Below are 72,089 nucleotides of genomic sequence, written 5' to 3'. Positions count from 1 at the left end.
TAATTTTTAAGAAAGCAATTGTCATGAGAGGTAGCCCTTGCTACTTGGCCAGGGGATTGGTCTTTACTTGTTTTCATCAAAACACTCAGACTTTCTGAATAATGTCCTGAAGGGAAATGGTTCTTGGCAAAGGAGTTCTTAATTACATTCTATTTCAAATTTATTTTACATTCTGATCTTTAGCAAGCAAGTGTAATGGGTTACTTCTGAGAAACTGGCGTTGTGGCCTGTCCCCTGGGGACTTCTGGGGCGGCACAGAGAATTACAGCTGTTATTAAACTTCTTGCAGTAATCACAAATTGAAAACACAAGAAGCCAGGAAAAGTGTCTTGCAATTATCTTTGAGTCACAAACTTGCAGCAGTGCCTAATTCACCTCTAAATTAGAAAGGAGATGTTCTAGTGCTGAGAAACATGCCTGCATATTTTAGTGACATGATGAATTGCTTAGATGCTTTCAATCTGCTGTCATTTCAAGTTGACATTATCTGCATTCAGTATTTTAATTAGTACAAACAAAAATTAGGTAACAATGGTGAAGTCTTCATCAAGAATGAATCGTATCTGTTTATATACCTTACTAGAATCACATGGGAAATAGTGTAGGGAATATTTAATAACCTCTGAAAGAGGGTAAAAAAGCCCTTCAGTTTGTATATATGTACTAATAAGCCTGGTGGTGATACAAAATGTAAATAATGGATGTAGTACCTTGTCTTGAACAGCTCCTTTCTTGCTCTGCTGGTGGGAATACTTTTTTCTGGCAGCTGGATAATAAGCATAACTATTGTACCTTCCCCCTTTGAATGCTGCAGCTATGCCATGGTAAACAGTTTGTTCTCCAAATGCAGCTGTGGTTCTGGAGATCAGCATTGTTTTCTCGTAGGAGGTCACCTGGGGCCAGAGTGGGAGCTTGCATTTCCTGGCAGGGGTCACCTGGGCTGTTCCCAGAAAATCTCTTTGCTTGGCAGGGGGTGGAACGTCTCAGGCTCCTCTCTGGGAAGTGCCTTATGGTAACAGAGACCCTGGTGAGGGCAGAGCTTTGGCTTTGGCACCGACTCCTGCTGTGTCAGCAGCAGAGCTCCTGTGGGGTGCTGGGCTCAGCCTGGAAGCTCCAGAGCTTGGAGGGAGCTCTGCCTGTGAGCTGCAAGATGCTGTTGGATGAGAAGGACAGCCCTGCTCCTGACAAATGCCCCTGACGCTCAACATACCGTCCCAACAAGGACATGATGACATTTAGAATAACCCCAAAACCTGAATGCAAGCAGCTCTGCTTTCACCTGAAGTGATGTGAAGCCATCATGCCTTGTGGGGGAGTTTCCTGCTTTGTTTCTCTGGAAAAACCATTTCCTGCTGGCCTTGGGTTGTCACTATTTAATTTCTGCTCAATGTATGGTGTTGATGAAAGCTTCCCAAATAGAAAATGGCTTCTCACGTTGAAAAGCATACAACTCCCTTGTTGTCACTCTGAAGCTGTGCTACTAGTCTGTGTGCTCTGTCCCTGCAGGAAACTAAGTTTTTGAGTAAACTTCCTGTGAATTTGGTCAACCCTGTGAATTGCTGGCACCAAAGGAAAATTCCTGTTGTTTGCAATAAGCATAATGTTTATACTTGTGTGGTGGTCAGGGGCATTTTAATAAAGACTTGCTTTGGAAATCACTGCTGAATTAGGCAAATTTGTGCATTCGCTGACAACTATAGCGCAGAATCATTAATGCCTTTTGTGAGTTACTTCTTTAGGGTATGGGATTTACTTCTGAAGAAAAAAATTAGGAATAATAGTAATTACCAATTCCCTGGGCAACATCTAATTTCAAGCCTGAATTTCAGTGTATAAAACAATACCTGAATAGAAATAAATCTTTAGATGTACTCTGGGAGGACTCTGCCTATTAGAGCAATTTAAAATATAAGAAATAATAATTAATGCTTTCATCTTTTTAGCGAAACTCTGCATGCCCATTAACTAATTACTCTCCTGCCTGCTGATATTAAACTTAATGCTGAAACATTGCATTCATATTCGCAGCTGCCATTTTGGCCTAGAAATAATTGTAATAATGCACACATTAAATTGTAAAGCACCCGCATTTTTCCACACAGTGCTGAGATTTAGTAATTGAGTACATGTAAAGAAGGGATTTGGGGTAAATAACTCTGAAAACCTTGATTAAAGTATATAATAGTTCTTCTACAAATAAATATTTTCATGCCCTCAGTGTTTTAGGTCAGGCTGTGACACTTTATGCTTTTATTTGCTCTCTCCAATTTGACTGCTTTCCAGGCAAAATTTTAGACTTTATTTTTCTGCTGGAATTTTCCTCCTGGTAGAGCCTGGTAAGCTCTGCTGATCCCAGAGCAGCCTGGAGTTCTTTTCTAAGGCTCTCTGATATCTAATAAGACATGAATTTCCCTCCTAAAGCTCTTCATAGCTCAGTTGCTTGTCTCCTCTTCCCTCTGGGTAGATTTTGGAGTCATTCACACCTGAATGCTCCATAGCAAGTTTTTTATAACCCTAAGATGCACTCTGAGGTCTCCTACCCTTCCTGAGACAAGAACCCCTTTCAGTTTGCAGGAACTCCTAGGGACAGCTGCTTGGCTCATCCTTGTGGGTTTCAAATGTGGATGCTGGGTTGCTGAGTTTCCTTTGTCTGGAGAAAAACTTTGGGATTCTTTCTGTGCTCTGGCTCTCCCTGATGTTACCAGGCTGCTTCTCATCCCAGCCAGGCTGTGTTCATTCTGGGCCTTGGATCCAAAGGGGCTGCTGTATGGAAGAGAGGGCAGGACTGGTGGTGTCTGCATTCAAATTCCACCCCATGGAGACCCCTCATTTTCAGCTCCCTGAGCAGTAGGGCTCTGCAGTGACCACTGGAGAGAAAGGACAGAGGCTTTTTTTGGCTTCATTTCTCCCTTTTTGCTTCACTGAAATCCCCTGAACTTGAGGCCCCTAAGCTTCTAACACAAAATGCCATGGGAAGGAAGTCTTCTTTCCAGAAGCTCATCTCCAGTGTCAACTTCTAAGGTGGCATTTATTTTTGTCCATGATACAGGAATTTTCAAGTGGAGAGACTTAATTTCTCTGAGCTGCATTGGATCTGTCATGCCAGGCCCTGATCAGTAATGGCATTTTAAGGGTCCCTCTAGCACTGCATCCTGACTCTGGCAAAGGGCTAAGTGAATGCTTAGGGAAGAGGAATTAATTGCCTGGAGTGTCTCCCTCTCCTCTGTTTTTCAGCCCAGAGAATTTCCCGAGCTGGGAATGATTTCTTTCTATATTAATCAGTAAAATCCTCTTGACATAATTTCTAGAGACACTTGGTAACTTCAACATACTCAAGAAGAAATACCTTGCACCCTAAACCTGAACAGTCCTTAGCTTGTTAGGTCAAATAATTTGTTTATTAAATACAAATTTTTTTAATCCTTATCCTTACACAACAAAAACTACAGAGTTGGGAGATAAACAGATCATCCAAGTCCTGAGGCTATTATTTCTGCAAAGGTAGTAACCTGCTAATGTGGCTATTGAGTAAAACTGGTAGAAGAGTATTTATTTTCATCATGGAGTTTCCTGGGAGTCTATAGAGCAGAGGTCATAGAGGCTGAGTTTCTTCCCAGGTTCTTTTCTGTTTTCCTGACATAAAACTCCTATTTCACTGGAGCTGTCAGACACAGAAAGATAAGGAAGGTTGTGGCCAGGTTTGGGAGAGCACATCCCCATTCCCCAGGCAGGAGATGCAGGGACTGACGTATGTTTGCACAGAGAGTACTGGAAAAAGCAAAAGTGATACTGATGGAAGGTGTTTTTTGATTAAGACATGTCAGTTTTGAAGGCAAAGAAACTGTCTGGGGAAAAATTGAATTGGGCCTGGTACAGCAGACTCTCTAAAATAAGAACAGAAGTCTGTCTTGCTGTGTGAGCTGACACAAAGTTCTTGTGTCAAGGCAGAGCTGTGCAGTGCCATAACACTCCTGCAGACATCTGAATCTTGCTCCTTAGGATGTGCCTGTTCCTGTGATGAGTGGCACTGCTCTCTCAGCACATTGAGGGACCTCATTTGGCTCTGCTGCTGCAGCATTCTTGTTCCTGTGTCCTGCAGCCCAGTGGTTTCTACTTTGCACATGTTGTGTGCTTGTTTTCCAGCTTCCAAGGGTGCCATCTGCTCCCTTGTTTTGCTCCTCTTGTTCACCCAGGCTGCTCTCAGGAGGCTGCTGGGCTCCTGTACAGCCCAGAAAGAGCCACAGGAGTCTCCTGGGCCACTGAGCTGCCCCTCCACTCTTTTCCTCGTCTGTGCAAGCAGCAGCTCACTGCAGAAATCTGCACAGTTCTTTAGTATCACCCACAAGGCAGGCAAGAACACTTCCCTCCTCCAGGAGGAATAAGCAGAACATGCTTGAGTTAGACCTTAGATCTGTTTTGGTCTCACTCAGCAGTGTGGCTCACTGTAGGAAGAGACAGTTCTTTCCTTGAACTACTGGTGGGATTCTGAGGAAAGCTAAAAAGTTGAAGAAATGTAAAAGCATGCTTTTAAGAAGTTATTTCTGTTACTTGTTTTCCTATTTAATAGGAAAAAAAAATTATTCTTTCTCCATCCTTAGTAAAATTGTTATTGGGGCAGAGGATTGTGGACCACACCTGAATATTTGCTTTCTTCTGGATCTGGAGCACCTTTTGACACTTACAGAATGTCTGGTTATGTTGGTGCTTTGGCTTTTCCTCTGAGAGGCAGAGCAGAACTGCCATCAGAAGCACTAGGTTGAGGACATGTGCAACCTGATGGAAATGACAAGTAACAGGCCACTTCAGGTGGAGCCTGATTGTCTAAGACCTTTTAAATCAAAGCAGAGAAAATAAGTGGGGAGCTTTTTCCTTTCATCCTTTATCTTGGAGACATAAATACGCAGGGATTTTTTTTTTCTCTTAAATACTACTTTTTTCTAGGCCCAGCACAGGGATTGATTTTCTAATCTGGTTTACTTCTGATTGCTCTGAAGTGTTCTCATTCCAAGGAAGGCTTAGGTAATTCTTACACTTATTTATTATCTAGCACTGTTACAAAATGTTTTCTTGTGGGCTTTTGGACTGAGTTCCTATGGGTTCCAAACAGGAAACTTGTGGGTAAAAACAGGAGATGTGGCTGCATGCATTATGGTTGTAACAGTGTCTTGATGTACATTTAGTGCTCTAATAATGTGAAAATAAATATGAACTTCTTAAACATAGTTTCTATTTATAAGTAAATATTGAAGCCTATTGGTTTCCATGTCACTGTGGAATCACCCTTTACTTGTAATTTAATGTAACTTTGGGCTGGTTCTGTACTAGGGCAATATTTCCTGCTGTGTTTTGGAGTTTCCTCCAGACTGACCAAGATCTGAGCCAAGCTAAGAAAAGGTGTGCACATTGTGATGAAGCTTCCATGATGAGGATTTGGAGATGCCCTTATGCTAAGAAGATGCACCCAGTACTTGAACAAAGCTCTGGTGATCCCTTTGGCAATGCTTTGTCATCAGGAAATTTCCCTGCTCCCTAGTGACAGAATCAGTTACATTTTTCCTATCAAACCCAATTTTTTCACTTGGCTGAGCTGCCTCTGTGTTTTGTGTAGCTTGGTTTAGTCAGAGACCTTTTTCTTCCAGCTGAGAATGGACTGATCAGTTGTCAGCTGCTGCCATGCTTGTTTTCACTCAACTTGAAGTGAAGCAGCTGCCTCTGGAGCTGATGGGATTTCCTGTGTGTGGAAATCTAGAGTACAGCATTTTAATGCAGGCCTTAGGCTTTGACTGGCAGGAAATAAATTGGAAAGGGAGATTGTGGTTTCTTCTGGAGTTGTGAGGATGGCCATGGGGACTGCTGAACTCTGCCACCTGCTAGCACAGCAGGGGCTGTGCTGCAGGTGCTGCCTTATGGCTCAGCTTGTTGGGTTTGCTCATTAGTTACAGTTTAAGTGAGATGCTTGGGATGCAGTGCAGTGGGAATGGAGAGCAGATGAAGCACTGCTCAAATTGATTTTGGAGATAACTGCAAGCATCTCTTCTTCCTGTCTCCTCTTTTTCCCTCCCTCCCATTTCTTGCTCCCTTAAAAATAGAATTGTTTTTGGAGAGATGTTTGAGTTTGCAATGAGTAAGGAGGAAATGCCTTAGCAGGGAGACTCAGTAAAAGTTGATGTAGAATTCATATTAAGTGGTATTAAATCAGTTGCTCAAATAAAGGAAAAGACAGAAAAGTTAAGGAATAATATAAACCAGCAGTGCATTAGTTTCTCTCTGAGCTTTGTGGAGAATTGCTATTGTCTTATGGGACAATGCACTGTCCTGTCCAAGAGAGATTTGTGAGGCTCAGTAGCTGTCACTTTTTCCCAACAAACTGTGGGAAGGCAAAGTCATTATCTGCCACTCAGACCCTGGACTGAGTTGTAGTCACAGCCATGCTTATGGGGGGAAAACTCAGATTTATTATTATTGCTATTATTATTTGTGTGTGTGTGTAAAATGTACCTCTCCTGAATTGCTATATCCATCATGGAATAGGGCAGTATTATTAAAAAAAATCTTTAGTTTGTAAGATGGAATAATTAAATCACCAAATCTGAAACACTGTAATTTCTCTTTGTGGGCAAATTGAAAACAATATATTTAAATGAAGCAACATTAAGATTACTTATTTTGATAATGTTTGACTAATATAATTGTTTTAAAAAATTTATTTCAAGCTTTGTGATTAAAGATTTTCTTTCATCAAAAAACCTAAAACAGTTAATGAGAAACTCTGCTCTGCCTGTGTGAAGTTTGATGGGTTAGTGAGGGAGGCAGTCAGCCCCTGGGGATTTGATTCTATACAGAAATGGATAACTTGTGTTCTCTGCTATTATTTATGATTTAATTAGTAGGCAGAAAAGGCTTTTTCTCCCTCCAGATCCCCTCACCCTGCCCCAGTTTTTCGCTGATTATGCAAGTCAGAATCTGAGAAAACAAGTTGTCTAGGTGATATGCAGTATAATGGATTTACAAACTTATTCAGGTCCATCAATAATGACTTTTCTAAGGCTTTAGAGTTCCTTCATAATAGGGTTGGAAAACGTAATACTGTGCTTTCCCTGACTGAAGTAATGACTGTCCTGGCTGCTCTGTCTGCTAAAGTTAATTTCTTCCCTGGTGTTAGAGGCAGCAGGGAAGACAACAGGCAGAGACTAATGCCTTTAGAATGTGCTGCAGGCTGGGAGTGTCAGGAGCAGGGTGGGCTCAGGGACTGGGCTTTAGTGGGAGAAAAACTGATTGGTCCTGGTGAATTTGATGTTTAGGGAACAACCAGAGAAACCTGAGTGTGTGCAGATGTTTGGTCAGCATTGTGTTCCCTGATTTCAGATGCAGTCCATCATGGGCATTGTACTTGGCCTTAAAATAGCAGGAATTGTGCACTTTGTGCTCAATGAAGGCCCAGGTGAGTGGGCTGACAAATAGCTGCCCAAATCAGACTGCTGGGCACAGGCAGGGACAAACTGTGCAGCAAAAAAAGAGTGACTGAGGCAGCCTGAGCTGCACCACTGCTCCTCTTGCTGCCTTGTGAGGGATGTAGTTCTGCCCCTTAGACAGAAAAGATGTAATTGCAAACTGGTGTGTTTCTCCTAAATAATCTTTGTTGGGTTTTGCTCTGTTTCCCCATAGTTCTGGCTTCTCTAGACATTCTGAGGTGGAAAATGGCTTTGCAGACTGGCAGATGTACCAGTTCTATCTGTACCAAATTCCATTCCTCTTGGCTTAGCTGGGACTGCACCTCCAGGCCTGCAGGGAAGATTCTTTTGCTTCCTGACCCTTTAAATAAAAGGGGAAGGGGGAAAATAACCAAGCAGTCTCTTGCTTGCAGAGAGGAGCCTGTAGTAGCTCCTAGCCTGCTGTTTCTGTATGCACATACAGCAGCAGAAATTGTCATAGAGGATAAAAATATCTGGGGTAGAAATTAGGAAAAACTGTACAAAACATAATTATCACCCTTATCCTGCAAACTCTCCTGAGCTTGTGAAATGGCCCCTGAGTTAGTCAGCACAGCTCACTTCTGTGGCTGTCTGAGATGTTATTGTTCTTTAAATTTCAACCAAAATGTCAGAAAATTACTTCTTCCTGTGACTTCTGGAGCTCCTGCCTCTGATCATGTGAGCAGCTTGCAGTGCTGAAGGCAAGTAATCAAGCAGCACTTGTGGATGCCTAGTGAGAACCTCATGGAATATTGCAGTGATGACAGAGCCAAATGAAAATAATGTTCTAAAACAAGTGATTGATGTGCGAGACTGCAGTGAAACAACATCAGGAAGAAACAGATGCTGGGATAACAAAACCCACAAGTAGTGGGTGGGAGAGTAAAAAAGGGGACTGGAAGGGTACAAAAGAACAGAAATTTCTTAGTAGAATATAAGAAAAAAGGTAATTGATGGTGATTGATGGTGGTCAAGAAAAGAGAAAATTGATGGTGATACACAAGGTGAAGGAAGGGGAAAGAACAAGATGATTTGCAAATGCAACAAAAGTAACATTAAGAATCTGCTACTCTCTGGGAACTAAAAATGGCTTTTAGACATCAAGGATACAGAAGGAAAGCAGAAGGAAGGAGAGTGAGAAAAGACTGAGTTAAGTGCTATAAGATACTGCTATAAAATGGTTTAATCCTTAGTTATACATATTCAAAAGTCCATGGGGTCATAAAGACCAAGAAGTGTTTCTCTATGAAATTTAGATGTGCCTCAATTGACTTTAGCAGGTCAAAAGCTATTCACTTCTGTGGCATTAACAAGTGGAAGCTGGAGTTTGATCTTCATCAGGTTGAAGTTGATGTGTCTTGTAGAAGAGATGAGCAGAACAGTGTCCTGATATCCCTGGGGTAGAGATATTCAGTCACACCTGGGACACTTCCAGCATGAAAAGGAGTAAGGATCCAACTTACAAGCAGATCAGTATGTGCAGGGATAAAAATGGGTCACAGAAATGTGACTTGGGCACCAGATTGCTGCCTAGAATAGGATGACATGTAGGGGTCTTCAAGTGCACAGAATAATCTGTCTGAGAGAACTTGAGTCCTATGCTGGAAGAAGTGAAAAGCATTGACTTATTGACTTGTTAGAATACATGTGTTGACTTTTGACTCCTGTGAGGTTTATTTACAGTAGTGGGGACTGAACATTCTGCTACCTGTAATCTCAAATAGTTGAGTGGATCACTTTATTCTGACTAGTCTGAACATGAAGAATTAATATGAAAAAAGTAACAGTTCAGCTTGTAACTGGATGATATATTTTGGCAGAAAAAGCCCCAAATCTCTTTTGTCAGAGCTGAAAAATACATTTTTCTGCAAAAATGCAGGGAAACAAGGTAAATTGTTTTCTAGATCCCATCAATAGCTCAGCTGGATTATACAGAAGCTTTGTAAAAGATGTGTAAAAACTCAAATCATGTAAAGGAAAGGAGAATTTTTTTTTTTAGTCAATTGGCCTGACTTAAGTTTGTAGGCAGTGGAAAATGCCGTTTTGACCCTGGTAGAATTTGCATGAATTTAAGTGACTAGATACCTTTAAGACATAAAGTGCCTGACAAATCAGAGTATTGATAAAAGACCTGAAGCACTTACTGAAGCTCTTTTTTGAACCAAGGTGACATTTGGCTTAAGTTCTTGGGAAAGTCTTGGGATGGTTGCAGTAGATGCTGGCCATACATATGAAAAAGGAAATTTTGTAATTTTACTAGACTTTAAATTTCAGTTAATTGTGTTCTGCCACTAACTTTTTAATACTGCACTTCAAGTCTGAGACACTGTTACTGGAGTCTTGGGTGCTATTTCTTCTTCTCATGAGGAATAAGATTAATTATCCCAGTTGCATTGAAAAGGGCTCTTTAAATTTGTTGGTGTGGCAAACCATGCCTTTGTGCAAATTCTTGAGCTAATGCCTGTATGCCAGATTCTAGAGTCAAGAATCTGAAAATAGGGTTGACAAATTGGTATTTGTATATCTTTGGTCATGGTCAGGTGCAATTTGGGAATGCCTGAGGTTTTTGGGAGATACTGATAGAACTTTCAAAGTGCTCTAGACAAAGGCTCCTGGTATGCTGGGGGAAAAGGATGCTGTTGGGCTTGACAAAGCAGCTGAAAGATGTTAGAGGGCTAAGTCTTGCAAGTATTTTATTTGTCTGAATTTGATTAATTAAAAAATGCTTTGCAAAAAATAGAATTATTAGCTTTGGAGGATATTTGGAAATAATTTTTTCTGCCTGGGCTTTAGTTGTGAATATTTTTCTTGCTTTTCTTTTCAGAATATCTTCTTTCTCTTAATTATTGGGATTTTAAAAAAGGAGGAATCAAACACAAAACACATGCTGCTGATATTGCAAGGAGTGAGCTGCATCTATTTAAATGTCATGGAGACTCTTTCTGTCCTTGAGCCACAAAACATTTGAGCAAATAAATCACACTAACTCAGCTCAACAAACCTGTGCTGATGTGGCACTGAGGCTGACACAAAGGAGGGCTTGTAAAGGCCATAAGCATCAGTCTATCTGTGTCAGCCCCTGTGAACTCCCTCTACTCTGAGATTGCTCTTCTACCCCAAAGACTCGGGAAATGTTTAAAATATATTTTGACTTGGACTTACAACAGGAGCAGTTAGGAGTAAATAACCTTTCCCTTTCTTGTGAAACCCTTTCAGCCCATCACTTAAAAATCACATTTTTAGGGGAAAAGAGTCTGCCTGAAGTGGGATGTCCTGTGTGAGCTTTCTGTTGCTGTCTGGCCATTGCCTTGAGAATGCTGCTCTAGCTGGAGCAGTTCAGCTGTGTTCAGACGACTCTGTTGCAAGCTTTTATCCTCTGAATGTTGCTACAATTTTTCCCATTTCTTGGATTTAACAAATCACTTCATTTAAATGTTTCATTTAGGAGCTTTGTCATGTGGCAATGACACACTTCTGTGGCTTTATGGAGGAGAAATGCAGTGTAGAAGAGAACCACAGTGTCAACAACACCACCCAATGAAACCATAATCAGTATCCCATAATTACTATACTCCTTCATCCTAGCAATGATTGTGTTGTGTTCCAGAACCTCAGGAAATGAAGCTTTCAATAATTCATTCTGGTTTTGGGCTTCCTTTTGAGATGAGAAAGCAATTTCTAATTGCTATGTGTGTCTATGGCATGGTTTCAGGTACTGGGCTGCTCATCTCCAGTCAGCTGCTGCTCCTGTCAGAGGGGGCATTACTGCCTGAAGGTGACAACTGCTCTATGATCCTGCCCCAGTTCTTGGAGCTGGTGGCATTTAGTCTTTTCCTGCTCTGCTTCTCACTCCATGTCCGCTGTGGAGAACAGGACCACCACTTCTCCCACCTTGTCTCTCAGGTGCAATCCAGTTCCCTTCCTGCAGCAGAGTGGTACTATAACAATTTCCAAGGACTTTCTGCAGCTTTCCTTTGGAGTTCCAAAGTGACAATCTTTCCTTCCAGACTGATAATAGACCCTTTTTACTTTGGACCTCTGTTTCTGCTTTCCAGTGTATGATTTGATAGTTGTCCTGATTAGAAAGAGAAATGCAAACCCCACAAACACAAGCAGTGCCTGGTGTTCTCCATTCGCTATACCTTTTGCCTGGGATGTGTCTACCCAGAGATGCTATCTAAAAGTGACTCTTTGTTACATCATCCAAATTGATTCAATTTCTCCCTGACTAGATCAAGTCTGATTTTTCTCTGCTGCTTCTTCCACTTTATAGAGGGGGGAGAGTGCAGGGCCCATGGAGAATTGAAAAAATACAATTTGAGAAATTGCTCTGCTTATTATCTCATCCTCATCTTTTGTTCTCAGAGTAGAAAAAGCTTTTTCCTGCCTCTTATCTGTGGATATAAGAGTATGAAAATAAGTGCAGGTACTTGATGTCAATTATAGTCATACTATTTAAATGCAAATTCTGTTTTTGTCAGGCTGATCCAATAAGATGAATAGAGGGCATTTATGTAAATAAGCATATTGTAATAAGACAATGAAATATTTGTAATTTTGGTTGTTAGCATTTTCCTTTCTCCCAGAGGATGAGTTGACTAGGTTTTTAGGAACACAGGTGAGGGATGGGAGTGGCACTTGACATTCAGTGTTTGGGATAAAATTGTACTGAGGCTGCAGACTGAAACAAATCAGGTTCATTAGAAGCCCAGCAAAAGAAATAGCGTGCAATTTCTCATTAGCAGGATGCAAACAGGAAAACTGTAGGGAAGCAATCTAATGTCAACCTTCAGAGACATGAAACAGATGATTTTTAGAGTATAATAACACTTTAATTTTTTTTTAGAGTTGGGATATTTTTTTCCCCTCTTTGGATATTAATTATTAACATAACCACTAACAGACACGTGAATAAAATCGTTCTTATACAAATTACCTGTGTATGCCAAGCAAGCTACTTTCATACTGGATAATAAAATTAGCTTTAGCATAATTGCACCACCAATGAAATATCAAGAAACTTCAAATGCTGAGGTCTACTTTATTTGGACACAGTGCCCAAACTCTTTCTGTAGTCAATGGGAGACCAAGTGACACCTCCAGACAGACTTGGAGTGGAACAAATTTCTCTCAAAATGTGTTTTCTATTTCCATAGATTATGGAAAGAATCCGGATTAGTTATTTAATTTAGATAACTATCAAATTAACATAGGAAGAAGAATTGAATCCAGAAGGGCTTTGTAGAAGTTCTTGCTGCTGTAAGAGTCTGCATGCATGGATTTGGGTTATGTGGGCTTCTAGTGGAAGCAGTCTGGGATTCAGCTCTGTTATGGTGGAATTCCCTCTGAAATTTGTAACTAGGTAATTTCTATTTAAAATTAATAATGATTTTGCATTATATTTTTTTCAAATGTTTGGTGCCTTGGATGACACCATCCTGCATTGCCATGCTCCTGGAAACTGGCGATTGGCCTGAATTTTGATATCAACATAATTTCAGATATTGCAGGCTGGACATGGACTATAAAATCTCAAAGCTCTTTCAAAGAGGACTGATGTTAACAGTGTGAGTGGTATAACTACAGTGGTGGTGCTGTGTCCCTACCCCTGGTTTAGCAGTGCCCTTGGACAGTTGATGATGCTGAGGGTACCACTGCACTCTGGCCACTTACAGAGCACACAACACTGCATTTGTAATGATTGAAGCATGAGATTGTTACTGACAATGTGCAGTGTTGGACCACTCCAACTGCAGGGTAAGACTTCACTTGCTTATGCTGACCTTCTGTATGTGCTCAACATAATAATGACCAAAGGAATGACTTATATGACCAAATTCTTTTGATCGACCTCCCATATAGGAAGTTTCCTTTATGTTAGGACTATGATGCTTCAAAGGCCTTGGTGTCTAGTACTGCTTTTCTCTCTTTGAAATGGAAAATTGGCTCCAGGAGTTCTGTCTGGAGGTACAAGGCACTACAGAGGATTTAAAATGTCCATTCATTTTGGGAACTGATGAATTTGATGTAATTTTCACTTGTAGATTTGGATGTATCATGTGGCTGTAAAACCTTTTCCATCTCATATGCTTAGTAGGTAAAGGCCAGTGTTTTTTCTTTTTTTAATCTGTACATAGAATGAGAACATAATGTATCTTCCTTTCTAATCCCTTAAAGAAAATTCTGAGAACTGAATAAGCCTAAAGTTCTGAAACTTTTTTCTACTTTATTCTGAAAAGAACTGTCTGATAGAATTTGCTACAGAAGTAACAAGTAAATTTGACCATATTTCAGTTATAGGAGCATGCTGATGGCTCAGTAGAGCTACAAAAGGGAAGTAATTTCTTCTAAACTACACAGAGATTTAGAATAATTGTTGCACTGTCCTATTGTGTTACATTCTATCTGCATTTTCTGTGATGGTATGCTGAGTAAATAACTTCTGGAAAATAATCCATCTGGCACTTCTGGCTCCCTACACCTCTTCCTGGAACATCTACTGCTATGTTGTAACTTTTTCAAACTAATTACCAGAATTGTGCCGTGAATGTTTATAGATAATTGAGAGTCTCTGTTGTAGACACAGGGGTATTCTAGTTTTGTTGTCTTCGTGATATTTGAAATGTGCCTGGGAAGCCACAATTGTAGAGAAGAGTGTGCTGTAAGAACATGTCAGGAAGATGACTGTGACCACTCTCTTGGAACCAATGGATAGAAAGAACCCAAAAGTGCTTTGAGAGAACTTTTTTTGCTGCTGTTCGCCAGCTGCTTCTCATAGGTGACCTAGAAATGGAATCTCTCCTCAGAGAACAGTGACAATGTTCTCACTGAACAAAATCTCATCTTATGATTTGAAATCCCTGGCTTTCCAAAGGCTTGTCTTTACCTCAAATTGCTTCCTAGAATGTGTCATCTTGTCGTGTATGGAAAACCATGAATCTAGCTTTGAGCTAAACCTTTGATCTACTATTAGGGAAAGTTCTTGCACCCAAGTGAAGTTTGTTTCTTGTATGACTTCACTGTAGGGTAAAAGTGGACAGTAAGAGGAAATCAGGATTTCAGTGCCTGTTTCACTCTGTCATGTTGCCCCATCTTCCAGGGGTGGGAGTTGTGCCTTCAGGATTCAAAATACACAATGCTCCTAACAGCTGGGCAGAGAGGAGATGAAGAAAAGGCGAGTCTGTCTTCAAGGCTCTTTAAAGATTGGTTTGTGAGGGTTTAAAGACGTGCTTAACCCCAGTGCAAATCAATGGTATTGACCAGGGGAGACAAAGTATCCTATAAAACTTAAGGAACTGGTAGGGGAGATGAGTGGAAGAAATAAATTTGAGAGCTGAGGTGGAGCTGTGAAGCAGGGTGGTGGCTTTAACCAATGTCACCTCCTTTCCTCTCTGCTTAAGTGGCTCCTATGAATGTCCTCGATGTAAAAGGCAAAAGGCTTCTATGCATCCATGTAGCCATGTGTTACAGCTACCAAAAGAATACTGACTATATTAAAAACTTTCCAGTCTAGTTGGAAGCTGTGTGAAGTCAAGGCTTAAAACAAAAGGTGCCCAACCTTCCCACAGAATCTTTGAGGTAGGCAGAAGTTTAAAGCACTGTGCAAGTGGATGGACTGCAGAACTGCCAGCCCTCCTGAGGATGACTGTGACAAAAGCAGGGAATAACCTATCAAGGTTATTTTCCTGCAGCTGAGGCCTCTCTGTCATATAGCTTCCGTATTTACTGTTCGAATTTTGCTCTAGCACAGTTTAGTTGACTGCTCATTCATTTCCTAAAAGGTTTTTATGTATGGTAAGCTTTGTTTTGATCTAGCCTTCTTTCTGAATCTTTTTACTATGCAGTTTTGAATCATGGGTCCCACTACTCTCATTTTATTGACAGTAGTAAGCCTACTAGAGAGGATTTGGTAGGAGGCATTTTTAATATTTAGCCTGTGATGTACAAATGAATAATATTTGAGATAGCTGGAGCTTGGCAATCAAAATCACCACCCTTTGGAAAAGTTTTGTCAGGCTCATGCTTTTCTTATAAGGATTAATTCTAATAAAGCCAAGAGATGGAATGAGGACCCTTAAGAGAATTGTGTTTCAGTGGAGGCCAAATTAATTGGGAGTGTATTAGAAGAGGAGATATGAGTTGAAGTAATAAAAACAGAATAAATGATGGTTAACTACTCAAAACTCTGCAACTTCCTTATTCTGCTGCATGTAAGGGAGATTTTTTTTCCTCAGTAATTCAAACTTAACTCATCCCTACCAGTGGCCTTAGAGCAACTACCATCTCCACAGCTGGTAGGACTCTCAGTGAAGGCTGAATAGAGCAAAGAGAGCTAATTTAGCTCTAACTCCTGGTAGCAGCTGCTTTGTTCAGGATTAGGAAAACTTTTAGTGAGCATCAGAGTGTCGTAAATGGAAGGGAGGGATGATCTGCAGGTGGCAGACAATAACAAATGCATGGTGAGGGTAGCCTGCCAAATTGCTTCTCTGGCAACGGTGAGAGGATGTCCATGTGCTGGTGACAGGCTGCAGAGCTGCCTGCTGCTTCCCATCCTGGGTCCAGGTCAGCTGGAGTTAGCCCTGGGTTCCCTGCATCAGTGAACCTTTTATTTGGAAGCCCCACCTCTCTTGTGCGGCTTCCACTACTCCTCATTTTCATGGCGTTTGAATAATAATGAGCTAAGGGTTATGGCACCCTTGGGGCTTTTTTGCCCCCTCACTTTGGCCACACATGTCCACACTCAGTTCAAATGTTCACAGCTATAGAAGGCATCGCTATTTGATGTGCCATACATGGGTCACATGAATGTTATCTGGAACAGAGGCAGAGCAACTCTGAATGAGACATTTCCCATCAGTTTTTGCAGGAAGAAAATGGCAATGGATCTCTTCAGTCAGTTTTATGCCCAAATTGGAAACAATTGTGAAATATCTGTGCTATCAGAAGTGTTTTGGGGGAAACATTCCTTTTAGGCATTATAGCAGCAGAAAAAAGTCAGGTTTTTTGAAGAAAACTGGTTAACTTGCAGGACATCAGAGGTCTCAAAACTGACAAGAGCAGGTGGCATCAGGATCACTGACTTTACTTTCTGTGCTGATGTTGGAGCTCTGAAGTGGAATGTGCTCAGGCCTTATGGACTTTGTTCAGCCACTTCAGATCTGGAACATTTTGTGCCTTTGACCATGAGCTCAAGTTCTTAATTCTAGCAGTAGTCCCCAGAAGGCATGTGATGTGTGGGCCTTGAGGGATATTTTTGAAGCTGGAGAATTTCAACTTAAAGTCCTGCTGCAGCCTTTTAGGGAAGCAGATGAAGTGTTCAGTGCTTCATCCTGTTACTTGAAGCTGTCAGCCCATGCTGCATTTCTTGGTTGATGTGAGATACAGCAACCACTGTACAGCAGCTTTAAGATGTTGAGCTGTTGAGACTTTATGCCAAAATGTTTGTGTTGCCTCAACTCTATTGCTCTTCTGGACTCTAACCTGTGCCCTTATGTGGCTGGAAAAAATATTTGCAGTCCCTCTGAACTGTTTAAGGATATGCCTGGTCCTGAAACCTCCTCTCCCACATATGGCAGCTTTAAAGAGAGGGTGGTAAGACTGCACGTCTAGTCATGATGAGAAAAAACCCTCAGATGTAAAGGAAAACAGAGGTATTATTAGAAGCAAAATCTAGGACATCTGGATTCAGTTTCTAGTTCCTGCAATTTATAACCATGCAGTCAGTTCTGTGGTTGTTTTGGTGAAATGGTGTGTTCTCAGTAGCTGTGGTGTGCTTTGAGACTGCAGTAAAAAGACAGGAAATAAATCCATAGTTGGCACAGTAATAGATGCAAGAAGTGAATAACATAAGTCCAAAACTTTTGTCCTCTTCCTGTTTGCTGCAGGGAGGAAAAGCCTGAAGTGTTGGTTCTGAAGGTGAGACTAGACTTGCAGACGCATGAGGAGTTCAGTGACAAGCAACAGGATTTTGCAGAAATGAGCCTTTTACAAGTTAATCCACTTTATCAGCAGTTTGCATTCTCATAGCTTAATGCTGATTTCCTCTATATCTAGTGAAAACAGTCAGGAAATACTCTAGTGCTCCTTCAGCTGAAAGCAGCAGACACACTTGTGCTAGTCTCCATTTGAAGTGAACTCTTATGTTAAAAAGTTCCAACCTAGTAATATTTCTGCTCAGTGTTTCCTCCCTGAAGTGGCATCATTGAGTGTGTGAAAAAGAAAAGGTGAAAATTTAACAGCCTGTCTTGTTTGCCAACACTGTGTCTCTTTCACTTTACAGATCATTTATTTGTCAGACTTGAGAATAAGGCATAATTTTTTTCAGTAATGATTCAAACAACTTTCTAGGAAGACTAAAATATCTAAAAGGTGAGATTTTGTGACTGCACAGATGATGAATACAAATTTTCCTGTAAAAATCCTTGACAATACATGCATGGTGAGTACCTGTACCCTTAGAAACAAAATGCTTTTGGAATTTAAGCTATGGTGGCAAGGACATTGAGAAGAGTCATTGATTCCAGGGTGGATTTTTTTTTTAATTCTACCATATGGCCTAATCAGAATGTCAGCTTCTAAATGCAGCAATTTTGATCAAGTTCTTTAAAGGTTAAGGTAAATGGAATTGAAAGAGCTGACAATATGAGTCAGAATGACTGACATTGAATTTTTCTGAGCATTTGATCATATATTTAACTCATGGTCTATGAACATGAATCTTCCTACTTGGTGCTGTTGCCTTGTGAGATACAGAGGCATAAAAAAAACCCATAAAAAACTTTATATACCTGCAAGTGCTTCCTTCTCTGGCAAGTATGCCACTGCAAGGATTCAAGTGTCTTTGCACATCTGACTTGGAGATTGGGATGAAGATGTGAGTGAGTGGTTGCTCCTGAGGCTTATGCAGAGACTAGAGATTTGGTCCAACCACTGGAATGTTTGTTGTATTTTATTAAGGGACAGTTCTGACAGCAAACAGCTTGTCCAACTCATAGAAAAACAAGTTCTGGAATTACCTTTGTGAGGAGCATGCTGATACAAAACCCCAAGGCAGATGTGCCTCACCAGAAGATGCTCACTGAGGACTTGCTGTGCCTCCTAGGGCCCTATTTTTCTTGTACTAACACTGTGGCCTTGCTGCTAAGTAGAAATTGTGACCAGCAACAAGAGGTGATATGAAATTAATGGTAGTAACATAGACATAAGTTGCTGCTTTCATGTGAATGAAAGAAAAATTTCTGTCAAGGGCATTTAATTTAATTGTAGTGGTCTTGAGTGGCTGTACTAAAATTACCACTTTGCTCAGAGCTCCTTCAATCTTTTGGTATGTTTAAAAGTGAGTACAGAACATACTTCTAGAAAAATGTATTGTGGCTTTAGCTGGGTACAAGAAAACTGTTTCTAATGTATTAGATGGTTAATGGGCTGTGTCAGGCTTGTGGAAAGTAATGTGCAGAACCAAGCTCATATGTTAGTTGAGCTTGGACTCCAATAAAGATACTCTTGAGTAGATTTCTGTGGTATGATTGAAATGTTTACAAACAGAATTCCTTATATGCTTTTTGACATGTTTCTACAGTTCAGAGATTTTACTTAAGTGTGTTTACTAAAGCTGTTGTTTGGCTGTGTCTGGGTGTTTTGTCATTTCATTGATCTTGGGTTTCTGGGTCTGTAGAGAAGTTACTGGAGGGTGTTCAGGCTGATATTTTTTTTAAAAATAAATCTCCTATGCTGATAAAATTCCTGTCTTGTGGGAAGGCAGGGGGTAATAAAGAAAACCCCAATAACTTGCAAAGTTTTACTTTAATCCTACAAATGACTGCTGGCTGACTGGAAAAGCTGTTGGGGCTATGGAGTTCCTGCCCAGCCCATGGCTGTGCTGGCAGCTGGACCTTACAAAAAAGTCATTGATCTTGTGTCATTGGAAAAAAGCCCTGAAGCATGAGATAGCTGGGAGCTCTGGGAGAGAAGGAATTTGTGTTGCCAAATGCCATTCTGAGGAAAATGTTTGGAGAAATTCTGTTGGGAAAGATTCGGTCCCTTTTTGGTTTTTCCCCTAAGTGACCTATGAGTTTAAAAAAAAATTAAATGACATTTGAACAAAATACCTTGGTCTTGTAAAACATCATGTCTTACTTCAATTTAAAGTGTATTAAGGTACTTGTAAGGACAACTAAATGGAAGTGCAGTGCTTATGCCGACAATATTCCTAGGAAAAAAAGGCTTTTTTATTCCTGTGCACTCTACTTGATGTAAATTAGCCTTTTCTGTGCCATGACCCACCATTTCTCTGGCCTGTGTAAACTTGCATAGGAGCTGTGAAGGTTCCAGATATTTGCAGCAATGTTATTATGATAATTTTGCACATCATTATTGATTCCACAGTAAGAATGTAGGTTAGTGCTTATTCCCCACCACCATTATACCAATCACTGGTAAACATAATCTGTGGGCATTTATGAGGATGTGTGCTTTTCTGAGCACTTCCAGTAATCTGGGATGAAAGCTGCCATTTCACTCCTGATCTGATTCTGAATGCTCATTTCCTTCAATAAAACAAATTAGTTCCAGCTAATGCAACCCTTTTCCAAACACTTCAGTGAGAAGGAACTGGCCAATCAAACATCCAAGCAGATGAGTTACTGTTTTAGAATGTGTTAACTTATTGTCTTCTACGTTTTCTCTCTGCTTGAGACAGCTACAACATCCACTGGAGTGACAACCAGGTGGATGGCAGGAGTTTGGGGATGGGGAGAGGCAGAATAAAAAATTCTATTTGCCCTGGTCTCTCTATCCCGACAAGGATAGGAAATTACATTGTCCCGATTTCAGCTGGGATAGAGTTAACTTCTTCTCAGATTTATTTATTAATGGATTTATCACCCTTATTTATTCCTTTGTAGAGCATCAGAGTTGTGTACAACATTGCTCAATAGGTGGGAAAGGGCCAAGAAAACATGTTCTCACTATAGACCTTATAACTTAGAAGCAAATTGTGCAGTCACAGCACAGTGCACTTCATTAAGTTGTCTTATTGGTCTAATAATTGCTTGTCTAATAAATGGGCTTGTTTTCTATGTTAAAGTTGTGTTCTTTGAATACTGACCTCGTTCTTTTGTCTTTGCCTTTTGTCAAGTACAGTGTGCAGGGTTTATCTTTTGTGCTCATACAATGCTGTGTGACAGCTCTCCTTTCTGAGCATGCATCTGTATTGCCTTTGCCAGAGAAAAATGGTAAAGAAAATTACATTCCCCATCATAAAGGTGCATTGGCTCATTTGGAGATGATAATTTTGAGAAGTACCTATCTCGTTTTTGTGGGTTTAATTAATTAAATATTATCTCCAAGTAAATGTGCCTATTACACAAGAGCCACTTGCAGATCAAGGACTGCAACCATGATTTTCTAAACCCTGCCCAGTTGTACTGAAACTGAGCCTGACAGTTGAGTTATGTTAGTATTGCTACAGAAAAGTCTGCTATAACATCTCCAGGGATGGACAACGTTTTGTGCATTGTTTCTACAGCTCTCTAAACTGCTTCCATTGTTTTTAGAATAACCAAGAAAGGAAACATGAAAGGGAACAAAGCTACCTGCCTAGCAAAAAAAGGAAAGTATCCATGACCAGCTGGACTACTTTTTGTCTAAATTCCTGGTTTTACTGGCTGTCCAGTAAAGGTCTTGCAAAATTCTGTTATTGCTTGAAAACACAGGAAACTTTGTGAAAAGTGTGTAGCACAGTGCAGGCACCACAACACTGATGCTCATGAACCTGGAGACCATAAGCAAGGAAGCTTTGCTCTGTGCCATAGAATGAATGCATGTACAGAGGAGAGACTGCTCTGGATTGGTCACTCCCATGTTTAGCAGGAACCCTTTTGTGAAGAACTTTTCTTGTATCTTGCTGAGAAGCACCAGGAAAGGCTAGCAACATCAGGCAGAATCTCTTGTGGGAGACCCTGATGAGATGGCTTAAGTGTGAAATCCCTCCTCTGGATTGAGTTTTTTACAGCTACCAGAGAGGGTAAATAGCACCAGAGCTTTGTGCTGCCCACTGGGATTTCAAAGGGATAACTTGTGTAACTTTCTTGATCTATCTTTGTGTTCAGGCCATCTCTGCAATAGCAATCTGCCTGCTTGGATTCTCCTCTCCTCACAAGAGGAGGACCTAAACCTCAGACAGCATCAGAAATCAAGCATTTCTCTGCTTGTCACCTATTGTAAAATAATGTTGTGTTAGATGCCATCAAATTTATTCCAGAGGGCTGCTCTGAGAGGGTTAAGAGAAGGAGCAAAACATCGATTTGGAGCTTATGAGGAAGTGGCAGTCAGATTTTGGTGAGCCATTAGAAATTTTTAAGCATTTGCTGTGTAATGCATCCCAAATCTTCTAAATGGTTACTCATCTAATATTTTAATAAGAGAAAAAAAATGTTGGGCAGCATTAAGCATCTAACAAGGGAGGGGAAGCCTCAGTAGCCAGCAGAAGCCTGGTAACTTGAGCACAACCCTATTTACCACAGCTGTTTGAACTGCAGACTGATGTGAGTTAATTAGAGCTCAAGCAGAAGATGTTTGTGCTGTGAAACAAGACTGGAACTCCTTAATGAAGCTGTGGTATCCATCATGGACAAAGTGCTCAACAGACAGCAATTTGCTGGTTCAGGGACTCTGTAAACTGCTGCTCATCTACTCCTTTCCTGCTGCCACAGCTGATTTTGCACATGTGCCTCAGGTTAATTTTGCATGTGTCTCAGGGCAGCAGCATTTCAGATACCTGAATAAATTGATCAAAATGTATAGGGCAGCAAGGCAGGGCTCGCAGAAATGAAGGACATCAAATGAGAGGCTTTGGGTGGCTAGAGACCTGTGTTTTGCAGTGCCTCTGTATCATTCTGGAAGCTGGTGCATTTGACCTCCTTGAACAGCCTTTGGGGGAAGGACCAGCTCAGTGCCAGCTCTGCTGCTCTCAGCAGCTGGAGGAGTTTCATGAGGAAGAGCCAAACCAGAGCACAGGTGGGCAGCTCCCAGCTGAAGCTTTGAGCCATGTAACACTTGCTGCATGCCACCACTTTACCTGCATCTGTAGAAACTGATGCAGTGAGGAGCCAACTGAAATGGTGCTGGCAAATGGTGTTCCCAGGCTTCTCCCTCAGGTACTGCAAAAATCTGGTACATGGTGGGAGCTTCATGTCTTGGGATGGTCTAAAGAGATGGTGGAGCCTTAGTGATTGCTGAAACAAAGAGCTGCTGGTACTTGATCTATAAATTCTTGAGACATTATGGGGGATGTTGTACCAAAACCTTGGTCATTCAGAGAAAGCACTTTCTTTCAAACTGTTATTGAAAAATGATAGTTTGCACTGCTACTGAGTAGTCAGCATTTGTATTTTCTGCTACTGCCAGTGGCTGGATCACAGACACATGGTTTCAGAAGCCTGGGATCACTAGGCACTACTCTTTTATCTACTTTACTTCACTGAAATTTTTCCAGTGAAGTGTGTGAATCTCCACATACCAGAAGTAATTCTATCACTAGAGAGTTTGACTTTTCCACTGCAAGTGAAGCAGTGGAAATCCAGCTAAATGATGTCCTTAAGGGACAGTAGATTGAATTTAAATTGTCTAAGATTTTTTTGGTGTCTGCTCAACAGGTTAGGCAGCTGGGTATAGATTAAAATGGGAACTGGACATTAGAGATAATGGGATTGAAATTTTATGTCAAATGCTCTTCTTTGTTCCTCTGAAATTTGCTTATCTAAAGATTATTGGAGTTCCTGCTCCTTTAAGGGAGGCTTTTCTCGTGCTGTTCCTAGTATTGATGTTTCCTTCCTGGCTGAGGGGTTTTTAGTGTCACTGTATACCCAGCATAACATGTGAAACATGCTTTTTAAACTAAAGTGTCCCAAACAGGGACACCTTTGAAAGCACTGGAGAATGTGCTTCTACCTGTCTTTGGTCTTCAGTTTCTTATCAGTGCAGAATTAAGTTTAGGATTTGTTTTTGGGGAGAGAGTGATCCAAGAGGAAGATGAAAGAACATCCCCCTGCTTCATATAAAACAGGTGTAATTGCATCATGCAATTCAGTAGTGGGAAGTGTTTCCTTAATGAAGGTAATGAAATACCCCACAGAGAACCGAGTAGGCATCTGCTTGACTCTGTTGGTTCAGCTTTCTGCTTCTGAGTGGCAGAACACTTCAGCAGTGGTTCTGAAGTTACACAAGAAATAATTTTGGGGTTGAATGGCATTGATCTCCTCCCCAAAGCCAAACTGAAAGCTTAATACACCACTTCTCTGTAGATTCCATAGTAGAATTAAGTCAAATATTTAGACTTGGTTGTGTCAGCAAATACCTTCCCAGCTGGAAGCGCCTGTCTGAGAAATTAGGTTTTCTCTAGGGAGCCCAGTGGTTCTGCCCCTGCTGGAAGTTTTGGCTGTTGAACCCTGTGGTGCCTCTCATGGGATCAGGGCTGGAAGCTGAGCTTTTCTTCACTGGTCAGAGCAATTGTGGGTGAGCAGCACCTTGTGTTTGTGAAGTGCTGGAGTGTTTACCTTTTCAAATTCTGGTGGGAATGCTGTATGAGGAAAAGAAAAGCACCAAACTTTGTATGTCCAATATTTCATTTGTTCATGATAAACATGTTTTTGGTCTCATTAGAAAATCTGAAAAACCAATTACTTTTAAGCTTGTTTGTTCTCATAGAAAAACCCAGTAGGAGTTGAAAACATACTAATTTGTAACAAGATTCATGCTGTCATGTAAAATTTAGCAGTCTGGTTCCAGCGCTGAAAATTTCTGGATACTGTAGTTATTCCCTCAATGCTACTTGATAGTTTAAGGAAAAGTTATACAAAGATTATACTGTCTAAAAATTCAGAAGGTGCTTGTAACTGTTCATTTACAATCTGTTACAATTCTGTAGGGCCCATTTCTTTTATGCCTGTTGCAATTTGGAAAGATTTTCTGGGGAAAAGGGAAAACATTTCTTTTAAACCACCTCTACTTCCAGCATTTAAACTGCCTAATACTCGCAGAAACATGCTTTTAAATGTGACTAAAATTTATTACACTGTTTGTAGCCATTATATCTGTGCTGGTGAAGGCAAAGGTATCAAACAGGATAAAAAGTGAAGCTTGTACAAGCTGTTTTTTATTGTCCAAACTAAAAGAAAGATAAACAATGAAAAAAACCCGAACAAACAAACCTGCTTTTAAACACCAAGCTTGTTGTCATACAAGGGCTTTATTTTAAACTACTACTGATTCTTTGAAGCTTTGGAAGTAATTCAAGGAGTCTGAGGCTTAGGCAAAGATGAAGCCCACACAAACCTGTTCAGCTGAAGTTCAGTGTCTCTAGAAGAGCTAACAATTGGAAGGCAGTTTGAATCTAATACTTGTTAAATTGAGTTAACTGGCATGTTTTTACACAACACAACCTATGCTGTGTTCTCTTTAAATGTGCTCACTGATGAGTGACTGAACATGTGTTTGGGTGGAAATTGAATCTGTGGAGGTATCTGACTAATTGATCTGCAGGTGCTAAAAGTAGTTAAGTGTTGAGGAGCAGAGAGCACAGAGTTCATTTCTACAGGAGGAAATGAGGTGTTTTCAGTACTGAGCTTTTTCTGGTACTGCTTGCAATTAACTTTAATCACACCTTTGTGCTGAGTGGTAATGAGGAACATGGTCAGAAAATCTGGTTCAGAGGAGAAAGCTGTCTTTGTTCTACACCAGTATTGTTCACTAAAACTGCAGGAATCTTTGAAGAGGCTGGATGAGGGCAGTGTTTTCCTGCTGAAGAAACAGAGGAGGTGCTGGGATAAGGTGGGGTTGGATGTTTAGATTAAGCAAAGAAAGGAAAAGTCACTCCCTACTGCTAGGTTTGGAGGCAAGAGGGGGAGAATGTGGAAAATGGCTACAAATTGGCAATAAAATCAAGACTGGCCCAGAGATCAGAAAGTCAACAGGAGTGCTGTAGAAGCTGATGTCCATCCCTTTTTTAAAAAAAATGGTTGTTTAAAGTGTGACAGGGCCATAGATGGACTTGAATCTCAAGGTATAACTTTGTGTTAGACCTGTGTGGTTCAGCTATTTCTCATGTAGAGTTGTGGAAGAGCTGTGTCTCATGTAGAGCTGCGTCTGGGTGTTCATCAGGCACACAGAAAGCAGCCACCAGCTGGGAAGCAGAGTTCATGCCCATGTGAGAGGAATCAAGAAGCTGCAGAGATTTTTAAGATACTCTGACACAAAGAGGCCACTCTATCTGTACTTGGATTTGAAGAAATTTTCAGAGCATTGTCATGGTAAATAGAAATGTAAGCAGTACAGATCTGAAAGCTCTCACATCATAAAATGCAAAGTGCACAAATTGTCACTAATTCCACTTTTCTTGTTGTTCTGACATGTTGACAATATCTTCCCAAACACTTCTAAATGCTCATGTTCCCTTCTCCCATAAAATTGACTTTTATAATCCTGAATCTCCTGATCTTAGAACTTTTAGAAATATGCAGCTTTTGCAGTATCAGACCAAATAGAAGCTGTGGGAATCCTGGCTATCACACACACAGCTGTTCACATGAGTGTTAATGACAAAACAGCACCAAAAACTTGTCTGAAAACCTTTCTCCTATGTCTTAATTCACTCCAGGAACTCAAGATGAACAGGACCATACTGTCAGCTGCAGTTAACCTTATTTACCAAAAAGAGTTGGAATTTGCACCAAGAAACTCGAGGGGAGAGGAAGGTTTAACTCTCCATCTGTGCAGACCTGATCCCAGAGCTCTTGCCCTGTGGTGGTGATGCTGGTGGGTGGGTGAGGACTGCTGAGTTTGTGCCCATGAGCAAGATCTTTAAATAACTGCCTCCCCCTAGGTTAGAGAAGGGCTTGGAACAGGGGGAGGTGTTCACCCACCTGCTGGCCTTGTTCCCTGTACAGCACCCTGAGCCACAAACACTGGAGTGAAGCAAGGCAGAGCTGCTTTGGGCTGGGGCTGAGCACAGTAGCTGAGAGTATGGGAGGGAATTGTTAATTTAGCTGCTGATTTCAGTGGATTTTCCTCCTTAAGAGGATTACTCTGGTCCTTGGTGTTTGTTTCTCCTTCCACGTGTCTGAATTTAAGCAATAGAAATTACAAAAAAGTAATATTTCCTGCTGAACCACAGGGCATAATGTGCCTTACCATGAGATAGGAGAGTTGGCTTGCTCTTAGGGTCAGAAGAGACACAGTTATTCTTCAGGATTAATGGCTGCTTAAATTGCTTGGCAAATGCACAGAATTTTGGGGTGCTCTCTGCACAGAATCACCTTAAGTCATTCCTCAGTGTGGGAGAGAATGTGATGATTTAAAAATTAATGTGCTTTTGACTAAACAGACCTACCATCCTTCCTCTTTTACCTTCAAACACCTTTGTGTAGTAGCACATTGAAAGACCATTTCTGGCAATTGCAGTTACACAAAATAAAGCTGCTGAGATAAAGGTCTAAGACAATGAGAAACAATGATGAGGATATGCATTATGCTCACTGGAGGGGAAAAATTCCAATGAGTATCACTATGGATTCTTGGCTCCCAGTCTGGAGGAAAATTTTGGAAGGAAGGAGGAAGATTGTAGTTTTGCAAAGTATCTGTTTGAAGAGATGGTTTCAAGATTAGTAAAATAAATTATTGTAATGAATATTTGAACAGGAGGCATTTATTGCAACTGCTGTGAAAAGGAAGAAAAGAAAATGCTGAACCTTCCAGGAGAGTTCTCAGTTCTCCAGTTTATGCCTTTTGGCATCCATTATTCATGGGGTGTCCTACATTCACCCTTCCTGCAAACTGAATTCACTCTTTCCCCTTCCCCTGTGCTGCATTCCAAATTTGGCTTTTTTTTTTTTTCCTGAGATATGCCATATCATGTACAGTACACAAGGCTAGAAAACTTTAGAAATATAATTGACCTCTATGAATTATTTACAGAAAGGCCCAAAACTCACTAACTCCAGAGGAGGAATGGGGAAGAATACTGGTGTGTTGTAGAGTGGTTGAGGAAGCCCTGACAAGTGTTTATTTATTTATTAGAATCCACCTTCACTCATGAGATGCTCGAATCTGTTCCTTCCGAGTTCTCTGAGCTTGGGAAAGTCACACACCTGTGTGAGGGCAATCCCTGGTTATCAACACAGGATCCACAGGATGGGGAGCAGCCGTGCCCAGAAGGACTTGGGGGTGCTGGTGGAGGAGAGGCTGGACATGAGCTGGCAATGGGCACCCACAGCCCAGGAAGTTCACTGTGTCCTGGGCTCCGTTAAAAGAGATCAAAGCCAGCAGGATGAGCGATGGCATTCTGCTGCTCTGCTCTGCTCTGGTGAGACCCTGGAGTGCTGCATCCAGCTCCTGGATCCTCAGCATAGGAGAGAGATGGATCTGTTAGAGAGGTCTAGAGGAGGACTGTGAGAATGGTCATAGCATGGAATGCCCTTTCTATAAAGATAAGAGTTGAGGCTGTGTGTCTGGAGAAGAGAAACCTCTGGGAAGAATCTTACTGCAGCCTTTCAATTCCTAAATGTCCTTATAGGAAAGAAGGGGACAGGTTTTTTTAGTTGGACCTTTGCAATAAGGTGGGGGGTAATGGCTTTAAAATAAAACAGGGTAGATTCAGGGTAGATATAAGGAATAATTTCTTTACATGGGAAGTGGTGAAGCGCTGGAACAGGTTGCTCAAAGATGTGGCAGATGCTCCTGGAAACATTCAAGGTCAGGCTGGATGGGGCTTTGAATAACCTGATCTAGTTCAAGATGTCCCTGCTTGCTGCAGGGGAATTGGAGAGGATCTTTAAAGGTCCCTTCTAACCCAAACTCTTTAATGATTCTATTTTATTTAAAGTGAACTGAAGAAGAAACTGTCATTGAAACAATGGGTGTGTGGTCTTGTGAGCATAAACACATTTACTGGCTTCCCAGAGCATTTACAAAGAAAATGTCCTGTTTATTTAAGAGCTAGATGACCATTTCTAGAAATAGCCTTCTGGATTTGATGCTTGGAACCCAAGCCCTCGGTTTATAATGCTTGACTGACCCTGCCTCGTTGCCTTGAATGCACTCTGAAACAGGAGAAGGTGCTGAGCTCAGCTCCTCAGCTCAGTGCTGTCTTGAGATGGAAGCTCTGATGTGTGCATGCACATGGGTGCTGACAAAGAAAGGCAGAGATCCTTGAAATCTGGCGGATGCTCACTGTCATTAGCACTTCTGTTGCTGCCTCTAAGACCAGAAGTAGTGTTGATATTTGACATAGCAATAGTTTTTTTGAATGTCAAGTTTCACCTTTAATGTCTCATGGCAGCCTGTGTCTATAGCAAACACCTTTGTGCTACAAGTCATTTTAATGTCTATCACTAATGCTTTTTGAGGTATTTATCCTATTCCTCTGGATATTTTTTATTGTAGAGGCGTTCTCTGGAATGGTTAGCACACTGATTTGATAAAATGTAATACATGCTCACTTCTGACTGATTGCTGTTGTCACTCACTACGTGTTTGCAGCTCCTCCAAAGGCACAGCCCTCTGAAATCTGCCAGGCAGTGCCTGGAGCTCCTGGCTGCTGACTGCCAGCTTTCATCAGCAGTGAGCAGACAGAAAGCTGCCCTTTCCCAAATCGCTTTACTTGCACTCCTGTTGCTTATAAAATTTGTTTCTCTTAAGTGTTCATCTCTTCCTCTGGTGATCAGAGAGCCAGAAGCCTGTACTGCTCCCTTCAGTCGCTGTTCTGTGAACTGCTGAGCGCTCTGAGTCTGAACACAACAAACACCGAAGATTTCCTTTTGCTTCCTCGCCTTTCTCTTTCACATAGCTATGCTCACAGGGTTAGGCAATCCCTTTAGTCTAAAGAGAAAGGAGATTTAAGCATATTCTCCCTAATACAAATACAGTGATGCTTATGGGTATCTGCAGTTCAGTGGTCTTAACAATTTTGATCCAGATTTGTGTGTCCTGGAGTCCAATAGCTATATTCTTCCCACATAAAACCCCATAAAAACTACCCTTACTAAACTCCCACATCCATTACTCCCCCAAAATCCCAAGCCCTTACATTGTGTGTGTATTCAGGTTATCTGAGTAAAACAGAACCTGTTCTTTTAAAGGAGTGGGGTGGCACACAGGTAAGAAGACAGCAGTGACCAGGCTCAGACAACAAATTCAGGATTTGTCCCATTCACAATTGTCATCCAGTTAATTATAAATGAGAAATTATTTAAATGTTACCCCCATAATTCAGATCCTACAACTTCACCCTTGTTAACTTCAAGGATTTGTGTGCTTAGTTAGGAAATGTTTTACATCTGGTGGGAGCCTGTAAGAATTGCACTTAGAGAACATCTTCCTTATCTTGTGTATGGCTTTTCCTGTAAATTTTGGCAAATGTGGTGGGCTAGATTTTTGTGTTAGTGAGAGGTGCCACCTTCTCCACCTTACATATAATATTGTACTTCTCTTTGAGTGGATCCCAGGACTCATCAATGGATGAGCCTGCTTCTGATGCCAGCAGTACCCTATCAACCCTTCCACTGTTTTTCAAATAATTTGGTCATAATCTCACAAGTTTAGCAAAGCACTGTGGAAAAAATAAGGCATGAGAGAAAAAGAAACTAAATGCAATTAGTGAAAAGACATATTTGGATATAGATTTGTCAAGGGATGTAAGGGTATGGGGTTAGTTCTGTGTGAAAGCAGCAGCGCACAACCTTCCTGTTTCAGCCTGGGATGGATACTTATTCTGGTGGGGGTTAGAGGTTGATTCTGTTCAAAACTCCTTATCTTTGTTATGAGTGCTACAAGGACACAGAGATATATTTATCTTTCTGCCAAACCTTTCTGGAACATTGCAAATGGCTGTCTTCTTGTCAAGTATCACAGCCAGAGCTGGCCCAAGAAAATCCATCAGAAACCCAAAGTGCAGTGGATTTCTATATAAAGCTTGTCAAAAGTTGCCATCAAAGTGCAAGAAGGTCATTTAAACTTATATTGTTTTTCTTTTCTATGGTATGCATACTTAGCTGCTTTTAATTTACTTTGCCTTCTTCCTTATTTTTGCTGTTTTTTCACACCCACACAGGTTTTTATGATTTGATAAAGAACACGCTATTCTTACTGGAAGTGGAAAAAACAGGCTTCTTTTACTGGAAAAGGAAGGTAAAATAAGGACTACCCCTCCCTTCCCAAAAGGGAACCAAAAAAGTTCTAACAAGGTTGATTGGCAAGTGCTTGTATTGAGGATGATTGACCAAAACTTCAAAAAGAAAGAAAATGCCAAATGATTTAACTGATTTCAGTTTTAAATCCCCCAAACCATGGAAAATAGCTGCTACTTGTTTTTATAATGTATGTCTCTTCATTTTAATGTGTCCTTTTGGGAGAAGTTGCATTTCTTCATTTTTATACAAGTCAATATATATGTTTGTGAAGGAGAATGACCTGAATACTGTGGTATAGCTAGTTTCCTAAATAAAAAAAAAACCCTTTTGGTTAGTTTTAGCCAGAGGTTTCTGTAGTAACTAAGCTGTCACTAATTGTGCAATTGATACATTGTGAGAGATGGTTTGAAAAAAAGTCAGTTTGTGCAGCAGGCAAAACTGTACGTTCCTAACAATAGGGAAAAGGAGTGAGTGGAAGGAGAGAATTGAGACTTGATACAGGAGCAGGAGGACTTCACAATCCTAAATTTCAGATCGTGAACACGGCAAAATAATTCTATTTCAGTAAAATCAAAGTAATGAACATGAACACATTCCCTTTACTGTATGCGTGCACTGGTGGGCTTGGAATGAAATACTGTCATTCAGGAAAGAGATGGTGAATGATGTTTTCAGTCAGGAAAAGAACTTGAAGGCCAAATGAAATAATGTAGAAGGTCTGAACAAAAATAACTTTGAAGGCAGTGTCAGCAATATAATTGCATGCTATGTAGAATGTGTTTTGAAGGCCATGGAAGTAAGACCCACCAAGAGTTCCTAAGGAGAGGATGGCAATGCAAACTCCTTGCGCTGGTTTTGGCTGGGGCAGAGTTTTCTTCTAAGTAGCTGGTATGGAGGTGTACTTTGGATTAGTGTTGATAATACAGATGTTTTTGTTGCTGCTGAGCAGTGCTCACACAGAGTCAGGGCCCTTTCTGTTCCCCACTCCAGCAGTGAGCAGCCTGGGGTGCAGGAGGAGCTGGGAGGGGACAGAGCCTGGACAGCTGAGCCCAGCTGAGCACAGGGATATTCCAAACCACGTGGCACCTTGCTCAGTCTATACAGCTGGGGAAAAAGGAATGGAGGGAGGGATGCTGGGAGTGGTGTTTGTTTTCCCAAGTGATCAGTTCATGTGAGTGAGCCCTGCTCTCTTGGGGATGAGTGAACATCTGCTGATGGAGAGCAGCAAATGAATTCCTTGTTTTGCTTTGCTTATGTGCATGGGTTTTTCTTTACAGATTGAAGTGTCTTTATCTCAACCCATGAATTTTCCTACTTTTACTCTTCTGATTCTCTCCCCATCCCACTGATGGAAGACTGAGTGAGAAGCTGTGTGGTACTTAGGTGCCAACTGGGGTTAAACCCTGAGAATTCTGCTCCCAAGTTTTCCCAAACAGGGTTTGCTGGGAATGTAGATTATACACCACTAGCTATAAAGCTACTTCTTCAAGCATGTGTTGGGGGTTTAGTACTTTACAAACACTCTAGTTTGTTACAAGTGACTGCTAGAAGGTTAAGAGCCTCTTTTGTTTGTAAAAAAAAATATAGCCAAACTCAACTTCTTCATGCATGGGGCATCTGAGAAAGGTTAAATACTGTGTGTTTTCACAAGCTGAAATGTGAAAGTTCTTTGGGAAGATCAGTGCAACAAAGGAAGGACAAATCCTCAACACAGCTGATTAACCTGGAGCTTTGCTATGACAACTATGTGTGTACCTTTTCCATGCCATAAAACCAGGTTAGGGAAGGTTTGCTTTCAGTTTCAAATGACATAGTGTTGCAGGCTTTTACCTTATTTCTGTGCAGAGGATAAAGTAGAACTTTCCCTATCAAGCTAGAGTGATTTTAAATTGTCATTCATCACCACTTATGTATCATATGATGTCAGCAGCAGGAGTGGAAATAAGTTTAGGGCCCTAATTCTCCACCTGTGATAAGACACAGTACAGGAAAAGACTGGTGTTTCTGGTATTTGAAGGTGTTAGGAGGAAAGTCTTTGAGGTTTAACCCAAAAATGAGGGGAAACTTGGAAAAAGTAGCTGTTACAAAGGTAGCAAAAGGGTGTAATTAAAACATGGCCAATAGGCTGTTAGCAGAAGGGTCTGAGTAGGAGATCTCTTCAAGGTGTTCCCATAGTAGGAAGAAAATGGTTTTCTAGCTCAGTAATCCTTTCCCTTAGAAGTGAATGTTTTAACTGAGGTCATTGAGATCATGAAAGACATCATGGATAAAGAGCCTCACAGTTTCAAAGGTCAGAGCTGAAGAACAGAGGAAACTCATTCCAGGAGGAACTTTCCTCAGTCTCTGACACTTTGATGCAGAAAGTTACCAGATGTCTTTCTGGACAAGAAAGAATTGCATGAAAGTTTCACAAATCCCAAGAAAAATGGAGACTTTGATGGAACAGTTTTAGTAAGAGATAAAGTGAAATAACTGAGAGGTTATTTATAAATGATGAGTATTCTTTCCAAGGAGTAAAAAGGATTCTACATTACTGTGGTAGCAATAATGGAAAATGGCTTTCTGACTGGCAGAGAGGTATTGTCAGCAGAAGAATAGGGAAGTCATTTACTAACTTTTTTCTTTAGTTACAAAACTTTTTCTTCTGTCAGATGTCAGTAGAAAATATCTTTTACAGTATGGTCAGTTAAAAAAAAATTGACCAACATGATGATAAAATAGAAGGGTTTCTTCCCTGCAAGTGGATTATTTCTCAAAGCTTTAACTTGCTTCAGATGCAGGACAATGTTTTATTGTCATCTGTACTTCCCCCATCTCAGACTTTGCAGCTCAGAGTTCAAGGCTGTCTGAACCTCCTCAGCAGTGTGACACAAGGGTTTTCTAAGAAAAAATTCCTGCTTGAATTGCAGCATCCTGTTTGATGGGGAAAATGTCCGCTCTGACTCTAAATATATTCTTTGGTGTAGAAATGACCACAGCTGACTAATTTTGGGTGAACAGTTTGCAACATCTTTTTTGCTGGAAATAAGAATGTACTTTTATTTTTAGTCTGAATACATTGTCCTGGCAGGGAAACAGCCTGAGAACCTGAACTGGCCATTGAGTCCTGGCTCTTTCTAATGATGCAAGAAAGTTCCCATTTGGAATAATTCCTTCAGCTCTCTATTCCTCGTTCATTGCTTTAATGTCAGGATGATAATACCTTCCTGCCTGTTCCCCTGCAAAGCAACAAGAAAATACCATCCTGTGTAGCCAGCTCTCTTCCATTCCCTGCTGCTGGCTGAGGATGGCTGACTCTTCCTTTTTAAATGAAAATTGAGTGGTGAATGCTGTCCTTCCTTGCCTTTCTGCCTGCAGTGGGCATAGGATAAACCTGAAGAGGGGAGTCCAAGCACTGTCATGGATTGCTGCCCAAATAACCAAAATACAGAAATAGAGCACTCTGTGTCAGCATAGAGAGTAAGGTGTTCTTCACAGTCTGGTCTTGGGTCTAAGCAGGTCATTGGCACATTGTGGTCAGGTTTGGTGGCTTTTGCTGCCTCCCTGCTGCAAAGCACAGAAAGAATTTTTGCTGGCTTTGTGCCTTCAGAGGCAAGAGAGTTATTTAATTAGCAAGGCAGGGTGTAGCTAATGGGCTTAAGAATTTGTGGGTGCTGGGCATGTGGGAAATCAGGAATCCCATCATAACAGCTACTCAGAATTATCATAACAGAAAAAATAGAATTTTTTCATAGAAAATAAAAAGTTTCTTTTGAGATATTTGAAGACCAAGAAGTTTTAAGAATACAAGGTTTATGATAGAACCACTGCATTATAAAAGATACTGTGCTTTTCAACATCACAACCATTCTATGATGTGACAAGTATAAATCTTTACTGGAAAATCATTATGAACAACTTTAATAAAATATTTAAAATAATTTTGGAGGAATTTCAGAATCTTCTGCTGTACAGTGGTTTAATCTATATGTTCTGAGATAGAGAGGGAAGGATTTCTTTGCAAAAATGGAACTTTTTACTGGAAAGTTTATCTAACTCTTTATCTCCACATGTTTGACTAGGGTAGAAGTCATGATTCCCTGTTCAAATCATCTCCTCTGAGTTTTTTGCTCTTGTTTGAACTGAACACCCAACATCTGCTGTGGCTGCAGACCCATGCTGAAGCTTTTTAGCTGTTTGCAGTTTGATTATCACCAGCTGTATATAAAGAATGAGAGAGAGCTGTAGGCAAGGTCTTGGTGAAAGAGCTGATATTTGCCACCAAGAGATATGTGGTTGATTTCTAGGTGACAACTAAATGTAAATTATTTTACCCTTTATTTTTCTTTGCATTGGAAATGGTGCAGGGATTATGAGAGGACCAACTCAAGGCTGTCAGAACCACAATCACAGAATGGTTTAGGTCAGAAAGCACCTTAAAGATTCATTAGTTTCATGATAATTTACCCCCCACCATGGGCAGGGACACCTTCTGCTGATCCAGGTTGCTGAAAGCCCTGTCCAGCCTCTCCTTGAGCACTTCCAGGGCTGGGATATCCACAGCTTCTTTGGACAACCTGTGCCAGTGTCTCCTCCTGTTGTGCCAGCACAGGGGCCGGATGTTGGTGTGTGGGCAGGGGAATCCCATGGTGCAGGCACCCAGCTCAGCAGTTTGAGGTGTTTCACAGCTGGTGGAGTGAGGTGTGCTGAGCAGAGAGAGTTCATGGAAAGCTGCAGAACTCCTCTCCCAGCAATATTAATAGAGGTGGTGGCATCTCTGCTCAGTCTCCTGGTTTTTGAGCATTGCCTGTTGTCCTTTCCCAGGGCTCCACAGACATCTGGTTTCCAACAAGCTGAAAGTTTAACTGGAAATGACTTCTTATAAGCTGGTGCCAGAAAAGTCAAGAAAACATTATCATATTTGATTTCTCTTATTTCATGAAATTAAGTTATGTTTATAAGAACAATTTTTTTTTCTATTATAAAATTGAAATGTTTTGTTCTCAATGGACACAGGTGGGTAAAAGCTGGCCTGTGCTTGGGTAAAGTAAAAGCTTACAAATCAGTAGTAAATAGTCAGAAAAATGAAAACAACCCCTTGTCAGGTTTTCTACTTTGCTGAACAATAAATAACCTCATAGTGTGAAGTATTATTCCCCCCCTTCTTTTCATTGTACCTTTGGACTAAAGAATGTATTCATATGATGCACCCAATTACGCCACTGCTGACTTCCATGGCATTTTTCTGGGTAAACAAAGCCAATGAATACATGGAACATACTTAAAAGCTATTCTCAGTAGTGGGACATTGTCTCCTCCTCCTCCACACTCCACTGCATCAATGGGCATGGTCACACTGTGGTAATTACATTTTTTCTTACATTTATTTGTAAAAAAACCAAACTAACTAGGCAAGCAGAGGAGCCCTCCTGCTCTGTTGCCTAGGTTATTCCATGGGCTACAAAGCAGTCTGAGAGCAATCTGCAATTGTGCAGTAAAGCCAAAGCATGAGGTGAAGAACCCCACAGTGGCCTCAGCTCCAGGAATGTCCCTAACCACCCCGTGGGCTGAATTTTGCCCTCTACCACTGTCTAGTGCTGGGAGTGAAGCAGCTGTCACTTGTTTCTGTAACTAAACAGCACAGAACAAAGCGGTAATTGCCAAGCCCAGGTGATGCTAAAAAATGTGTGAATGCTGCCCAGGCTGACCCTGGAACGCAGAGGAGCTGTGGCCTCTAACCCTGATTGAGAAACTCTTTCACTGCTGTGTGAAGAAGATGCACTTTTGTGTGTGCATGTGTTTTAAACTGATTTATTCTGCCCTTCTAGTAAATTACTCTGGCAGCCCACAGTGCCTGCCAAACTTTCCAAGAGAGCTTGTGAGGGAAACTGCTGGAGGTGAATGAGGCCAAGTCTGGAGGGGGGGAAGGACTATAACAAAGGAAAACCTGGAATCTGTTTGGAATCCTGCTCATGGAGCTTTGCAAGTGCCCTACAGCCCTGGATCTGCCCTCTGAGGTGGCCTCAGCCACTGGGAAGAGAACTCCTGCCCTGTCCCTTGCTGTGCTGGGTGAGGCTGTAGCAATGACTGGAGTATCCCAGAGGGCAGGAGGGATGAAGTGCAGAAGGAGAGTGTTGGCTTTCTGTCTAGGGTGAGGGATGGGGAGGAATATCAAGTGAGCATCCGTCTGTAACCACAGGAGCCATTGCCTGTACCTTCCTAGTCACTGTTTTCATTAAAGTCATCTGTGCTGGATATTTCACTTCCTCTCTACTGCTAATTTATTTCACCATTCAGTACTGCTTGTTATTAGCAGTCCTTGCCACCAGCACGCTTTTCCATCTGCCAGCAAATCTGTGCTCTCTTTGTCATGCTGCCTTTGAGGTGAGACTCAGGGGTGCTGCACTTTGACCAGGGAGAGGGATTGTGATCTCCTGGATCATCACACTTCTTCTGGGAGGAGCTGGCTGTGCTCACCCAGCTCCCTTTTGGGTTGTGTTGCATTGCCATGGGGAAGGGGGTGGAAATCATTACAAGTGATAAGATATAACTCTGACTTTGCTGTGGTTCTAATGTATCAAAGCTATCTTCAACACCCTAGAGGCAGATGGGAAAAGCTGATCAGAAGCTAACAAGCTGGTAAATCAACAAGAATAAGAGCTAATTAAGTTGTAACCATTATGCTAATATATGTCTCAATCTAAACTGAGCTGAGAAGTTGCTTTCTACCACAGCTTGAAAGAGCTGGAACGCCGTCCTGGGAGACTGGGTACCAGGGGACATGGACAAAGCTCAGACTTACCAGGATTTGCCATTTTGGCTAAGAACCTTGCAAAATGGAGGTAAGATGGTGAAAAGCATCAAAGGATATTCCTCACCCTTCACAAGCAGACTTGCTGGCTAATCTAATTATTTAGGTATTGGTCTGTAACTTATGCACCCATGGGAGCAACAGTCAGTAATATAAATCTGTTTTGTTGCTGTATTGCAGTAAATAATAGGATTTCTTTGAAGAGATGTATATGAACTATCTCCCTTTTAATAAAACCAAAATTAAAACAAAAAATCCAAATCCAGGAATAATAACAATAGAAAGCCCCCCCCCACCAAAACAACCCAGAGCCACAAAACACCACCACAAAACTAAGAAAACAAAAAACAAACAAAAAAAAAAAACAACAACACCAAAAAACTCCAACTGCCCAAACCTATTAGCACTACAGATCTGAAGGTAAACCATCTGTGGATAACTTAGACCTTTACCTTGCAAATGCATGCAGTAAATGGATCTTTATCAATCAGAAACAATCTTTATCAAACTGACTTTCCCGAGAGAGGGGGAGCAGGTAAATTTTGACTTGTTGTTTTCCCAGAGGAGGGGCACCCCTGAGGACATGGGGTCTCTCTTGGACCACAGCCGCCAGCACTGAGCTGCTCTGCAGGGCTTGAGGAGGAGCTGGGAGGTGCAAACAGCAATTAAACCCACAGCTCCTGGGGTGATTAGGTTCTGTTTTCCTCCCATAGATGCACAGTTTTGGAGATCTCTGACTCATGATAATGTGAGGAGCTAAAAAAGCAATCCTAGCTCCTTCAGGTCATCATCTGTTTGACTTGCACAGTAATAGCAGCCTATGATGTGTTCAGACCTAAATGTGTGAGTGTGGGATGCGAGTACAGCTGGACTGAAAAAATAATGATTGTTGGATGTTCATGTTATCTTTTTCCATCCTGGAAACCATCAGCGGGAGTCTGATGACTTGTTTAGAAGATTGCAGGAGACAATTGCTAAAGCAATCAGCAAATATGATTATAACGTCTCTAGACTTTCTATCTTAAGTAGATTTGGAAGTGAAACTCCAAAAAAGCAGCAGAAGAGGAGGAGAGCATTTTTCCTAAACCAAAAATTGTCAGTTATTTCACTGTTAGTTATTCAGTATTTCTCTCAAATTGTACTTTTTAATGTTGTATTTATATTTTGTTTTGCAGCTGTAGTTAAATAGGTTTTGAATGGAAGAAAAGGGAAATGAAATGTATGTGTCTTGCTTGAAGGGAGAATTCTTGGGTGTAAATAATGAATGAGAGAGACTTCAGCAGAAAAATGAAGGGTTTTGGAGGCTTCAGAGTTGCTCCCCTTTCATATCATTAATAAAAAATGAACTATTGCTACAACCAGAGTGCTTTGTATGGTCACAGGGTAATTTACAAAGTACAGCTTTACTTTAGACAACTGAAAGTTGGAGTTTGGTTTCGCTTTTTGGTTTGGTTTTTATTTATTGGTTGGTTGGATTTTTTTACTAGATCACATGCTGCTTGTGTCCCGGGTTAATTTTTAAGCTGGGTGAGTGCTGCTGGGCAGGTGCATGCAAACCACAGCTGTGAAAGAATTGTGATTGCAGCCAGGATGAGGTGGAAGAAGTCTTGTTCACACAGCCACTGGGCAGGGAAGGACAAGAGGGAGGCTTTTTTGACCTTTCCCAAGGCAAGGAGAGAAGATTTAAACAGCTGCTCAGTCAAATTTTAAATGATTGCTGGGCAGATGATAACTTTCTTTTGGGAAGGTGTTTGCTTTATCTTAAAAGATCCCTAAAAGGAGTATTGCCTTTGTTGTTAGGTGACACATTTGATTATTTTCTTGAAGCAGCTGGACAGTTGCTATCAGCTCTGCATGGCTGAAATTTGGTAAAAAAAGGTCTTGAATAGACAAATCAAAAAGCACAGCTTCCAGGTGATCAGGAGGTTCTCACCTGTTCTGTGCCATCAGATCAGTGCAAAAGAGGTGCAGTAATTGCCCAGCAAAGCCAATCATCACGTTTATGCTCTAGTGTAATAACCCTACAAGTGAGTGCACAAATACAGATGGTAAATTAGGTCAATTAACAGGAGCTTTGTGTATCTCTTAAACAAGAGACTTTAAAGGCAGTAACAAATTTCAATAAACTAAATAATAGACAAAAATCTACTTATGAGCTTTTAAGCATGATGCCTTTCCAGTAGAGTACTCAGCTTCTGTTAAAATGCAAATTTTGACTCATCACTTGGGAGAGTAGTGAACACCAGAGGAAATACTAGAGGCAACTAAATGTATCCAGTTCATTAAAATACATAATCTTCTAATAAAAAGTAGCATTGTCTCAGGAGGTTGTATACTTTAGCTTACTTCTCTGTGAGGAAATACTTGCCAAGAGTTTTTAGTGATACAAAGGGAAGTGGAGGAAGACTTGCAGATCTCATTTGAGCCTAGACCTTTTAGGACTTACAGAATTTTCATGTACTATCTCACTCTTATTGCAGTAAGTATCCTAGCGGGTGATTTTTAGAAATTGTTTTTCTAACTGGTAAAATAAATTTGATTTTTTTCTTATTGTTTCTGTCAAAAATGGACTTTGGAGACAGAAGCTCTTTCAATCTTAAAAAAGCACAAACTTTAATACTGAAAATTAAATCTACAAAGAACAAGTTTTCCCCACAGAAAATGCTGATGTGTTTAGCAATACACATGTAGGCATGCACACAAATATTTAGAGAAAATTGTATTTTTGATAAAAAGAGGCAGAATATATCTTTTCTATTTTAAGTTGTTTTCAAAATCTGAAAATTTTAGACTTTCAGCTAAAAATAAACTTTTTAATAAAAGCCATACAATTTAAGAGGTTAACTTAAAAGCCAGTACCTCAAATTTTCTAATAAAGACAGTGGAAAAAAATGTCAGGTGGTCATACCATTTGTTGCTTAAGTTGAATGTGTATTGTGGGGCTTCCTCAATGGAGAGATAACTGGTGTTCTGTTACTGCATCATGTTAATACAGTTTAATGAAATGCAACAGTATTATCCCTTCTGTACTTATGCAAAGGATCTTACAAATGTATTTCATCCTGAAATTCAGTAGTTTTTGTATCTTGTGCTGGCATCTTCATAATTCCCATTCCAGGGAATTCATTTGCATTCATCGGTCTAAAGAAAAAAAATCTAAATCTCTCAAAATCTGTGTCTTTGCTGTGAAATTTGCCCCAAAACCACAACACTAAATGGTGTTTGACAAGGCAGCCATGCACATCCTTCTGTGTATTAGTGTATTGGCTTTTCTTTATATTGCAGCTGCTAGAGGATAAAATCAGTTCTTAGTGTTGATTCCTGAAACCTCCAAAAGGCTACAATAAAACAGAAAAAACAGAGATTGACGTAGCAATATCCCTTGATGCGCTTGTTCCTCATCCAATCCCTGTAAGTAATTACCTGTCTGAAGTTGTACAAGCACTTCAGTTTGGTTAGAGACAGCTATTGATTTAGAAATCAGATGTGCTTGGGCTTGGTTTAAAAAAAAAACAACAACTTTTTAAATTAATTTTTTTCTCAGCCTGCTGTGGCCATGAATAAGCATCATTCATTTTATGCAATTTCCATTTGAAACATTTCTGTACTGAGAATTTGTTTACCACTTGTGGCCTGCTAGTCTGAAAATTAGTTTTCTAAATATGCCTTCTAACCAAGCATTTGAAATGCTCCATTAAATTTTATAGGTTTGGGGTTTTTTTATCTATTGTTTACGGAAATGTTTTCTGTCTGTCTCTATACAGGGTAATATGATGTATTTTAAAAGACGGAAAAACCTGGGTTTTCATGACCTTAGAATGTTTATTTTGATTATTTAGTTTATTTTTAACAAGGCTGACCTGCTATAAGAGCCACAAAATTAATACTTGAGGAATTCTGGCCATGGGAAAGTTTAATCGAGAGATAAATATTCCTCTCTACCTTTTCTCTCCTAGGAATTACCCTTACAACTGATTAAGCAAAAACTTGAGCCTGATAAGTTGAAAATGTTTCCTGTAGAAAACACATGTTGAGTGCAATTTTTAGATAAAAAGTCATGGGCCAAGGTAGAATGTGATTTATAGGAGTTAGTGGGAGAGGGAAAAAACTGCTGTGAAACCAAGGGAAATCTGGAAAATAAATGTGCACAGTCCAAGCTGCTCATGCTATTATTGAGTCCCTGGATTTTCTTGAGAACCTGAGAGAGATTTAATCCTTGTAGGAATGGGGAGGTCACATCCTGAGCACTAAAGGATGCTTTAAAAAATGTCTGAACAGTTTAATGGCTCTTGTGGTTTAAAAGTAGGGGATGTGGAGTATGTCATGCTGATTTCCACTGTCAACTGTGGCTCATTACTGCCAGGAACCAGGTGGTAGAGCTGGTGATGTTCAGTTGAACCCATCTATAGGCATTAGTCACTTCCAGATTGCCTTGCTGTGTTTTCCACACATTGCCTGGATTTTCCAGACAATGCCTTTTCTTGAGTGAGGGAGCACTGATGGAAGCTCCTTGCGAGCAGCCTTTTCTCCTGTGCTTTGCATGCTTCTGTGCAGGGGGAGCGTTACTGGAGCCTGCAAGACAAACTCCTCAGTGATTGCACAAATGAAGGCAATTTAGGGTCTGGATGAGGGATGTGTGGGAGTGGAGGCGAAGCGCTTCTGCACCTCTCTGACCTAAGCAACTCTAATGGGATTTTTTTCTTCCTTCCCCAGTAATTGGTTAAGTCTCTTCAGACTTTGTTTCTTCCTTCAGAAATGTGCATGAAAACTATTCTTTTTCAAATATACCTCTGGAAATAAACTTTACCCCATTGTTGTGGGGTTTAAGCCCAGCTGGAAATTAATCAGGCTGCTGCTTGCTCAAACCCCCCTATCTACGCTTACCCCAGTGGAATGGGGAAGAGAATCAAAAGTAAAACTTGTAGGTTGAGATAAGAACAGTTTAATTGGGAAAAAAAAAGTAAAATACAATAGTAATGGTGTTAATAATAAGGGAAAGAAAAAGCCAAAAAGCAAACCAAGTGGTGCACAATAGGATTGCACCATCACCTGCTGACCCCTGATTGCCCCCCCCCTTTCCCAGGCACTGTTTATGTATTTACTGGACATGGTGTTCTGTGGTGTGAATATCTGGAATATCTCTTGGGCCAGTTCAGATCAGTGTCCCATCTGTGTTCCCTCCCATTTTTTTTAGCGTACCTCCTCCAGCTACTGGCAAAACATGAGACACACACACACACACAAACAGTACTTGACTTAGGAGAAACATGACTTAGCAAAGCCCAAAACATCAGTGTGTTATCAACACACTGCTCATTTTGTGTCCAAAACACAGCACTGCACCAGCTACTGAGAAGAAATTAGCTCTACATCATCTGAAACCAAAGTACCCATTCAGCAGACCTGAGAATTTGTACTGCTAGAGATGATTGAAAATCTGAATATTCTCTAGCAATTTGTGCTTATTGAAGCCTCTTCTAATATTAAGAGATTCATAACTGTATCAAGAGAGGTTACACTGAATTAAAAATTATTGGAGTTGTAGTTTCAAGCTTTCTGTCTAAAAAAGATCAACTATTGACATATGCTATTAAATTAAAAAAAAAAAGTAAATGAAAAAATGACAATTCCTGAAAAGCTTCCAGAGGGTGAGCAAAGACAGGGCAGTGGAAGTTTGAAGGGAAATCTCATGCGTGGGTGAAGGGGGTGGACTCCCAGATCTGTCCCCTGTGCTCAGGTGCCACGGGAGCAGGGCAGGAGCCCCTGGTATCAAACACTTTGGGGCAGGGTCGGGAGAGAGAGCTCCTTTGTTTCCCAAGTGCAGGAGACATCTGGATGGGAATTTGACTCTGCTCAGATGTTTGTGCTGCTGCAATCTGGAAGTGTGGATTGACCGTAGCCCTGCCTGTGTGACTCAGCCACAGCACTCCCTTTGCTCTCTGGGCTGTCTGGCAGGTATAATGAGACCTTCTGGGATGCTGCTCCTGGCTCTGATGTTTCCAGCACTGCTCCCATCACTCTCTGGAGTTTGGAGATTGCTTACATCCAATCTTGAACTTCTGGGTATTTATTCCTTTAGCAACTGTGGCACCTGCCGCCTAAAATGGAGATATAAAAACAGCACAAGTAAAAAACTCAACTTCTTGAGAGGTTTCCCATCTCCTCCTTTTTTTCAGACTGAAATGAAAATGTTGTATAAGGCAGGTGAATGTCAACAAACTGTTTGGGTTGTTTTAAGTGAGACATCTAAATTATCTATTGCTATTCTACAAAGAAAAAAGTTTTTGGTGTAGGAGTATCAGGTTCATTATGTCAACCACAAAAGAGACAGGATTTATTATTTTCAATAACCTCCGGTAAGAAACACAATGATCTTTAGCTTCACAAAGCTTAAAGGGGGGGAAAGGGTATCTGCTCCTGTATTTTTTTCTGATTGCACTTCTGTATTTATTTAAATCACGCCTGTTGCTGCTGAGAATTGAGTTGGCTGACCACACAGCCATAATTTTTTATTGGCTTTGTGGCTGTCACAGAAAAAGGCTGAGTGTTTATTACTTGTGTTCTGTGTTGTATTGTCTCTGCTGTACCCAGGAGAATGAAATGCTGTTACAGAAATCCAGTCTCAGATCAAGCTGGTAGGTACAAGGCCATCTGGCTTGATTTGCCATTTGCTTATGAGAGGATCCCAAACAACAAGTTACACTCTAAGGGTTTATGTATGAAACTCTCAAATTCAGACCTTTGAACTGGTCAGAGATCTTGCTCCTCTGCCCTTTTGGTGCCTCTGTGAAGGTAAATGCCACACACTGTGGCAACTCTGCAGAGCTACCTGCAGTCATTTTCCTGTTGGTGGCTTAGGGATTCATGAAGAAGCAAGAGATGGATAGCCATATTCCTAGCTAGCCTTTCAATATCAGATCTTCCTGGAGGACATGGTTTAGTGCAGGCATTTTTTTACCAGCTCAAATATTACTTTATCTTCCCAAAACTGCGTTCCCAGGACACTTTCTTTTTCTTTCTTGATTGTTAAAATTTCATTTAGAAGAGGAAAGGTGAGAGGGTTGCAGGAGCTAGAAATTAGTGACATAAATACCTAGAAAAATTATTCTCCAGGAGCAGAAAAAAATTTCTATGTCAAGGGAGAGAAAGAGGGAGTGATTTTTACAAACTGTGTTTGAGTACAAGGCTGGAAGGAATTGTGAGAAGGCAAGAGCAAAGCCTGCCAACGCTTCAGCTCACATCAGGTAGGAAGGAGTGAGCTGGCCTGGCAAGCAGCTGTAGTGGTTGCATTTACCATTTGTCAGAAATGAAACTACTTGCAAATAATGTGATTTTAAACTAAATGACTCTGTTCTGTAGCAGCACTATGGGCTTTAATATTTTCCCCTGGGTTGTCTGTTGTTAAAAACAACAACAACAAACAACATCTGTATATCCTTGTTCTTTTTTAAAAGACTGCTGGGATGATTTGACATCAATTTGCTGTAGTAGAGAAGTAGGAGGAGAAACAGATTACTGGTACTAGATGACTGTCTGCCATCTGGAGAGATTTTGTGGCTGATAAAATGTGTGATTTGGGCACAGATGTGTGTTTGATCCTGTTTCAGTGCAATGGCTGTCAGTAAAAACTGTGAAGAGAGAGCCCATGGGTCAAGGAAGTGCCAACAGCTGTGGAAGGAGGAGCAGGTGCCATTGCCTCACCTTGTGGGCAGAGGCTAGGCTTTGGAAAGGTCCTTGATGTTATTAGACTATATATCAGATCCCCAGAAGCTGGAATTATTTCCTTTTCCAGAGAACAGTGTAAATCTTTTACCCTTTCCATGGTCCTTGTTCCTCCCAGCGCTGCCCAGAACTCAGCTCTCAGCAGGACATTGTTGTTTCCACAACTCTCCCCAGGTTCTCTCTCAGCCCTCGGATTCTGATTTCTGTCCAGGAGACTTTTGGGCAAGTCTCCTGCTTCTCAGCTCATTTTTCTTACCAGGTATCTCCTTCCTTGAGGATATGCTGTAGGCCTCACCAGTAATGGAGGGAACACATCTAATCTGGCTTCACTGGGATATCTGAAAGTTTGATAGGTGTTTTCCACTTTCCAGCAGGAGTGGAAGGGCTTTGGAGTCCAGGGCTTTCACCATGTCAAAGGCTCCTTTTGCTCCCAATATATAAACCCCATCTCCCTCTAAATCACAGTTATGATCCTTTTGTTTATAGAGAGTTAGTGCTGCATTTTTTCTGTCCTGCCATACCTGCATTCAGCCAGTTTGTTCCTTCCAGCTGTGTCTGACAAAGCACAGCAAAAGTACCCAGAGCCCCTTTCTCTCATTTTTGTCTCCATAAAGATTTTCCTTTAACACTAATGTGAAGTATCTTATTTCTCTATAGAAGGGGAAAGGTTTCAGCAGTCACAGGTGAGACATGAGCAACTGTTCAAAGCAGTTGGGTCAGGAAGGGGAGGATTTATAACACTGTCAAGGAGTGTATACACCTTTTCAAGCCCTCAACAGCCTCTATTTCAAACAAAAAAAATTCAGTGTACACAAATAATACACTAGAGTAGGCTTGTTGACAATTTGCCTGCGCACCAGCCTTTACTCTTCTGCACAAAGTGCATTTTGTTTTCAGACTCTGGATAGGGTTATATTTTAAATCATCTGTCTTAGCTCATGTACATTTTGACTCCTATGAGACTGCTTATCTGACTAGTGAGTTACTGTTGAATATTCAACACAAAACCAGTCTAGTAAGTCCCACCACTGTTGTGAACCTGACAAGGAGAGCAGGGTTATGCAAATATTCTGTTGCTGAAGAAAATATTTCTAACAGATTGAATGTAGACAGATGATGTATTCCTTTCAAGTAGCAATGGAAATTTGTTTCCCTTAGTCTGAGGAGAAAGAAAAAATAGTATTAAGGAGCTAAAAATTTAGGCCCATGTCCTCTCAAACACATTAGTGTTAATGTGTGTTTTCCATTCAGCTGCTTCTCACGGGTTTTTGTGGTCCCAAATATATGTATGTGTGCACACACAGTCCTTTAGCTTTACCTGGAGAAGGGAAAATAAGTGTTTCTCTGCTGTGTTAGAGCCAATATTCTCAGCTCCTAATCAAGCAGGGGCTGGTTTTATCCTTCCTAGGCATGTGCAGCTTGCTTTTCTTTGGAACTTGGTGCTTCTTGTTCTACTGAAAGGATTAAAAGAAGAAAAAATATGACATTTTGAAACCACATGCATTCAAACTTATGAACTCTTCAAACAGATTTTTTTAAAGAAATGGTTCACCTGACCCAGAGGTGACTGGGTGGGGTTTGGCCATGGTGGCTGGGTAAAGTGTCATTTCATAACTTTCATGTCCTTTGTTTCTTCAAAACTGAGGTAACAATCTCATTTTCTGATACATCCGTGTTTCTGTTTTTCACTTACCCTAAAAGAAAGACATGACCACTTGTTTTGTGAGGCATCCACCCTTTCCATAAAAAACATGTTTGTTGAAGAAGGAAAGGGTTTGCTTTATGATTAAATACATTTAGAGATTTTCTCTGCTTATTATTTTAATCAAGTTCCTGACACAGGGAACTCAACTTTTGGTTCTACACTAACGAGAGCTTCTTACAGCTCAGTGGATAGTGCAGTGAATACTACAGCTCTCTAAATGTGGTATGCTAATAGAAAAGGCCACAGAATCCTTGAAGAGTGCTAGATGCAGAGGTTCATCCAGAGATATTAGTAATTGTCAACACAAAACCTCTGCTGTACATTAAAGGAAAATAGCATTATAGAAAATAAGCAAGGTTCAGAGAAAAATCCCCTCAGCCCTCTAGACTTCTCATGTCATTACTGACTCCTGTCCTTTCTGTAATTTCTGAAATAACCTTTCTGTCAGGTTTTGTTTCAGCCTTCATCCAGGTTTCCTGGCTGTGATATTTATTTCTGCAGGGGGGTAATGCTTCATCATTTCAATTTTCCATCCGTTGAGAGCTGTGCTCCTGGATTCTGTTTCCTAAAAGCTCTGCTTATTCAGCTTTCACAGCAGGTATGTACAATTATGAGTTCCAGGACATGATAGATTGGTTTTCAAAAATGTGCTTTTAGGGCTTGAGCAGTGAGAAATCAGAGCTGTTTGGGTTTAGTCTGTGATTCTGCTACCTGACAGTAGTCTTTGCCAGATATATTTGATTTATCTGATGGGCAGAAACCCTTCACCTTCAAGAGGCTGGTGTCATCTTCTGAATCACAGAATCATAGAACCATCAAGGTTGGCAGAGACCTTTTATGATCATCCAGTCCAACCATGGATCAAGAATTCTTGTTTAGAAGTTCCTTCTGCAAAAACTTTACTTTTATCTTTCTTCATCTTTCCTGAGTCAGAAACAGAACTAGAAGATTTTTGAGGGAGACAGGTGAAACAAGAAGTACTTCAAAAAAGTAGCAGGCTAAGTTTGTTTCTGGAAATCTGTCTGTCTTCTCCCTGTCTTCTGTGAGAGAGACAAGGCTCTCCAGTGTGCCTAGGGCTAAAGTGGTCGCTGGCTAACCATGTGACAGGAGGCATGAATTTGTGTAGGGTTAAACATTTGTGAGGTTTTTTAGTTTATCAAGGGTTTCTACTGACATTTCTTCAGCTTTGACAATCTGAGGCAATCCAGCACTGACACTTCTCAGCTTTGACAATCTGAGGCAATCTCAGCACTTCCTGAATATAGAAAGTGGTGAAACCCACCACTTCCAGCTCACAAAATTCCAGTATTTCATATAACTTCCAGAGGTCTCACTGTTTAAGTTCCAGTTTAGAAGATCTGAGAAGATCCAAATTATCTTACTGCTTATAGTTCTGGCTCTTTCCTTATCAATTACCCACTGTCCCAAGTGACTGATGTTCAGAAATGATGTAGGTGAACTCAAGATTTGAGTACTCATAAAGAAAAAGTCCCTAATCCCATCAGTCATGACATAAATATTTCCCTTGGTGTCAGGAGGAAAGGCTGAGGGGTTATTCATGCCCTTGGCCACCATTTCTGCCCAGGCTGTGTGTACAGCAGCCCATTTCAATAGGTGTGCCTGGCAGGCTTTAGATTCCTGCTTGTTCCACCTTATACAGTGGAAAGGACCAATTATGTCAGGGAGAAAGTGGTGGGAGTGAAACAAATCTGCTCTCTCATGTCTCTGGCAGCTGCTGTGGGAATCCTACAGAAACCTTTCCCTGTGTGCAGCAGAGCCTCTGGCTCCAGTGCAGAGGGAGGCTGACAGATTCAGAGCTCTTCTGAGAGAAGCAGAGCTCCTAATGATGGATGGCTGTCTGCCCCATTTGTAGTGGCAATTTTTCACTCCAGCCCTGTTTTATCTCCTTTTTCTGGAAGGAAAACAACTGGGGAGGGGTGTCAATGTCCATCCAGAGCTCCTGTTTTCCCCAGCTGCCTTAGAATCAGAGTGGAGGGGGCACATGAAACCTGTGAAACCTGTGAACACAGGTACAGAAATATCTTCCTTTCAGTACATGGGCTTGCACTTTTAACTGTGCCTTGTTAAGTTGCTCCTGTTTTGTGTTTTATTTTCAGTACTTGTATGATGGATTAATCAGTAATTTTTGTCGAGTGCACCTTGCCACTCTTGTTCTCTCACACCACCCTCTAAGATATTTCTAAAGATATGTGTGTTTATGCCTTACTCTAGGCTCAAAAAACCCCCAACAACACAATACAAATACATAAAAAGAAAATAAGCATAAAGTACATTTTAGCCAGCTGGCATGACATTTACACCCCAAACCTGGTCAAGAGCAGCAGGACTTACAACCCACACAAAAAAATACAGAAAAAAATGAGTTGTCTTTGCGAAGAAATGTTCTTATTTGTATTGGTTTGATTTTTTAAATGGTATTTATGTAAGAATGGTTCAGCTCCTCACGGCTAGACCTGGATGACATTTGCCCAAAGAACAGTAAGACATTTGACAAAGTAAGACAAAGAACTTTGTCACAAATTTCAAAAAGGGGGGGAGGGGAACAAGGAAAACAGCATCATAAGAACTAAAAGTACTTGGGAAGCTGACTCATCTTACAAGAACTTAGGACAATAGATGAATAAATGGTGATGATTCTTTAAATATTATTCCATGTCCTCCCACGTTAAAAAATTCCTTACTTTGTTAGGGCTGATATGTTGTGGTTTGTGAAGTTTTGAAATTGAAATTTTGAGGGTTGGTTTCAAAATTATATTTTCTTCCACACTCATTTTTAAGTGCACCCTCTATGAACAAAAATCTGAAATGAACAAAATGAGCTGACATAAAATATTACTTCTAACTTTAAACTATGTCTCTTTATGAAAGAAAAAGCCTATTTGACTTGAGCTCATGTTGACAATCAGAGAAACTGAAGATTAGGAAAATCTCTTTATTTAAACTAAAAATATATCCCCAAAACTTGAATTCTGAACTTCCAAATGTCAGTCAAATATTTAAACATTGGGCCATTTTTCTCTCTATTATCAACAAAATTTTTGGAAAATTATAAAAATCTTATATCACTTAGAATCTCACTCTGTTTTAGGGTTGTGGTTTTTTATTTTAAAGGATTACATTGGAAAATCTTGGGTTTTGCTAAAAATTAGCTCAAATTATTATTTATCTGAAATTCTAGTCCCAGTGGGAAAAGGAATTAGTGAACACACCTCCAGATACTTTTCCTGTCAAGGTTTGCAGATCATGGTAGTATTTGACATTTGAAGGTTCAGACTGGCACTTGCAGGGACTTTCTAAGAAAATCCCACCTTTAGACCCACTAACACCCTGAAAATCTACCTGGAGGCCTCCTGTGGGATCATGCTGGAAAGTATAACTGCATGAGCATTTTTTAAAAATTTAGTTTTATTTTCTGTGTCTGCTTATCTTACTGAGGGATTTTCTCTGCCATTTGGCTGCTCAATGTATACATTGATGTGTATTTCTCCTTCCAAAGCTCAATTTATCTGAATCCTTTAAGAGGAAAGTCACTGGGTTTGCCTCCACTGTTTTTCCTTTCCTGTCTTATTCCAGTCAATGTGGATAAGATACCTGGTTTTTGTTTATCTGGAATGGAGTAATTTTCCTGGGGCAGATAAAGAAAGGAAGTCAGTGGAGAAGTTGTTTGCAGATACACAAGACTTCAGCATTCAAAGCAGGTTATGAGCCTGAGCTGTTCTCAGCTCTGTGGTGTCCTGCTCAAGGGATGTGAAAGGAAGAGCTGAATCCTTGGAGCCAGAACTGTTCCAAGTGCTGTTGCTCACTTTGTTTACTAAACCACAGTAAGATCTGAAGGTGCCAGCAGACAGGAGAGAGCACTTCTCATCAAGTGTCTATCATTTTGTGCTCTCTGCACACCTCTCCTTAATAGACCTCAAGAGCTCTACTGCAGCAGAATGAAAATCACATCATTATATTGCTAACACCCTTCCTTTACCTGTCAGGAGCTTTTGAGTTCTGCATCATGAACCCTTATAATTTTTATACTTTTCCTCTAAAGGCTTTCTCATTGAATGTTGTGGTAGCATATGGGGGGTTCTCTTTGACCCTCTTGGTCTAAATGGATGTTTATTTGCATTTGCACAATTCCCACATTAGTAAAAAGATTTCTAGGTAGGATGACATTTCAAGTAGTGATGTGGGAGCAGATGCCTTGCAAGAAGCTAACAGAGGATGACTAATTAAAAGTTAAGGAATAATGGTGCAGAGAGGCATCAAGAAATCAAGAAATTTGTTTTCAACCTGCAATTAAATGCAGAGGAGAGAACAACTTGAAAAAATTTTCCTAAAACTCCAAAATGGTGCTATTTTGTGCAGATACGTTTTAAGAGTAAAACAAATAATTTTGCACGTGGAATGAGAACGGAGAACATGCTGTGCCAGACTCCAGAGCCATCCAGTGTGGCTCCCCTTTATGCCCAGGAATCCAGAGAAAAGGAGGGAGTCTCTAAGGAGGTGCACAGAACGTGGGGTTTGCTACCTGCAAACCAAAAGATTTTCAATAAACCAAACAATTGTGGCTGAAACACTGCAGCACAATGCTAAGATCTGAGACATTTTGGGCCATGCATTCCCATCCAGTGCAGGGAAGCAGATTTTGTTTGTCCATCCTGAGCGAACGGGCTGGCAGAAGGACAGGTCTATACAAGAAGGATTCAATGCCAAATGAAAATAGCAATGGGGCCTCTGTATCTAAGCTGCTGAAATGTGCACCATGAAAGCAGACTTCAGCCATGTGGATTTCCACCAGTCCCTGTTGTTTTCAGTGGTGAAATGTCAGCTAATAGAAGAAATCTTGTTGTTAGTCAGTAAGTGTTGTAAGAGGCTTATTGTTTCTATTTTCTTGAAGTAGTATAGTATATCTTCTTTACTGCATAAGTCTGTTTTTATATTCTTTGTAGTTAATCAATCTAGAAAAAACCTCCAACAATGCAAAGTAACTATATCTGCTGAGAAGAAAAAACAATTAAAATATTTAAGACGGCTTAGAAATAATTTTGTTTGAAACTGCAGGCATCACTGTAGAAAATTTCAGTAATAATCTCTAAAACTAAGTGCGTTAGCTCCTTGTGTACCAAAGCATAAATTAGCACTAGGGAGCAAAAGTGAAGTAACAAAAATTTGATGCAGCCCGGGGCTGTGCAAATTTTTATCTTCTGTGTGCTCTGATCTGTTAACTTCATTAAACACTAAATGTCTTCCTATTGATTTCACTGCACTTTGTGTCAGAGCTTGAAAAGTGATTTGAGGTTTTTGAAACTACCAAAAGGACTTATTTGAGATATTAAGCAGTCAAATCTATTATTCAGTTTCGACAGTCTCAGTATCTGTGTGTGCCGTCCCCCCGGCAAATGCCTTCCTGTCATTTCTTTCCTTTCTATTCATTAATCTTCTGTCATTTTGTGTGTGATTGGATACACTTGTGTAGGGACATAGTTTGTGGAGATTGGCAGTGGGGCTGTGGCTGATCCCCATCCCCAGTGGGCACAGCTGTGAGCAGCACTGACAGCAACGAGCCCAGGGAGTGCCCAGGGGCACTGAGCAACCACCAAAGGGAGCAGAGGGCACACAGGGACAGTGCATCAACATGAGGGGATAAAAGGCTGGGCTAAGGAACAAGAAGGGCCAATGCTTGCAGCCTTCTGAAGTGGTCTGGTGCTGCTCTGTATATCGTAGCTGTCTCAACAGCAACATCCTTGCTGTTCTACATGATGTCTCAGAGGTAAGGCTGAGTGTGTAAAAGATTGGTTCACATTTTCCTTTTGGAACACAGCACAACACAGCCACAAGATTTTGTGGCTGGATTTTGTCAGCAAGGCAGTGTCTATGTCCTGGAGAGCTGGTCCCCGCACTATGGAGTCTGGAGAGATTTCTCGCTCTTTCAGCTGGACTGCAATCATGAAAGCAGGTGTTTCCACTGCTGTTCTTAACAGCTGAATGCAGCTTCTGTTTTCTGTTAGGGGTCTGAGCATTGTAAACTTTGGTAAAACTCTTATGTCTCTTGATGCTGGTGTTGAATGAGTTCAGGCAGAGGGCAAAACAAGACTTAAGTCAAAATTAAGCTGTTTTGATGCTATTGTAAGAAGCTGTAATCTGTGGTTGAGGAAGCTTTGCTCAGCAGAAAGTGAGAAAAGTTGCCCTGAAAACTTGTTTCACTTTTTTCCTCTGATATGACTCTCTAGTCATTGCCAAGTGTCATTCTAATTGTTTGTTTCAAAACTCAAGATGTGTCTCCTGTCACTGAGAGCTTGAGTGTTGGAGGGGATGAGGTGCTGAGGTTTTACAGGATTGCAAACTGCTGATAGAATTGAAGGTCAGGTAACAAACAGCAGGAGAAAGTGCTTGAGATGATGGGAGAAGGATGTGTTTGCACATCTCTCCTATACTGGTGTGAACTTAGCATCCTCTAAGATACATCACCTGAAGTCCCACATCTTGCAAAGAATAATTTAGCCTCAGGAGTTCTACTCAGTTCTGTAAGTTAAACCTTTTTTTTTTTTTTAAATAGACTTAGATGAGATATCTGTGTGGTTGTTCTGTGTTGGTGTTGTTCTTTTGTGCAGTGTATTTGTACATGACAGGACTGCATTTCTTTCTGATCTTTTCTTTCCAGTCTTCGTGGCCAGTCTTACTTACCCACGAATCCACGACACATCCATCTTGGAGGGAGTGCAGAGGTACCTCAGTCAAACAGAGATGTCTTTAGAGACTTGCAATTCTTTGCCAAGCTCAGGGCTTCAACCCCTCCAGTTGCATTTCCTGGAGCACAGTTAATTCTTTGGGACTTTCTTCAGTTGACTGTGACATTGCATAACTGGGTTTTGTTGGTTGGGGCTGGTTTCTTTTTTTCATATTCTCATATTACAGGGAATAAATAAGAGCAAACAAGTTTAGGATAACTTTTAAAAGGCAAATTACAAATATATTGATGGGTAAATAGAAGTCAACGGAATAAAATAATGCACTATTATTATTTTGGCTAATATTACTGTAAGAGTTTTAATTACCTGAGTTCCCTCAAGGCTTATAACGTGGCTGTACCACCTGTGTGTACTCTAAGGTGGTTGCCCATCAAGGAGGACTTGATGAAATTGTTGCTCATATGAATACCATTCTGTCAGTTTGCACTAGGATGGATCAAACAAAGCAAATCACATTCAGAAGCAGGAACCCAGGTGAGGTGTGCCCAGAAATATAATTATTTCTACAGTTATGGTGCTCAGAATAGTTCTCACTTCACTGAACTGACTCTGCTATGTTGATACAGAGAGAAAGTCAACAGAATTTAAGTCAGGATTCCTGTGAAGAAAATTCTTAATGATCTCTTTAGTTTTGTGTCATGGAACTTTCTCAAAAATGCAAAATCTTCCCTGTTCCCTGTGAATCACTCATTCTTCCTCCTGACTGGTGGTGCTGAGTGCAGGATTGCTTTGCAGCCCTCAGCACTGGATGCTGGTGCTATCCTATTGAATGTGTGACCTTGTGTCATTTGCTGCTCCTCAGGTATTTAGCAAGTGTTTTCTAAAATATAACCCCTGGAGTTCTTGGAATTCAGTAGTGGTATCAAATAATTAACTGAAGGTCAGAGACAGTCCCTGCTACATCTAATTTGTAAGCAGCTGTTGAGGAGAAGCTGCATGTGGTGTACATTCTAATGAAGCTCTCCCTTTCAGACCTATTATAAGAGTCCTTGGGGGTAATAGTGGCACAAGTTCAGATGTTTAGGAAACTGTAAATACAGACTTCACTTCAGGCAGGTGCTGCTGGCAGTGTGCTTAATGTAAAGTTTACAATCACTGAAGGCTGCACTCGGATACAAGCACGTGTCACGTTCCATCCAGGTTCAAGCATTTTGCTTTGCTACTTTAGGGTGTGGCCGTCTGCAGAAAATCACTTTACAAAGGGCAAGAAAGAATGTTCCATTTCAGGAGAAAGGGTAAGGTCCCTCCTTAGCTGGGGATCTTGTGCTAGACCCAAAAGAAGCCATGTCTGCAGTGAACAGTTATGCTCAGTTTCTAACTAAAATTCCTGAAAAAATAAGATTTAAATCAATAAATTTAGATTACTATGTTGCCAAGCTGGACAAATAAAAAAAAAAAGGGGGGGAATTTATAGTTAATATAGGATTGTTAGCCTGTCTGAGATCTATCATAAGTCAGCGTGATTTCAAGGTAGTGTTTTCAGATATAAACTTTTTGGTTTTCTTATATATAAAACCAGGTGTCTTAAAATGCCCCTTGGGAGACAAAATTTGAAAGCAAATATAACCAAGGACTTTGTGCCCTATCATTTCAAGAAAAGTTAGTCTACATGACTTTCATAAGACTCAACCTTTAGATTTATCTAGATCTATTTCTTTAGATTTTTTTAAACATTAAAAATATTTATTTGTGGCACACTAATAAAGCCTATTTGAGCAGTCTGCAAGTTGTATAAGAGATCACTTAACAATGACTTTTTTTCAAGACTTTTATTTAGTCAAAACATAATTAATTGTTGAACTGGTTAAGCTGAAAATTCCTTCACAATCCAAACCAAATTTTCATTGGCAAAATGGCACACTTTCTTTGAGCTGAAGTTGAATTCTTTTGTTCACACACAGGAAGTCTTTTGGTGAGGAAAAACAATTCAGCCATACTTTCTTTTGTATTGGTGTTACTAAATGATTTGGATGTGTTATTTATCTCCAAATAAATTTTGCTGGACTCATGTATCATGATATGTCTCTATATGAAGGTATCTTTCTATATAACCAAATATTTTCCACACTTTTAGTGTCCTAATGTGTATTTAACAAAACACTGAGCTATTGGACAAATAGATTTTAGATAATATCTTCATGATTTTCCATCCCTAATTCTCTTCATTCAAGAGCACAATGGTTATCTAAATGGTTAACTAAATCTTAGATTTTTCTGAAAAAGGTACATGAAAATTATGAAAAAAGATAACTTTGATAGCAGGGACTTCAGTTTAATCTAATTTTGGACTGTTCATTTGTAAAAAAGTACAGCAGTAGACAAAGAGTGCTTTTTCACTGTTGGTTTCAGCTTTGTGATCCTTGGTTAGGTGTGATAACTGCTCTGCTTTGCCCAGCACACAGCAACAGCAAAATACACCCAGCAAGGAGCACCACCTGAGGAGTTTTGTCAGAAAGTGGCCCATGCAGGTGCCATCCTGCCTGTGTGGGGCAGGGTTGCTGAGACACGAATCACCAGTGGGGTTGTGTTGGGACTGGGGGGCGCAGCACAACGCTCTGCTGTCCCCAGATGGGGCTGGTGCTCCACGGTGAGCTGAGACAATGTGACATTCCTGTCAGTTGTAGAGAGTGTTTTTCATGGGATAATTGATAAGATGGGGAAAAGGAGAAAGGGGGGAAGCACTCTAAAGCAATTAGAGGGAAAGCAAGAGATGGATCAGTTTTGTATTTGATTCTTGGTGCAGGTAACGTTTGAACAGCTGAAGTTTATGGGGATTATTCCAAGTCACACATAGTGTTCTACCTATCTGCAGGAATCAACCATACTGCTATTGATGATACAAAAAAAAAAAAGGTGGAAGGTGAAAAAACATCAGTTTCTTTCGTTGTGGACTCTTTGGCTTCTTTCCTTGCCCCAGGTGACACAGGAAGATGAAGAGAGTGGAGATAAAAGTATAGGGGCTTCAGACTTGTCAAAGACACTATACTTTCTGGCAGAAAAACAGGAAAATTATGTGTGCAATTGTTAGTATTTTCTTTACTTTTGTCAAAACTAATTTGAAGAGAAGGCATAGGCTAGTGCTAGGCCACTGCCACACCTTTAGAAATTTGTGCTGTGTACAGAACAAGTGGAAGAACTGAAATATTTCTCTGCCTGAGGTGAAAAAGAAGTCTTTATAATTCCATCCAAGGGTGTCCTTTTAAACAACTGAGAGACTTGCAGACAAATTAGGGCCCTCCATGGAGAAAGAGCAGGGCTGTGATTCACCACACCCTCCTGGGAGCTCATACCCAGCTGTTACAGCAAGATTGTGCTGGCATGTTTAATATTGATTTCTGGAAACCTGTGTGACAGGGCAGATGAGCTCTGACTGAGAGCCCTGTGTCCTGACACAAATGGGCAAATCATTATTTTTAACCTGAGTTTGACCAATTGGAGATTCAAAACTGAATACTGGTTTAACTGTGTAACCTCATATCCATCCTAGGACAAGGGGAATAATGATAAAGGTCTTTTAACTTCGACACCTACAAGAATTTCACAAGTTGTAAGATATTCTCCCCAGAGTGCCAATGCTGCCTCAGTTTGGGAAAGTTTCTTGTGCTGATTCATTGGGGATTTTTTGTTGCTGTTTTTCCTAGTACCTGTGCAATATATTTGAACCAACAGACACTTCTCCATACGACATAAATGAGGAGAGCATGAACGGATTTGTGAGTTAAAGCACTTCTCTTCCCCACTCAAGGAATTATATATTGTCTATAAATCTGGTGTGGTTCTGCTGCTGGCTCAGTCTTGGCCAGCTTTGGTGATGTCCCTTCAGCTGGCTGGCAGGCTGCTTCACCCTGACCTTTTCCAGCCAAAAGGGTGATATCAGCTCTCTGATATCACCTCTAAAGCCAGCCACAGTCAATGGATACATTAATCTGTGTGTGCTGGGGAATATTCAGCAGTATATACACAGGACAGTTTCAATGTACCCGGGACAAAGGCATGAGGAGATACAGAGTGTACCTTGTTTGTTAAAAGCTCTGGGTCTCAAGCTGAACATCCAGTAAGGAAATAAAGGTTTTGCTTCATCTTTCTGCAAAAATTGATTTGGTATATCTTGTTTGTCATAGGGTTTTCTCTGTATTATTGGTCAGGATAATAAAAGCAGCACTGTATAAACCTTATCCACAGACACACAAAGTCTTTAGGAAGCTGGGTAAGAAGCTCAATTTCAGAGCAGAGAAGATAAGGCTCACTAACCCAGAGGCCAGATTTTTTAGAGCTGGAGGGGATTTTACACTGAAATTCCTTTGAAAATCAAACGTAATGAACACCTATTTCTTTAATGGCCTTTGAGAATTACTCCTTAACAATTTGTGCTGCATGATTCTTGGAAGAAGTTAGTCAGTAAAAGACTGACCAGTCTCAGGACTCCTGTTATACAGGGTTTATGAGTATTTCACTGTGTGCACAAGTTTCTTAACTTTTCTTATGGAAAAGTCGAGCAGCAAGTGCATAATTTTTTTCCTGTCTCACACCTTGCTTTATGGTAAATGTCTTATCTGTCAACTGGATTTCTCTCTCCTCCTACCTCTACAGAAGGAGCTGAGGGGTTTAAGCACGAAGGGAGAAAGAAATTATTTTAATTAAACACATCACTTTTGCTCTCTAATATTCAATCATCTTAGTACCTTACTATGAAGAATACCCCATCCATGAGGCATCAAAAGGTGGATGGCTACAGGAGGGGTTGCTGTCACCAGCAGCACTGGCAGAGTGTTACTTTCCAGCATTTAAATGCCCTTAGAATCATGCTTCATCATGGTGTTAAAGGAATAATGTAGTCCTGGCTCACGCTGGCAAACATCAAAAGAGTAATCCCAAATCCTGTCACAATGCAGTGAATAATCACAATGAGCTATGTAGGCTGCTGGATATGCTACCAAGACAAGCAGGAAAGCTTCAGCATCTGGCTCTGCATTGCAGTTACCAAAGACCTGCCTGGGTCTGTCCTGCAGAGCTGCCAGCTCACACAGAGGCAGTTATGGGACAGGCACCCTTTGGAGCCCTGCACTGAATTGTTTTAGTGCCTGTCTGCCACATTGGTAGAGGAAATAAAGCAGCTGGCTGGAGGCAGAACTGCTGGGGGAGAAACAGCAGGGAGATGTGTGTGTCTGTGAGAGACCCAAGAAGGTTCAAAACCAGAGGAAAACAGAGGAGGAGACAATGGGATTTGGTGCTTGTTTGTGCCCTGGGGAACAGCTGACAGATGGCAAAGAGTGGGAATGGGGAGAATGGGAATTGCTTGCTTGCAAGCTGCCAGCCAGGACCAAGGACAAACACTGGGGCATTTCAGGGATCCTGCCCTGATGGTGATGCAGAGGAACTCAGGCTGGAGCAGTGGAGCAGAGTTTCTCCATGAATAACACCTTGTGCTACTCCCTGGGAGCAGGATGGTGCAGTGTGATGGGCATGGACTGTACTGTGCTCTTGCCTCATGCCGAGGACTTTAATAGTCCTAGGGCCAGTCAAAATAGCCTGTCTGCTCCTAATCAGATCTAATATTTAATTTCAGTTCTCTAAAATAGGCATGAAAGGAATACGGAAATTGTCATTACAGTTTATACATAAAATCATACCAGCTGCTTATCTGTAGCTATGCTGGTTGTTTGCAGGTGTTGTGAAAAAGAATAAGCAGCTCTGCAAATGATGGATAGTCTAATGAAGTCAGGGAAAGCTGCATAATTAAGCAAGGTTGAGGTAAAACCACAGCTATTTTGGAGGAGTTCTAACATTAACAAGGCCAAGATTTTACCTCAGGTCTTCATAGAATAGTTTACCACCAAAGAATTTTTTTTCCTTAGCCCTGAAGGATGAAGGCTTATAGCCTTAATTTTATTTATCCCTTCTTACGTAACCATGGATGCTCTCATTAGCCATATAAATGTCTAATACCCTTCCAAATGCTGGTAAACCCAGCCACTCATTAGTAGCCCAAGGGCAAAATAATTCTTTTCACCAGTGCTGCAGATTTATAACGTTTTTCTCTTAGGTGGGCCAGGAATATTCCTAATTCATTTTCTTACAGTTAGAAAATTACTATTAAAGTTTTAAAAGTTTAGCTATTGGAAAACATCTGCATTTTGTTCTATGGATCTTTTAAACTTGAGAAATCATTGCAAATATTCATTGAGATCAACTTAATGTGGATGTTTCAGGCACACCTTTCAAATTTCCTGCATTTTGAAGACTAACACATTTCTGTGGGGCTGATTTACTTCCCTTCCACACAGATCCAATCACCCTCATTTTGACTGCTGAAAACTATTTCCACTGTGAATTTAAAAATATGGTAGCATGATTTTCACTCTAAAAGAAATGGGTTTCTGTTTCTCCGTGGCTCATATTTTTCAGTGTTTCATTTGGAGTTTTCATTGCATGTGTGTTTTCACATTTAGCCTCTGGCAGGTTTTTGTGTGATTTATGATGTAGTCAGCATGTTTTGACCAAACTCCTTCTGATCAAGAAGAAGCTATTTTAAAAAGAAGAGATCACAGTGCACAGGAAAACCCCCAATATTCTCAAAAAATTAAAATAAATTGGATGGTAACAGTAATAGCTTTGTTCAAACGCTGCTGTGTGAGGCATCTTGGTAAACAGCTCTGTCGTCGAATGGTTGTGTGATAACAGGTAAATGACTTCCCTACAAATATTGTTTTCTCTAATCCCTCTCATGTGCTCCTTGTCAGCACTGATATCTCCAGAGGCAAGATGAGCTATTTGCTCTTGTAGTGCCTGCAGTGATGCAGGGGATGCAGGAGGCAGCTGAGCTGGTCACAGCTCACTGAGATGAGAATGAGATCCCTCTCCCTCCTTGCTTGGCTCTGGCACTCACCTGTTTGCATGGGGAGCCAATCTGCCTCTCTAACCCAACTAAGGGCTTTGCTTTTTGCCAAGGTAATTTTCTGCTCTTTTGTTAAATGGAATTGTTAAATGGTCAGACCCAAGCCACAGCTGTCTCAAGGTAAAGCATTGGCAGTTCATGGCATGGAATTAAGGGAAAAGCAAGAAAGGACTGGGTGATGAGATGCTGATTTGGTCTGAAAACTGCTGTAACCTGCGCAATGACGAGAGTTGTTGCATTTCTCTACCCCAATACAAACTTCCACTGTGAGCTTGGATGAGCAATGCTGTGGTCTTCTGCCCAAGATCTGAGTTACTACAACAGACAGGATAAACATCAATGGTGTGGCTGCAAGCTGTTTGTTGAGAGTCACAGGAACTCAGAGCACTGATTGTTACTATATCAACATAAGCCAACATTTTCAAAAATATTTGCTTTTAAGTAAATATCCAAGTTACCAAGTATTCAATTGTCATCACTTCACCTCCCTATTTTTCACTTTGTTTTGTTTTATCAGTGATGGATAGCTCTGAATGGAGGTTGTTACCATATGTGGGTCAGACTGTATAGATTCTGGAATGTTGCATCAGGCTGGCAGGTTTGACATACCAGGCCACTGTTTTGACAGAGATGTCTTTTTATCTTCCTTTCTGGGCTGAAACTCAATGCTTGTCACAGAGATGTTCCTTTAGCAGCCTCAGAAAGGAGCTGAAAGCTGTCAAGTAGGGAACTACAGTACCAGGGCTTTGTGCTGCTAATGTGACTGGGGAAGGGGACAAGGCATCCTGGCAGCAAGTGTTCCTGTCCCTGCTAGCATGGATGAGCTCTTGGCCGTGTCCCTCTCCTTTCTGTGAAGTACAGATGGCCATGGGTGAGATGATGCTGTGTTTTGGCAGACGACAGTGACACAGAGGGGTGAGCAGACATGCAGTTTGTTGCTAACCAATATACAAACTTCCTAGCTGCTGTCATCCTCTGCAGATGTTCACCCTCTGAATTTTCCAGTGAGCAGCATGAAATGTCCTCTTCCCAGTATGCAAAGCAGCAGCTCACCTGTGACTAAAATTTGTGTGGTGTTTTAGAGCAGCCAATTGTGCAGAGGCTTGCTGATTAAAGACACGTTTGAAAACCAGCAGCTGTTGTCAAATGTGGCTGATGCAGGTTTCAGAGACATTACATGTTGTGGGAACACATCCCTGACAGATTTTGGCTGAAATACCATCATTTCTGCCTCTAGTCCATGGCTGGCCCTTGCTGGCTCACCAGTCCCACTACGCTGCTGCTGGAGGGAGCTGGGCAAAGTTATTCCCCATCTCACTTCAGGACAATCATCTGCACTAGCACAACGCTTTGGGCCTTTCAGAAACACAGCTGAGTGTGTCCAAAGTGGATTCAGGGATTCTCATGCTGCCCCAGTGGCTGGCAGAGCTGTGGGGATACAGCCCCAGGCAAAAAACACTCACAGGCAGAGGGAAGACCTCTCCCCAAACTCATTGCCATGTTCATCAAGGCACATGGCCATCATTTGCCTGTGGACTCACATTTATAGGCAGTGTAGCCTATCCAAAATGTGTTTTAACTCCAGAACACACAGCCTGAGAGCTGGGACCTGGCTCTTTAGCCCATCCCATGGGCAGCCTATTTCTTGCATGTTCATTGAGCTGTGTCTGGTTTAGTGTTTTAAGCTTGGAGAGAAGAGGCTCATGAATCTGGACACAAAGGTCTCAGCCCAGTGCTCACATTTCACTGAGGGTTCTCTGGCACCTTTTTTCTTCTGTTAAAGAGTACTGTGCCCTAGAGACAATTTTCCTGTTAAAGAGAAGAGTGTTATTGTAATTTTCTCCTGCGGTATATATTCCAGATCACAAAGACATACCACAGCTATATTGGCCATTATGGTTCCTCTGAGTTTTCCTCCATTAACCATAACAAAAGTTAATTAACTATTTAGGAAGTGAAACCTCTAAACACACTTCTGGTTTCACAGGTTTTTTGTTACACCCCGTAGTGAACAAGATGGAGAGAAAGGATTATTTAAAAATAGCTTTGAGGTAACACATAACTGAAGTAATTTCAACCAATCTGAAGGAGTCATTTGGAATGACAGCTTTTATTACTTCCTCTGTTAGTAGATTAGGGGATAAAATGCAAGTGATTGAAATGAAGCAAAAAATATTTTTCCAGGTGTTTGTAGATGATACATTAAATAATTTAGTGTCTGGGAACAATGTGTCACGCAGTCATTCAGCAAAAAGAAGAAAATTGTGGGTATAAAATTCCCCCAGCTCCTGTTCTGGTCTTTCTGATGTTTACATCCGCAAAGAAATGGAATAACAAATGACAAATCTGGCCACTATAGTTGCTGTTTCATTCCAGTATGCATTTTCTATTTGAAAAGATACAACGGAGAGGCCCCCAGGTGTCTCTCTAATATCTTCCTGTTGCTGTAATTTTTTCGTCTTTCATAATTACAAGTCCTTCCAAATTATTAGCTACATGTGCACTCTGATTTTATGTCCTTGCCTTCCTAGAGGCCTTGTCTTTTCCTAAGTATGGGGTACGTATTTTGTACTCATTAACATCTAGTTTTCCCTTTGATCTTAGCTAATATCTCTAGCCTAGGCTGGGCTATAACATCTTTTTTAAGACATACAACTAGGAGCATATAAGAGTGAGATATAAGCTAGCAGAGATTTTCATTTGCATCACTGTCATCAGGAAATAACATAATAATGCCACTGCAGTTTCAGTGCAGCTCCCAGTCTGGCACAGATAAATTAGCTTATGGCTGTAGAGATTCATATTGATTCAAAACAGTTTGGTTAATGAAGATAATAGAAACCATTGTTCATTTTAAATATGAGAGAGGGGTGATGATGAGACAGACTACAAGTGGGTAAATAACTTTCATATATTTGTGCAAATTACTAACCCACTTGTAGCTTGAATGACTATGTAGTTAATTTCATTTGATCATCTTTCTCAAAAAAAATCTACAAATGGAATAGACTCTTGTCAAACACGAGCATCAGTTGCTATTGTTGGTCAGAGGGGTCATCTAAACCTGCAGATGGTTTGTGAACAGTCTCTTTGGAAGGTTTTATTCATTGGATATTCTTCATTTTTGTTTCAGCCGACAAAAGGGATTTTTGGTTAAGGATGTCAAAATTAAATTTTCACCTCAGCTCTGCTTCAGAGAATCCAAACTACTGACAAACTGGGGCATTGGACTCTGACAAGAAACTTCTTTGAAATGATGAGAAGCTGAAAATTTCTGGTTTCATATCCTCGTGATTGCCTGCTGTAATTGAACAGTTTATCAAGAGGAGTTATGTTATATCCATTTGTGGGGGTTTTCAGGACAGTCTCATTTGAAGTGGCAGGCTGGATTCAGAGGTTACTTTCCAGCAATATTTCCGTAGCTTTGTGATTTAAGGCATTTGGGTTTACCTAAAAATCAACTGTGAGTTCTTCAGAATTTGAAACTTGCCATTTTCCTCTCTGAATGTTACCTATTGTGATGTAATGTTGGGAACTCCACAAAGTGAGAGTCTGGATTTCACTCATTTTCACTGTTTTCCCCTTCAAAGCTTGTCTGATTGGACAAATGTCATGTTCTTACATGATGCATCTGCAGACAAAGGGACATTTATACGAGAGGTTACAAAGGTCAGGAGTGAGGCAGGCTTTAGGAGAGAACCAGATACTTGTAGGGATTTTGAACCTTTGATAGTTTACATGGAACAGAAGAAAATACTGGGTTAATCTAAGTTTCTCTGTATCACTGCAAAAGTTTGAAAATTGTGATCCACAGCTCAATAATTCTCAAGGAAAGAGATAAAATAATGGTTTGATTTTCCTTTTCTTTTTTGGCCTCTATTAATTCTGAGTTTCTAAAGTTCATTTCCTGCTCCCTCCTACTTCCCTCCCTTTCAGGTTTTTGGTGCTTTTAGAAATGTTATTTCACTACTTAAACTAGGTAGCTTTGTATTTTTTAAAAAATATTTTATTCTCTTTTTTTTTTCCTTTGGTATGGATTGTTTGCTGTGACGCAAATAGTATAGTCATTGTTTTGGTAGTCAACACTGTATTTTATAAATTCACCTTACTATTGATTTAGATACTTTGCATATGGATGTGTATAGAAATATGACTGCGTGAATGGAGAAATTGTACACTATTCATCTGGTCTGTTCCATCAATGCATGGTGCTTTTCATTTTTATATTAGTCCAGTGCTTGGAACAAGCAGCAGCCCCAGCCTTCCCTCTCCCAGTACTGTCAACTGCAACAAGACCTTAGCTTGCACAAATAATTGTTTTCTCTAGAGCACTTGGCTTCTGACCTCAGCATTGACAAAAATTCCTGAAGCCCTGCTGCTGCTGTGCTTCTTGGGGCTTTAAGTGCTGTCCTGGCACAGAGTTTGCATCAGGTACTTTAAAGCTCTTGGAAGAAAATCTTTAATTTTAGAAAGCAGATGAAATAAGATCAGCCTTGGTGTTTGTGCCTTTATATGAAACATGTTGTTTTCTTTAAATGTAAGGAATTGGCCTGGCATTTTCACAGGCAGCGCTGTGATTATGTGGCAGAAGTTTCCAAATATCAGGCTTGAATTATGCTCGGTTCCAAGCAGCTATTGCCTTCTCTCCTCTGAACTGTGTTTTGTTAAACACACATTCAGGTCTCAGAGCAGTTTGGAGAAAAAAGGTTCCTATTCTAGAAACAATATTCTAAGAAGAGAATTTAGATAACCTTCACCCAAAAGACCTTTCTAAACCAGCTGCATAAAGAAAATGTGATAATGTGTGAAAAAACAATCCTGAGGCTAATCTTGCTCTGGTTGCATGTAGATCAACTTTACACTTGTCCTTGTGTTTCCATGTATATTTAAATTACTTGTCTCTCCTTTGACAAAATCTGGTTGTGGATCTCACTGGAAATCTGAGGTCCTGGTTTGCATTTCTACTTTGTTGATAAATCAGAAGCTCGTAATTTTAGGCAAGGATGTTCTCCCCTGTTGTAGGGCAATATTTTGGAAAAAACCCACACTTCTGAGTTTATGAAGGGAGCAGAAAAGCTTCTGTTTCCTTTAAAGCTATTCAAGTCTCTTTGCAGACAAGCTGTGCCCCTGTGCCTGAGTTTGCTGTTTTCATTTCCTTTCATGCCGACTACGAGAACTTTTAAAGTCAAGTTTTGACATAGATTGGTAGCAGTGGCAAATCAAAAAGCACTTGAAACACACAAAGTGGTCTGAGGTCTTTGCTTTGCAGCTTTTGCACGCTCTGAAGTAACTTCTGAGTTGTGAAAGATCTCTCAGTACATGAAAACCTCGAGCTGCCAAACTCTGTGTGAGCCGAGGGACTCTGCTTCTATCTGCACTTCAGGTTGCCCTCTTGATCTGCCCCTGCCTCTGATTCTATCTGTGTTACTTTTGATGATTATTTTTCCTACAGATCAATAGTTTTGGAGTGTGGGTGTCTGGCAGACTGCTTCAGGCAGATCCTTACTACTCCTTAATAAAAAAGAGAGGCCAAGCTGAAACGTGTCAGAAGATGAGAACAGCAACGAGAATAGAGTGAATGAGAAGAAGAGGGCTAACACAGGCTAGGTATTGCTGGTGTCTGTGTTAGAGATTTGATAAGGCTACTGTATTGCCCTTCTTTTAAAAGTTGTAATAAATTCCTGTCTAACAATTGGTTATTTGATGCTTAATTAAAAAACTTGGAACTTGCAATTTTCTTCTTAATCTATGCATATTATCCTCCTTCTCCTTCTGAGAGGGATAATTTAAATAGAAATTTTGTTAAAGTAGATTTGAAGGGATGATATAGGGCTTTTACAACCCTTAATTTTTTTTTTCTCAAATAAATAGATGCTGGTTTGCAAGTCCAATTTTGAAGCAGTGGGATTCTTTAGAACTCTCTGCTCATTAAAAAGCCAAACTTGCATTAGTGAAAAACAGGTCTCTCTCCAGCTACTTTCTGGAAGAAAAGTAATGATTGAGGAAAGAGAGGGAAAAGCATAAATCAAATATTCCTTCTGTAATTCTTTCACTTATGAACTACCAGTATTTTAAATTAGGGTGATAATTGCTGTGCCTGTGTTCCCAGTGGATAAAGCACAGTATAGAGCCTTTCACCATTACAGAAGTGTAACCACCTCTGAGGTGAGAGACTTTATGCCAGACAATGGATGAGAAAACATGTTCCCATCCCAGTGAATGCTGGCATATCATCCTTCTCATTTTAAACACTTCTTGTAGTCTTCCTCCCAGCTCATCTTGCGCTTCCCCACAACACAAAGGAAAATAGTTTTTCCTTTATTCCCGGGATAAGGGGCTATGTGTGTTTTCTGCTATCAAAGGTCCTGCACACAGTAACCTCATCTCTCACAATGGACAGACTCAATATTTCTCTGCATAAAAAAGGCACAGTAAATACGATATTTTATATCAAAGCACCGTTGCCTGGTTCTGCATCAGAAATAACATGGTATTGTAGGGGCTCAGATCCTTATTGATTAAAGCTCTTCCGGGACTGCAAGCAAATACTCGAAGAACATTTGTTACTTTCTATGGAACTGACAAAATGTTCCCATAAATATTTGTCCTTTATGGTTAGAAAGAAAATCTATATTACCACAGGTCATATTATTCTGGGATGTATTTGCTTAGTGTTTCTAAAAGAAATGCATGATAAATACAGATGCTCTTGTGCCCATGTAAGCTGACTTTGAACTGGACTTTTTCCAAAGGTCAAAACCTCATTTCTGACCTGAGCTTGCTAACAGCTGCTGGGGTAACAGCAATTATGACTTACCTTGTGCAAGCACGAGTGATATTGACCAAAAATCTGCATGTCTGGAGATCTTTTAAAAGCTTTAAAAAAAAAAGATATTGTAATTGCTAAGAAGAAATGTACTAAAATGGGAATGCTAACAAAACCAATGAGCTACTGCAGAATAATCTAGGATATTATATTAGCATAAAATATAATCAAAAGAATAATTTATATCTAAAGAATGAAAGCATGAAGGGAATGGACATGCTTTAGTCTTTTTTATTTGAAATATTTTCAGTTCCCAGAAGGGAGAGGGACGAAAATGTTGGCTACCCTGAAATCTACATCTTCTCCATATTGCTTTCTCACAAATTTTCGCACACTTCCAATATTATTATCTCCCAATATCTCATATCATAGCTGAGAAAGTATTATCTACCGTGAAAAATGCTGTGCTTTGAATGTCAACTCTTATATTCCCAAACTGTTACCACAAGTAACCCTCACTGCTTGTGTGAACCACTCGTGGTTTCCGCAGTAGTGAGCAGTGTATTCATTGCACTGGCACTTCAAAAACTGCATTTCTGTTTCCAGTTCTGGCACTGAGGTATGAGACCTTATACTTTCCTTTCCCCTGTGCCCTCTATCTGTTTAGTTTTGTGACATTTTATACCTCAAGTATTATGGCTTAATTCATACTTTAGAATGTCTGTTCAATGAGCCTTGATTTCAGGCAATTACTTTTAGAGTATCTCACAGAAGAAATGCATGATAATGACTATAAAAACAAGAAATGTTACACCAAACAATATCCATTTTAATGCCCTTGAGAGAACATGATTTTTCTGGCTTTGCTGTCTGGGGCACAGCTTCACTCTTTCGTTCCTGTTATGTTGAAAGGAATATCAAAGTTGCCCCTGAAATGTAAGAACAGGAGGTAAAAGAGGATGTAAGAGAGGTGACAAAGAAAGGGCAAATTCATTAATGTTTTGAGAACTACATCTGACTCTCTAGGTGCCTGTGTGATAAGTTTGTGCCTTGTGATTCTCATACCAGTCTTTTCCTTCTCTTCAAGTTACAAACTTTGATGTGCTACTTTAGAAGGAAAAATGTGCAAATTATTTAATTATGGGGTTTTTAATTTCCCTGGCAGCTGTGGTCCAGTCATTCTGAGACATTCAAATGAATTCCTGCCTCTTCCCTGCACAGGAGCTCTTGGGGATAGTAGCCATAGGAACATACCTTGCACAGTAGCTGCAGTCAAAGCATTTTCCTTCTTTCCTGTTTGTTGGTGAATCCTCAGCCTCATCCAGATTATTTTTTTCCCAGATAATTTTCAGACAGATTAGTTTCCTAATCAGGTTCTCATCTCACCAGATTAAGAGTAAGACCAGGGTGACAAGGGACAATATTGCCAATACCTTTGACCAGCAAAGCCTTGCTCCCCGTGGCAATCTGAGAGAAATGTCACAGGACTGTGTCTCTTTCCTTCCTGCCTCATCACAAAATCTGTACATTTTCCTTCTTTAGTATGCAGTGCAACACTGATCTGCCACATCACTGCAGCTCTTACAATCATTCTTGTCATAATCAGGCATGCTATAAAATCATTAGATTAATTAGAGTAACCTTGCAGTAATAAGACTTGTTGTGCAATTACCACAGGAATTACATAAAGCAGTTGCGTGCCAGGTTTGCCTTCTGCTTCTGGTAGAAACACAGAGCACTTAGGCACCCTCCCCTCTCAGAGCTGGTCCTCCTTCTACAAGACCAGCAATGCAGACAGATGGAGATGGCAAATTTCTTCCAGGACTCAGCTCTTTTGTATTTAAACTCTCAGTATTATATTGTTAGTTGTTAAAATCTGTATTTCTTGGGTTTACACTGTGGCTTGTTGAAAGGCTTCTGCAAAATACCTTGAAACTCTCTTCTGCCTTAGCCATTCTTGTGACAAGAACATTTCCTAAAGTTTTTGTGCAATCCTCTTTAAAATGCAACATTATTAATAATCTTTGATCCTAAACTTGAACAGTGGTGTAGATGAACGAATTGTTTTTACAACAAGTGATCCAAAAACATATGATAAAGAATTTCTTAGCTTGCAAGCTGACTGTGCAACAGATTTATCCTTCTTAGAGTCACAGAGTGTTCGCATGACTGTGAATTACTCTTGAGAGTCAGCTCTCCACTTATGCAGCCGTGCAGGGAAGGTAAGGGCTTTTTTTCCAGAGACACTGTGAAGCTGGAGAACAATTATTGCAAAAGATATTGTGTGGAAGAGTTCACTAATAAAGCAAGGAGCTTTCTGTAATAGTTCCATGGTTCGTATCAAGGAAGGATTGTCATAATTTTGATAACTTTCAGTATGACTTCAGCTTGCATCTTGTTAGTTAACAGTGCAACATTGCGTTGGCTGGATGAGATCCTGAGCTAATAGCTCTTTTTCACCTCTGTTTTGCAGTGTAATTTGTTCTTAGCTCTTGCCTAAGATGTTAGTCTCCTGTACTGTTTTGGTATTATTAAGAAATTATTATTCTAAGCACAGAACTAAATTTCACTGGCAGAAAGAGCATCTTCAGGGGTTGCTATAGCAAAAATAATGGTGAAATCCCCTTGGCAGCAGTGAGATGGAGCCCTGTTAATATGCAGAGTATACTCCCTAGTTCAGAAAATCATGCATAATTTTGCTTGATTCTATTAATGCCCCAACATATTTATTTCAGCTGCATGAGTGCAATTGGCCAGATATGAAAGAAAACCTTTTCCACTGTTAAGTTGCATTATGTGTAAATTATGTGGGAGAGTAGGTAGTGGCATTTTAGGCAGGTAGCATTGTATGGGCTCATGGGAAGCAAGAGAAGCTGTTTCTGTGCAGTTGTGTCCATCACGGATTTTTGCTTCCATTTCCTGAAGTGAATGGCAATGCCTGAGCTTTTACTGTTCTGCAGCTCTGACAGTGTTGGTTATCTGGAAGTTTGGGGAAATCATGACACGTGCCAACTTAGAACCTGAGCTGGGTTTTGCCCAGTCTTTATGCATGCACATCTATGGTTCTGTGGAGTGTAAAATGTTTCTCTGCTTTTCCAAGTGCTGCTTCCTAGCAAAAATGCTGAAGAAGTAACACAGCAAGCCAGAGCTGATGCAGCTGTGTTTGCAAGTAAGGGATGAGCCAGTGTTCCAGTAAGGCCAGTGCACTCCCTTGTCTCTGTTTTGCATGAAGATATGTTGTAGGGTCTGTGTTGACGGTTGTCACAAGGGTTTTTGGGGTGAAGGAAGAGACGAGATGGGCTCCATGATCAGAAGGCTTGATTTATTAAGTTATGATATATACATCTATTATAACTATACTAAAAAGAAAAAGAAGAGGAGTTTCCAGAAGCTGCTAGCTACCTAACAATAGAAAGTAAAGAAGAATAACAAACCAGCTCTCTCAGACTGTGTCTGAGAGATCTCAGTTCTGGATTGGTCACCAACCCCAAACATCCAAACTGGGCCAATCCAGGAAGACCTGTTACATTCCACAGCAGCAGATAACCTATTGTTTATGTCTGGTTGCTGAACTTCTCAGCTTCAGCAGGAAAATCCTAAGAGAGGATTTTTCATAAAAGAAATGTCTGTGACAGGTCTGTATTGGGATTTTTGACTTGTAAATGAATTGCAGAATTGCAGCCACCTAGGAGCAATATGGGTCACTTCTAGGCAACTTCATAAGTTGCCTTTTACAAATTAACCAAAGAGTTAAAGACAGTGTAAGCATCATTTCTCATTGCTATAAAACAACATTACATTCTAATGGCTGCAGTGAAATTATGCAACTGTTAAGATTTATTTCTAAATGAGCATTTATGCACTGACAAAATACAGCTTGAACTGATTTGCACTCCCTGGGGGAAAAAAACCAAGAAAAACCAACAAACCTGTAAATTACCACTTAATTGCTCTTTAAAGTGTCACTTGTTTTCTCAAAACACAGACGGCTGATAGTTCCACAAGTCTTCAAACCTATTATTTGCTCCTTGCTAAGGCCACAGATCATTTGTTAACCAATCTCTGGCCAGTTTGCATCTGTGAGGAACTGGGTCTGCTGGTCACCAACGTGTTTTGTGCTGGGCTCAGGCAGAGCTCCTGCAGGGCTCTCATACAGTCATACTGCCTGAGGTATTGTACCAGTCTGAGGTGATGAAACTCAGAATTTTGTTTAGGGTTCGTGTTTAAAATGAAAATTTCAAAGCACTTCCATAGAAGTATGTGTCCCTAATCTGCAGGCACTGTTTGTGCAGATAAATGCAGTCATCCTCCTGGAGAATGGCTGCTGCTCAGACTTCCAGCTGGGCCCTCCCTTCTCCTTTCTTTACTCACTTTCAAAGCTTTCAAGAGCCTCTTTTCTCGTGCTACAGTGAGTAATTTCAAAATGAGCTCCTTTATGCACAGAGCAGCAAGAGATAAGCACTTTATGGAGAGTAGGAAAACCTGCTCCATTCCCTTTCCTTGTTTCTTAACTCAGTGACATGAGGTAATGTCAGCTCTGGCAGGCAGGAGGAGGCAGCTATGATCAGCTGACAAATGAAAATCCCTCTGACACCAACAGCAGACAGGGAAAAATGCTCAGATGAACCAGAGATGACAATTTAAGTAGGGAAGACTTTGAGAGAATCTCTGACAAAACATGGTTGTGTCGCCAAGGAATTTTGACCTTAAGTGTCCTATTCTCTTTCTGGAGATGGGAGAATGAATGGTAGGTCCAGGGTCAAACCAAAACAACACAGGAAAAAAAAAAGTACTACAG

The sequence above is a fragment of the Camarhynchus parvulus genome, chromosome 6 (genome assembly GCF_901933205.1).
Source record: "Camarhynchus parvulus chromosome 6, STF_HiC, whole genome shotgun sequence".
NCBI lineage: Eukaryota > Metazoa > Chordata > Aves > Passeriformes > Thraupidae > Camarhynchus > Camarhynchus parvulus.
This window is presented reverse-complemented; position numbering follows the sequence as displayed.